General features: G+C 48.7%; 1 protein-coding gene and 2 long non-coding RNA genes across 5 annotated transcripts; 1 reads left to right on the top strand and 2 right to left on the bottom strand.

Annotated features, from left to right (window-relative positions):
* Positions 1 to 12,132: 12,132 nt before the first annotated feature.
* On the top strand, positions 12,133 to 13,988 carry LOC148382071 (uncharacterized). 3 transcript variants are annotated; one of them, XR_015854447.1, is made up of 5 exons: positions 12,133 to 12,170; positions 13,216 to 13,286; positions 13,423 to 13,527; positions 13,672 to 13,782; positions 13,906 to 13,988. It is a non-coding gene; the product is annotated as an uncharacterized LOC148382071 (long non-coding RNA). The 3 variants fall into 3 exon arrangements; XR_015854448.1 differs by lacking the exon at positions 12,133 to 12,170 and adding an exon at positions 12,276 to 12,341; XR_015854446.1 differs by lacking the exon at positions 12,133 to 12,170 and adding an exon at positions 12,904 to 13,131.
* A 21,152-nt stretch (positions 13,989 to 35,140) lies between these two features.
* LOC148382072 (uncharacterized) lies at positions 35,141 to 37,449 on the bottom strand. Its single transcript, XR_015854263.1, has 3 exons — positions 37,289 to 37,449; positions 37,088 to 37,165; positions 35,141 to 35,229 (listed from the first exon to the last, which is right to left on the bottom strand). It is a non-coding gene; the product is annotated as an uncharacterized LOC148382072 (long non-coding RNA).
* Positions 37,450 to 40,740: 3,291 nt separating this feature from the next.
* Positions 40,741 to 41,871, bottom strand: LOC148382073 (janus kinase and microtubule-interacting protein 3-like). The gene is made up of 2 exons (XM_088362548.1): positions 41,527 to 41,871; positions 40,741 to 41,447 (listed from the first exon to the last, which is right to left on the bottom strand). Exons 1-2 carry the CDS (start codon positions 41,737 to 41,739, stop codon positions 41,331 to 41,333), a joined length of 330 nt encoding a protein of 109 aa, XP_088218674.1. The 5' UTR covers positions 41,740 to 41,871; the 3' UTR covers positions 40,741 to 41,330.
* Positions 41,872 to 70,898: the final 29,027 nt, after the last annotated feature.

Genomic DNA, 70,898 nt, shown 5'->3' on the forward strand with positions numbered 1-70,898 from the left:
CTCGCGCACGCCGCCCGGAACAACCGGGAGGGGCGCATGCGCCAAGTGGCCGAAATAAGCTCCCGCCTCTCGGAGCGGCTGTTTATAAGCACCGCGGAGGAGTTCGCGGAGCCTGATTGCACTTCCAGCGGCCGGCACACTCGCGCACGCTTCCTGGTTCCACCGGGAGGCCGTGCGCACGCGCCAAGTGGCCGAAATAAGCTCCCGCCTAGCGGAGCCGCTGTTTATAAGCACCGCGGAGGAGATCGCGGAGCCTCATTGCACTTCCAGCGGCAAGCACACTCGCGCACGCTTCCCGGTTCCACCGGGAGGCCGTGCGCATGCGCCAGGTGGCCGAAATAAGATCCCGCCTAGCGGATTGGCTGTTTATAAGCACCGCGGAGGAGATCGCAGAGCCTCATTGCACTTCCAGCGGCCAGCACACTCGCGCACACCGCCCGGCTCCACCGGGAGGCCGTGCGCACGCGCCAAGTGGCCGAAATAAGCTCCCGCCTAGCGGAGCCGCTGTTTATAAGCACCGCGGAGGAGATAGCAGAGCCTCATTGCACTTCCAGCGGCCAGCACACTCGCGCACGCTTCCCGGTTCCACCGGGAGGCCTTGCGCACGCGCCAAGTGGCCGAAATAAGCTCCCGCCTAGCGGACCGGCTGTTTATAAGCACCGCGGAGGAGACCGCAGAGCCTCATTGCACTTCCAGCGGCCAGCACACTCGCACACGCCGCCCGATTCCACCTTGAGGCCGTGCGCACGAGCCAAGTGGCCGAAATAAGCTCCCGCCTAGCGGATCGGCTGTTTACAAGCACCGCGGAGGAGATTGCGGAGCCTCATTGCACTTCCAGCGGCCAGCACACTCGCGCACGCTTCCCGGTTCCACCGGGAGGCCGTGCGCACGCGCCAGGTGGCCGAAATAAGCTCCCTTCTAGCGGATTGGCTGTTTATAAGCACCGCGGAGGAGACCGCAGAGCCTCATTGCACTTCCAGCGGCCAGCACACTCGCACACGCCGCCCGATTCCACCTTGAGGCCGTGCGCACGAGCCAAGTGGCCGAAATAAGCTCCCATCTAGCGGATTGGCTGTTTATAAGCACCGCGGAGGAGATCGCAGAGCCTCATTGCACTTCCAGCGGCCAGCACACTCGCGCACACCGCCCGGCTCCACCGGGAGACCGTGCGCACGCGCCGTGGCCGAAATAAGCTCCCGCCTAGCGGATCGGCTGTTTATAAGCACCGCGGAGGAGATCGCGGAGCCTCATTGCACTTCCAGCGGCAAGCACACTCGCGCACGCCGCCCGGAACAACCGGGAGGACGTGCGCATGCGCCAAGTGGCCGAAATAAGCTCCCGCCTCTCGGAGCGGCTGTTTATAAGCACCGCGGAGGAGTTCGCGGAGCCTGATTGCACTTCCAGCGGCAGGCACACTCGCGCACGCTTCCTGGTTCCACCGGGAGGCCGTGCGCACGCGCCAAGTGGCCGAAATAAGCTCCCGCCTAGCGGACCGGCTGTTTATAAGCACCGCGGAGGAGACCGCAGAGCCTCATTGCACTTCCAGCGGCAAGCATACTCGCGCACGCCGCCCGGAACAACCGGGAGGCCGTACGCATGCGCTAAGTGGCCGAAATAAGATCCCGCCTAGCGGATCGGCTGTTTATAAGCACCGCGGAGGAGATAGCGGAGCCTCATTGCACTTCCAGCGGCCAGCACACTCGCGCACGCTTCCCGGTTCCACCGGGAGAACGTGCGCACGCACCAAGTGGCCGAAATAAGCTCCCGCCTAGCGGACCGGCTGTTTATAAGCACCGCGGAGGAGACCGCAGAGCCTCATTGCACTTCCAGCGGCCAGCACACTCGCACACTCCTCTGTCAGAGGCCTCAGGTGGTGCGTGTTGGCGACAAAATCTCCGCCAGCATCACGCTGAGCCCGGGGGCCCCCCAGGGCTGCGTGCTCAGTCCATTGCTCTTCACCCTGCTGACGCATGACTGCACTGCGACCTACAGCGACAACCGCATAGTGAAGTATGCTGACGACACGACTCTGGTGGGTCTCATCACGAAGGGCGACGAGACTCGGTACAGGTCGGAAGTTGACCTTCTGACCACGTGGTGCAGGGACAACAACCTCCTGCTGAACGTCAGTAAGACCAAGGAAATCATTGTGGACTTCCGGAAGGGTCACACAACACACCTGCCGCTGATCATCGACGGTGCTGTGGTGGAGAGGGTGAGCTGCACCAAGTTCCTGGGGGTGCACATCAGTGAGGACCTCTCCTGGTCCGCGAACACCTCGTCACTGGCAAAGAAAGCTCAGCGCCGCCTGTATTTCCTGCGGAAGCTCAGGCGTGCATGTGCTCCTCAGGCAGTCCTGTCTACATTCTACCGTGGCACCATTGAGAGCGTCCTCACCAGTTGCATCGCTGTCTGGGGTGGTAACTGCACTGAACAGAACTTGAAGGCCCTGCAGCGCCTAGTGAATACGGCTGGTAAGATTATTGGTGCTTCGCTTCCCTCCCTGAAGGACATTTACACCTCCCATCTCGCCCGCAAGGCAACCTCGATTGCCAGAGATGTGAGTCACCCGGCTCACTCCTTGTTTGACCTTCTGCCCTCTGGGAAGAGGTACAGGAGCCTGCGCTCCCGCACCACCAGACTCGCCAACAGCTTCTTTCTCCAGGCTGTTAGGGCCCTGAACTCGCTACCCCCTTCTGCGTAGCGTGCGGCACTGTTGCGCTATTTTCGGGAATGTCTGCTGTACGCGTTTTTACGCTCCTCTTAATTAATTATTTATTTATTTATTGTTGTGTTATTTATTCATTATTTATTCAGCACGCTTTTGTTATACTTGTTTACTGTTTGTCTGTTGTGAGCCATGTCTTGTCACCGTGGGATAGGGGGGAACGAAATTTCGGTTTCTTTGTGTGTCTTTGGCATGTGGAGAAATTGACAATAAAGCTGACTTTGACTTTGACTTTGACACGCCGCCCGATTCCACCTTGAGGCCGTGCGCACGCGCCAAGTGGCCGAAATAAGCTCCCGCCTAGCGGATCGGCTGTTTATAAGCACCGCGGAGGAGATTGCGGAGCCTCATTGCACTTCCAGCGGCCAGCACACTCGCGCACGCCACCCGGAACAACCGGGAGGTCGTGCGCATGCGCCTAGTGGCCGAAATAAGCTCCCGCCTAGCGAATTGGCTGTTTATAAGCACCGCGGAGGAGATCGCGGAGCCTTATTGCACTTCCAGCGGCCAGCACACTCGCGCACGCCGCCCGGAACAACCGGGAGGCGGTGCGCACGCGCAAAGTGGCCGAAATAAGCTCCCGCCTAGCGGATCGGCTGTTTATAAGTACTGCGGAGGAGATCTCGGAGCCTCATTGCACTTCCAGCGGCCAGCACACTCGCGCACGCCACCCGGTTCCACCGGGAGGCCGTGCGCACGCGCCAAGTGGCCGAAATAAGCTCCCGCCTAGCGAATCGGCTGTTTATGAGCTCCGCGGTGGAGACTGCAGAGCCTCATTGCACTTCCAGCGGCCAGCACACTCGCGCACACCACCCGGTTCCACCGGGAGGCCGTGCACACGCGCCAAATGGCCGAAATAAGCTCCCGCCGAGCGGATCGGCTGTTTATAAGCACCGCGGAGGAGATCGCGGAGCCTCATTGCACTTCCAGCGGCCAGCACACTCGCACACGCCGCCCGATTCCACCTTGAGGCCGTGCGCACGAGCCAAGTGGCCGAAATAAGCTCCCGCCTAGCGGATCGGCTGTTTATAAGCACCGCGGAGGAGATTGCGGAGCCTCATTGCACTTCCAGCGGCCAGCACACTCGCGCACGCTTCCCGGTTCCACCGGGAGGCCGTGCGCACGCGCCAAGTGGCCGAAATAAGCTCCCGCCTAGCGGATGGGCTGTTTATGAGCTCCGCGGAGGAGACTGCAGCGCCTCATTGCACTTCCAGCAGCCAGCACACTCGCGCACACCACCCGGTTCCACCGGGAGGCCGTGCACACGCGCCAAGTGGCCGAAATAAGCTCCCGCCGAGCGGATCGGCTGTTTATAAGCACCGCGGAGGAGATCGCGGAGCCTCATTGCACTTCCAGCGGCCAGCACACTCGCGCACGCTTCCCGGTTCCACCGGGAGGCCTTGCGCATGCGCCAGGTGGCCGAAATAAGATCCCGCCTAGCGGATTGGCTGTTTATAAGCACCGCGGAGGAGATCGCAGAGCCTCATTGCACTTCCAGCGGCCAGCACACTCGCGCACACCGCCCGGCTCCACCGGGAGGCCGTGCGCACGCGCCAAGTGGCCGAAATAAGCTCCCGCCTAGCGGAGCCGCTGTTTATAAGCACCGCGGAGGAGATCGCGGAGCCTCATTGCACTTCCAGCGGCAAGCACACTCGCACACGCCGCCCAACTCCACCGGAAGGCCGTGCGCACGCGCCAAGTGGCCGAAATAAATTCCTGCCTAGCGGATCGGCAATTATAAGCACCACGGAGGAGATCGCGGAGCCTCATTGCACTTCCAGCGGCAAGCACACTCGCGCACGCCGCCCGGAACAACCGGGAGGACGTGCGCATGCGCCAAGTGGCCGAAATAAGCTCCCGCCTCTCGGAGCGGCTGTTTATAAGCACCGCGGAGGAGTTCGCGGAGCCTGATTGCACTTCCAGCGGCAGGCACACTCGCGCACGCTTCCTGGTTCCACCGGGAGGCCGTGCGCACGCGCCAAGTGGCCGAAATAAGCTCCCGCCTAGCGGACCGGCTGTTTATAAGCACCGCGGAGGAGACCGCAGAGCCTCATTGCACTTCCAGCGGCAAGCATACTCGCGCACGCCGCCCGGAACAACCGGGAGGCCGTACGCATGCGCTAAGTGGCCGAAATAAGATCCCGCCGAGCGGATCGGCTGTTTATAAGCACCGCGGAGGAGATAGCGGAGCCTCATTGCACTTCCAGCGGCCAGCACACTCGCGCACGCTTCCCGGTTCCACCGGGAGAACGTGCGCACGCACCAAGTGGCCGAAATAAGCTCCCGCCTAGCGGACCGGCTGTTTATAAGCACCGCGGAGGAGACCGCAGAGCCTCATTGCACTTCCAGCGGCCAGCACACTCGCACACTCCTCTGTCAGAGGCCTCAGGTGGTGCGTGTTGGCGACAAAATCTCCGCCAGCATCACGCTGAGCACGGGGGCCCCCCAGGGCTGCGTGCTCAGTCCATTGCTCTTCACCCTGCTGACGCATGACTGCACTGCGACCTACAGCGACAACCGCATAGTGAAGTTTGCTGACGACACGACTCTGGTGGGTCTCATCACGAAGGGCGACGAGACTCGGTACAGGTCGGAAGTTGACCTTCTGACCACGTGGTGCAGGGACAACAACCTCCTGCTGAACGTCAGTAAGACCAAGGAAATCATTGTGGACTTCCGGAAGGGTCACACAACACACCTGCCGCTGATCATCGACGGTGCTGTGGTGGAGAGGGTGAGCTGCACCAAGTTCCTGGGGGTGCACATCAGTGAGGACCTCTCCTGGTCCGCGAACACCTCGTCACTGGCAAAGAAAGCTCAGCGCCGCCTGTATTTCCTGCGGAAGCTCAGGCGTGCATGTGCTCCTCAGGCAGTCCTGTCTACATTCTACCGTGGCACCATTGAGAGCGTCCTCACCAGTTGCATCGCTGTCTGGGGTGGTAACTGCACTGAACAGAACTTGAAGGCCCTGCAGCGCATAGTGAATACGGCTGGTAAGATTATTGGTGCTTCGCTTCCCTCCCTGAAGGACATTTACACCTCCCATCTCGCCCGCAAGGCAACCTCGATTGCCAGAGATGTGAGTCACCCGGCTCACTCCTTGTTTGACCTTCTGCCCTCTGGGAAGAGGTACAGGAGCCTGCGCTCCCGCACCACCAGACTCGCCAACAGCTTCTTTCTCCAGGCTGTTAGGGCCCTGAACTCGCTACCCCCTTCTGCGTAGCGTGCGGCACTGTTGCGCTATTTTCGGGAATGTCTGCTGTACGCGTTTTTACGCTCCTCTTAATTAATTATTTATTTATTTATTGTTGTGTTATTTATTCATTATTTATTCAGCACGCTTTTGTTATACTTGTTTACTGTTTGTCTGTTGTGAGCCATGTCTTGTCACCGTGGGATAGGGGGGAACGAAATTTCGGTTTCTTTGTGTGTCTTTGGCATGTGGAGAAATTGACAATAAAGCTGACTTTGACTTTGACTTTGACACGCCGCCCGATTCCACCTTGAGGCCGTGCGCACGAGCCAAGTCGCCGAAATAAGCTCCCGCCTAGCGGATCGGCTGTTTATAAGCACCGCGGAGGAGATTGCGGAGCCTCATTGCACTTCCAGCGGCCAGCACATTCGGGCACGCTTCCCGGTTCCTCCGGGAGGTCGTGCGCATGCGCCTAGTGGCCGAAATAAGCTCCCTTCTAGCGGATTGGCTGTTTATAAGCACCGCGGAGGAGATCGCAGAGCCTCATTGCACTTCCAGCGGCCAGCACACTCACGCACACCGCCCGGCTCCACCGGGAGGCCGTGCGCACGCGCCGTGGCCGAAATAAGCTCCCGCCTAGCGGATCGGCTGTTTATAAGCACCGCGGAGGAGATCGCGGAGCCTCATTGCACTTCCAGCGGCAAGCACACTCGCGCACGCCGCCCGGAACAACCGGGAGGACGTGCGCATGCGCCAAGTGGCCGAAATAAGCTCCCGCCTAGCGGAGCAGCTGTTTATAAGCACCGCGGAGGAGATCGCGGAGCCTCATTGCACTTCCAGCGGCAAGCACACTCGCACACGCCGCCCAACTCCACCGGAAGGCCGTGCGCACGCGCCAAGTGGCCGAAATAAATTCCTGCCTAGCGGATCGGCAATTATAAGCCCCGCGGAGGAGATCGCGGAGCCTCATTGCACTTCCAGCGGCAAGCACACTCGCGCACGCCGCCCGGAACAACCGGGAGGCCGTGTACATGCGCCAAGTGGCCGAAATAAGCTCCCGCCTAGCGGATCGGCTGTTTATGAGCACCGCGGAGGAGACTGCAGAGCCTCATTGCACTTCCAGCGGCCAGCACACTCGCGCACACCACCCGGTTCCAGCGGGAGGCCGTGCACACGCACCAAGTGGCCGAAATAAGGGTTAGGGTTAGGGTTAGGATTGGATTGTGAAGTCCAACCCCTACCAGGGACGGGGAACTGATGTCCCCCCCTAGCAGAAGAGGACAACGCACGGTCCATCCATCCGTGGCCATACCTCGCCACCCGCTCCCGCCCCCGGGTTGCAGGCTGGCGCTGTCGCCCCCTACGGACAACTGTCCATTCCCCGTTGTAATTAATTGACATATTAATTTTTGGACTTCAAATTTTTATTGTTATGTCTAAATGTATATTTTTAATTTTCAAATTTCAAAGATATAATGAGTGGGTAAAACTTGAATTTTAGACTTTTTATTCTAAAACAAATTATCAAATGTCTATTTTTCAAAAAGATTTTTAGTGTCCAAATTGTCCGAATTTAGCAACGTAATTTATTGCAATGAAATAAATGATTTGTAAATAACTGTAAATAAAATCAACAATAGTAAATTATTAAATCGACTGTAAATAGGAAATTATTAAATTGAATGTAAATAGTAGTGTGCCTTAACAACGTTTCGGCTATACTAAGCCTTCTTCAGGTCTGGCACACCCGTATTGAATGAAATATTTTTGTTTCTCATAGGATTAAGTAGGGAGTTCCTCCCCCGAAGGAGAGGAGCAAAGGCACGGTCCTCCCATCCACGCCCACGTCCCACAACAAGCCCCAGAGCACACCGCCCGTCGTGGCTGCGCCAGGATTAAGTAGGGAGTTCCTCCCCCGAAGGAGAGGAGCAAAGGCACGGTCCTACCATCCACGCCCACGTCCCACAACCAGCCCCAGAGCACACCGCCCGTCGTGGCTGCGCCAGCCATGCTGGTCAGGCCAAATTGGGCTTAATAAACATGTATTTGCTTTGTAGTTGTTGTTTGTTTTTGTGTTTGTACTTTGCCTATCCGGTCGCCTTTGTTATATATGTAATAAATGAGTCTCGACTTGGCATGATAGATTGACAGCTGCATTTGCGGTCAAATTAGTCGTACCTCGCACTTAATTCATCGACTCCCCTATCTGGGTGGAGCGAGAGCATTTTGCTCTGTGCGGCATCCATGCGCTCTCCTATCTGGGTAGAGCGTGGGTAAATTATAATTTTGCGTCGAATTGTTTTCCTATCGGCGCTAGTTTGCGCTGCCTTTTATTTCCTCCGTGTGGCCATCGACAATGTTTCGGCATCTTTTGTGCCTTCCTCAGGTCTGGCACACGGGAATTGCAGCTAAATTTAGTTTCATTGCATGTGGAGCTGTTTCCTCCTTCATGGCCGCATCGAGACTGAGTTTCCTGCTTTGAGCGGTCCTTATATAGTTTCATGTCAGCAATTTGCGTTTCGTTCCGGATAATTTCCCATCTACTTATTTTAGCTTATTAACTTGTTGTTTTCGCTCTTGTGAATTTCTGTTTCTTTTCTTGCAGGCACCGATTGGGCGTGAATATGTGATCTCGGCATAGGTAAGTATAACTGTGTTTCCTTTTTTCAGGTTTGTATCAGGTAAGTATTGTTTTTTGATAATGTAAATATTTACTTCCAACCATTTTTTAGTTTATATTCAATTTTGTGTTTATGTTTCCTTTTTTCAGGTTTGTATTGACTCCGCCGATGTGTCTAAGATCCTGAGGAGAGTCCCCCCGTAAGGCCCCTGGCCCCGACAACATTCCTGGGCGGGTGTTCAGGGAATGTGCAAGTCATCTGGCTGGGGTCATCACAGACATTTTTAACACCTCGCTGGGCCAAGCCACAGTGCCGGCGTGCTTTAAGACTGCCTCCATCATTCCGGTGCCGAAGAAACCTCAAATCACCTCATTTAATGATTACCGGCCTGTTGCACTGACTCCGGTTATGATGAAGTGCTTCGAAAGGCTGCTTAAAGGTCACATCGTTTCCAGACTCCCCCTATTATTTGACCCGTTCCAGTTTGCCGACCGGCAAAACCGCTCCACTCAGGACGCCATCTCCTCCGTTCTTCACCTGAGCCTGGCTCACCTGGAGGAGAAGAACACCCATGTGCGGAGGCTGTTCCTGGACTTCAGCTCAGCGTTTAACACCATCATCCCACAGCATCTGGTAGGAAAATTGGAACACCTGGGCTTCAACACCCCCCTTCGCAACTGGCTGCTAGACTTCCTCACCAACAGACCTCAGTCAGTCCGGGTCGGACAGAACACCTCTGATGTCATCACCCTCAGCACAGGCTCCCTTCAGGGCTGCGTCCTGAGCCCCCTGCTGTGCACCCTGATGACACACGACTGCGTCCTCAGGTTCACCACCAATCACATCGTGAAGTCAGCAGACGACACAACGGTGGTGGGGCTCATCAGAGACAACAACGACCTGGACTACAGAGAGGAGGTGGAGCAGCTGGTGGGCTGGTGCAGAGAAAACAGCCTGATCCTGAATGAGGAGAAGATGAAGGAGATCATCGTCGACTTCAGGAAAAAACAGCCTCACCACGCTCCACTGATCATCAACAGCTCAGCTGTGGAGGTGGTCAGCACCACCAAATTCCTGGGGGTCCACATCACAGAAGACCTCACCTGGACTATGAACACTACGGCACTGGTCAAGAGGGCACAGAAGCGCTTGTACTTCCTGCGGAGGATGAGGAGAGCCCACCTGCCCCCACCCATCATGAGGACGTTCTACAGGAGCACCATAGAGAGCATTCTGACAAGCTGTCTCTCTGTGTGGTGTGGAGGCTGCACCGCCTCCGATTGGAAGAACGTGAGGAGAGTGGTGAGGACAGCAGAGAGGATCATAGGGGCTCCTCTTCCCTCCATTCAGGACATTTCATCTCAGCGCTGCATGTCCCGTGCCCGTAACATCATCAATGACCCATCACACCCCCACCATGGACTGTTCTCCCTGCTGCCCTCTGGGAAGAGGTTTGCAGCATCCGCTGCAGGTCCACCAGGTTCTGCAACAGCTTTTTCCCTGCTGTCATCAGACTGTTGAACACTAGAACTGTTGAGCTCTAAACTGAACTCTGCATCACACATTCACAGAACTGTACTTTATGACACTACGGACCTCTATCTTGCACTATCTCGCGCTACCAACTTTACTGAACTTGTATAAACCCTTTAAATAGAAGTTTAATACATGGTTTAGCATTCCTCTGCACACTCTTGAATACTGTTTTGCCTACTTGCACTATTGCATAATTATCACTGCTGCACTTTATACTTATGTTTAATATATATATATATATATATAGTATATGTATATATATATATTTTCATAGGATATGTTACTTCTATTCAACTGCAATATCACTACTTTGTTGTAAGACGTATGCAACGGAATTTCGTTTTGTATGCACCATGTGCAGACAAGATGACAATAAAGTTTGTCTAAGTCTAAGTCTAAGTCATGTCAGGTCAGCTGTCTGGAGAGAGAGAGAAGTCAGGACCTGCGGGCGGAGCACAACCGTGCCACCGCCGCCATGACGGAACTCAAAAGCAAACTCCATGAGGAGAAGCAGAAAGAGTTAGCCATTACCAGGGAGACATTACTGCGGCAGCATGAAATGGAGCTGATGAGAGTGATCAAAATCAAAGATGGAGAGATCCAGCGACTGAATGCCTTGGTCCTCAGCCTGAGGGACGGCTCCATGGACAAGGTGATCCGCTCTATCCGTGTCTGACTATCCGCACGCCACGTCGGGCTTCGATGCGGCCGCTACCGTATTGTGTAGCTTGTCCCCAGTAAGCGTCGCGGCGCTCCGTTGCGGTCTCAACGGCCCGGTGTGGCGCAATGTCTGCTCAGGTGAGGAGGGGGGGCGCTTTGCTGGCGGAGGTGGAGGAGACGCGGCGGTGTCGGGAGACCGAGCGGTGTCGCCTCCACCAGGAGCGCGGAAGAAGCCCTGGCAGCGGCCCAGCAGGCCTGGCAGTCCCGAGCGGCCGAGCTCCGATCGGCTCATCACCAGCATCGGGAGGAGCTGAGCCGAACCAAGAGAGACTGCGAGAGGGAGATCCGCCGACTGGTAGGACTGATCAGATGCGCGGTGCGTGGCTATGTTCCCAATTTCGTTGTATACCTGCAGTGCAATGACACCTAAGGCATTCTATTCTATTCTATTTCACAAGAAGAAAATGTCCGGTTGCTCGCTTCGCTTTTGTCACAGCAAAGGTGTTCTAGTCGATTCAAGAAAAAAATTGGCCGGTTGCTCTCTTTGTTTTTGTCACAATTCTGGCAAATGAGTTTGCCCGCCTGCCTGAGCGCTCCCCGTTTGTACATCCAGACGGATGAGATCAAGCTGAAAGACAGAGCGGTTAGTGTTTTGGATGAAGCCCTGGGGCCGGCCACGTCCACCGCCTTCAGCTGCAGACTCAGGCTGCCGAGCAGCAGATCGCTGCCCTGAGGGATTCCCAAAGGGCGGGCCTAAACTACCCTGGAAGTGGGGTCAACGCCGCTACTAGCAATCCTCTTCATTGCGTAAGCCACCTCATCACACACTTGCAGTACGCATGACTTAGGTCGTTGCTGGAGGAAGGTAGCACAAAAACAGTTTTGAACTTTGAACGAGTGCTTGTGTGTGTGTGTTGCGGGGCGTTTTCAGTCTCAGGAGGATCGGGACACGCGACGGTTTCATCTGAAAATCGCTGAGCTCAGCGCAGTCATCAGGAAACTGGAGGATCGAAACGCCCTGCTTTCTGAAGAGCGCAATGAACTGGTAATTTATTGACGGCACGCTTGAAGGTTTGCGCTACGTTTGATGCGCGCCATCCAGCGAGGCACCCATTGCGCTTGCTTATTAGTTGAGCGGCGCGGCGAGTCGGTTGCCTGGTAGATGTCTTTTATTGGGAGCCAAAGCCACGATTCCGTTCAAACCGATGCAAAAGGAATGGATACGTTCTGGCCCGCGTGTTGTGCGTCTTTCACATCCCGCACTTCATGCTTGCAGCTAAAGCGACTGAGAGAAACAGAAAGCCAGTTTCTGCCACTCCTGTACAAAAACAAACGCCTGAGCAGGAAGAATGAAGAACTCTCGCTGGTGCTGTGTCGCCTTGAAAACAAAGTGCGCTTTGTCACCCAGGAGAACGAGGAGATGGCAAGCTTGGTAAGTCGACGCGGACAACGGCGGCGTGCCAACAGAGTCCACTGCATTTGTGTTCCACAGAGAAGGCCTAGTTCGCTCAATGACCTGGACCGCGGTTGCGGCCAGCAGGACGGTGAAATGGAGTTCCTTCAAGTTGTGGAGCAGCGGCACATCATCGACGACTTGTCCAAGGTCTTCAGGCAGGCGACTCGGTGCACGTACGGCAGCGCCGCGCTCGCTCGCTGTCGCCAGGAAACCTTTTCCGTCCAAAGCTTGGCCGGCGGCCGCCATCCAAAAAATTGGCCCCTTAAATTCCGACCTTTCAAGCAGGAGCATTGTGCGCACGCGTTTGAACACGCTTTAGACTTGTTTTGCCGTTTTCAGCAGCTCAAAGCTCCCGTTTTGTCAGCGCCTTTGCCACTCGCTGTGCGCTGAAAACGACGGACTTGCCCGGCTGCTCAGCCCGTCAACCATGAGCCGCGAGCGCGACGTCGTTGTCCGTAGGCAGCTAGTGGCAAAATGCACCCTGTTAGAGTTGCGCTCGCTCCAACTTATTTTGCAAGAACCACACGGGAGACAAGTAAGTTCTTTTGGACACCTGCAGGTGGAGAGTCCATCCGTTGTACGAATGAAGTCTGACTCTCGGCTCCTGCACGAGCATTTTAATTAAGAGAAACAGGGTGGGTGTAAGAGTGGATTGAATAGAGGAAGCCCTTGACCTCTAGTCAAAACATAGCAAGGGGTGTTTTACGACTTTGTGTAGGAAGGGATAAGCGATAGGGATAAATAAGGGATAAATAATATTATTTATTACAGGTTGCAGTCAAAGTCAAAGCAACACAATGATACGATAAAGATAATCTGGAAAACCCTGACACACCCTGTAGTTGTCACTTTTGGAAAAGACGAGCGTCCCTCCAATCATCGCCGGTGACGTGTTTTTCAGGCTCTGGAGACAGGAGCTCATGTCAGAAATGTCATTGTGAGTCGCGTTTGTTTCTGCGCCGGAGCCGTTCGTTCCCTTTGCATCCAAAGAATCTCAAAGGCGGATTATTTGTGTCGACAGGAGAGAGATTTGCTGCTACGATACCGACGTCGAGAATCTCTGAGGAGGAACAAAGCGTGAGGTCCTGCAAGGTGAGTCTGTTTGTTTGCGGCTGCTTGGTGTTGCGCAAGATGAAATGGCCTTTTTCTCGCTATCGTTCCTCTCGTCGATTCATCGTGAGGTGTCGCTTCAGTTTGTTCAGAGAGATGTTTGCTTCCGCGCCCGCAGGTCATCGAAACATTTTACGGCTACGACGAAGACGTGTTGGTGGACTCGGACGGATCGTCCTTGTCTTTTCACACCGACAGAACCCCCGACACGGAACCCGAAGAGGTAGCCCGCCATTTCTGCCAGCGTATTGGCACCAAACATTCCTCTTCAGCCTGGAATCGGACTCGTCTTTGCGTCGCGGGTGCTTTGTCGCCGGTCTGACTGATTCTGGTACTAGTGCTGTGTTGCATTGGTGTGTGCATGAAGAGGCGGAGCTTCGCTACCGCCAGCTGACGCAAGAATATCAAGCGCTGCAACGAGCCTACGCTCTGCTAGCCCAGACCAGCGAAGGGGACTACGACGCCAAGAGCGTACACGGTAAGTAACACTCGTTGTGTTTAAGGAGATTTACGTTTGTAATAGCAGAAGTGTAGCCGCGTTGCGTTGTACGTGTGAAAATTGGTCGAGGCGAAATGTTAATGTTTAATTTCATTCCTTTAGGTTCCACGGTGTTTGTTGGCTGCAAGTTTTCCACTGCAAGAAGAGGCTCGTATCATTGACCAGGAGCGAGCTACAATGGTGAGTAGCCATAACATTTATGTTAAACACTTCCTATTTCATGTCTAACAGTACTTGATTTAACAAATAACCATAAATAAATACAGTGTGGGCACTGAAGTTAACATATGTGATTATACTGCCTAATCTGTCACCGAGTAGATTGTTGCAAAGTAATATAAGATCCAAAGTTGTAATTCAGAATAGTTTTCAAAAGAAGGCCATTAGAATTATATACAAGTCTGATTACCCTGAACATAACAACAAGCTATTAATTAAATCACAAATTCTTCAATTCAAAGATTTGGTAGATTATCAGACAAATAATGTCTAACAGTAATTGATTTAACACATCACGATAAGTAGATTGAGTGTGGGCACTCTCAAGTTAACATATGTGATTATACTGCCTAATCTGTTACAGAGTATGTTGTTGCCAAGTAATGTAGAATAGATCCAAAGTAGTAATCCAGAATAGTTTTGAAGAGGCCATTAGAATGATAAACAAATCTGATTACCTTGAACATAATAACAAGCTAAGTGTTTAATATGTCCTATGAAGTCAAAATTGGGCACCATCATGTGGTGAAATTTGGAATTGCATCACATCCAATTTTGCCTGGGAACAAACAGATTACATAAATCTTAGTTTTGAATAAGCCACTCCTTCTCAAACAAGTAAACTCTGCCCATTTTGCGCAGTAGATGTTCTGTTAATATCTAGTATTTATACAAAGTCATAATTTAAATTGCTTTCAACCTTCATTCATCGGTTCAACCAACATTACTCGCTCTTATTACCAACTTGTATTGATTTAACTAAGCGTTTAATACTTCCTATCAGGTCTCAAATCGAGATTTGGCAAAATACAATTTCAGCAAATCCAATTTTGCCAGGGAACAAAAATAGATTAAATAAACTAAATAAGTCCTCTTCCCATTAAATAAATCAGAAAAGTCTGTCTTGTAACCAGTCCTCTTCAAACAAGTAAAGTCTGCCCATTTTGTGCCGTAGATTTTGTGTCTATGCCTAGTATTTAAACAAAATTATCATTTAAACGACTTCTTTCCTTCATTCACTTTGGAAATTTGGAATTGCAGCAAATCGAATTTTGCCAGGGAACAAAAATAGATCAATTAAACTAAATAAGTCTTCTTCCCATTAAATAAATTAAAAAAGTCTGTCTTGTAACCAGTCCTTTTCAAACAAGTAAAGTCTGCCCATTTTGTGCCGTCGATTTTGTGTTAATGCCTAGTATTTATACAAAATCATAATTTAAAGGACTTCATTCCTTCATTCACTTTGGAAATTTGGAATTGCAGCACATCAAATTTTGCCTGGGAAGAAAAGTAGATTAAATAAATTTAATAAGTCTTACTACTTCCCATTAAATAAATTAAATACGTCTTACTTGTTCCCACTCCTTTTCAAAAAAGTAGTTTAAAACGAGGGCCCTTCACTCAATCTTTAACCTCAACCCCGCACGTTGTGTTGTATCTGTGAATGTTGGTTGTGGCCAAATGATAGTTTTCTTTCATTCGGTTAGGGTTAGGGTTAGGGTTAGGGTTAGGTATTTTGAGTTTTACTCGCTAAACCTTCCCCAAAGGGTCCGCCGACCCTGTCGGTTAGATAGAAGGCAACGGAAGGCACGGGCCTACGCATGTCTCACCAGTAAACCTCGCCGTACCAGGTCACATAAAATCTGGATTGGGTACGAAGGACGGCGAAGTGAGACTGCACTCCTGCCAGAACCTCCCCCGAGTAGCTGAGGCGCCACCCAGGTCTTCGGCCAGCAAGATGGAAATACAGTGAAAAGCGACAGAAAAGTACAGACCTATGAGACTACCCTTGTCTTAAATTGTGTCTATTAACTCTTAGTTGTGTTTGAACTAATATATTTTTTTATTATATATTGTTTTAAAACCAACCGTTTTGTTTACAAAGAGTCCCATTAAGTCGTCCTTGTTGTGGGTAATTTGAACGTCATAATTTTGTAGACACGTCATCAGTAGTGGACCTTGGGGTCACAGAGTGTTTCGGCCATTATCACCAGACACCCTCGCCCAAGGGAGGCCCCGCCGGGGTTGATCGAGTCCCGGAGTGTGTCTACCTGGTCAATTAAAATTACAGTTATTTGTCAAGTCAACTGCCCAGCTTTAACGCAGACAGAAAAGATCAATAGGTCAGTCTTTGTCCCTTTTAATTTATTGATTCATTGAATTTAAACCATCATTACGTATGTTTGTATTTAACGCAGTGTTATATTATTTCATTCAAGTTTCTGGCCAAGTTTATCAGCATAATTGGAGGTCTGTCTGTAGTCCAATTGTGATGAAAACCCTTTAAACCATTATATCCACGCAATTAATATTATTTTATCAAAGGGACTGTGTTCGTATCATCTGTTTATCTGACATTTATCAACCGGAATAATCTAACCTTAGGAGATTGTCATTCCCAGCGCCACTTTCTTGGTTCACGGTGTCACTGTCAATGGCAAATTCCCATGATCCTCAGCGAAGTGTCACGGCGGGAGATTTGAGGGCGGCTTACCTTATGAGCCTGGTCCATGGAACACTTCCTGAAGTCCAACTCTTCATCCAGGTAGCCCTTCTGCTTGCAGAACATATCCTAGCACAGCTCAAGGTCAGAATTGTTGGGGCACATTGCCGGAGTTCCCCTTGGCTGATGTCGCGTGTCTGTCTACCTTCTCACTTTCAATGTCCAACATCTTCTGTTGAAGTGCTGACTTGGTCACTTTGATGTATTCTAACCACTGAGGAAAGGCTGCTGTCACATAAGCAGAATGCGAGAGCGTGCGTGGACGTGCGCGTTACCTTCTCGGCTAGGGTGAGAAGGGTCCTGGCGTGAATCACGACCACCTGCTCCTCGTTGGTGAGATTCTGCAAGAGCCCAAAGGCACAGCGTCAACAAGCTTCTTTCAGCGCAAAGCCTTCCAAAAGTCACATTTGAGCCGCCGAGTCTCGTGGAGTGCGAACATAAGGAGTTCGACATGCACTTACGGCGTTATAGCCCAGGATGTCCAGCTTCTTCATCAGATCACTGATGACGATGTCCGGGGGAAAGGCGCAAGGAGCAATGTAAGGTGTTCTGGGACCTCGGGTTAAGGTTAGGGTTGCGAGGGACGCCTTACCTACGCTCACGCCCTCGGCCTCGCAGTAGATCTGCAAAGGGCTGAGGCCGTCTGGGAAACAGACTTGCAGAAACTTCAAGACGGGGGAGCGCCACTCCCTCTCCTGAAAGGCAGAGGCATGCATCCGTCCGTCCGTCCGTCCGTCCGTCACATCTCTGGCCTCAACACGCTTGTGCGAGTCTTCCCACCTCCAGCTCCAGGATGCGGAACTCAAGCAGTTCGTTTTGGTCTCGGATATCCTGGATGTGCTCTTTCAGACGCGCTTCTTCCGCCTCCATCCGCCTGACCTGAAAAGACAGTCAGACCTCATCTGTGGGGCTTCCCGACGGGTGTGACGCCAAGCGACTCCGCCCAGCGCCTTTCTTTCCGTCACCTTTTCGGCCAACTGCTGATTGCTCTGACGCAGCAGCTGCTTCTCCTCCATCCACTTGACATTCTAGAAGAGACAAACGCGTGGACAGCTTTGGAATGTTGTGTCATTTTCATCCACAAATTCTTTGGTTGACTGGAAAATGACATTTGCTTTTATCCGCATTTTCCCAGCCACGTTCGGGGGGGGGGGGTTGGTCCAGTAATGCCAGACGAATGAGTGACTGAAGAATGTAGCTATTTTGTCTGAGAAAAAGGTGTGCTCATTGATGAGCTTACCTGTCCTTGTTGCTTCAGCGCTGACTCCAGATCTGCTACTCTGCTTTGATAGTGACCCATTTCTACCATCAGCTTTTCTCTGGTCTGAAAGGAGGAGGAGGGAGGCTCCTCCTCCTCCTTTCAGACCAGAGAACACCCGAGGCTGGGTGAGAACGGGGAGGCTGCGACCCGGCCGGGGGTTGCGGGAAGGGGCGCCACCTTGATCTCTGTTAGGGTTTTCAGGTTAGTTTGATCCTATGATTATGTTGGAATGTAACCTGTAATAATTAAACTCGCTTGTCCTGTCTTAACGAAAGTAGTAGCACAAAGTGCTAAGATCTTTTGAACTGATTGACTAGCTGCAGAGGAAGCAATCAAAGTGTTTTGTTCACACAACATCGTGAAGGACCCCCTGCTGTGCTTTGATCAGCCAGGGGCTTCGGCCATTTGTCTACTCTGACCCCCACTCTCAACCCCCACTCTGTTTCTCTTAATAAATATCCCCTCGCAGGAACAAGGGTTCAGACTTCATTCCTTGAACGAGTGAACTCTCCACCTGCAGGTGTCTAAAAAGGACTTGCTTGTCTCCCGTGTGGTTCTTGCAAAATAAGTTGGAGTGAGCAAATCTCTAACATTTTGGTGCCGAAACCCGGGACCCTCATACCCGCTATCTGGCTGACGAAGGAGGACGTGCTGCATTGTCGACAAGCCAGCGTCCATTAGGAGGACCTGGAGAAGAAAGTCCTGGGAAGAGAATTCTTCGCTGGGCCAGCATCTTAGGTCTGCCTTCGTCTGACAGAGGTGGATTGACGGGACCCGGCAGTGCAACGAACCAAGGGAACAAGTAAGTTAAAGGCCTTAAGTTGTGTGCACGAGAGCCAGCTTGGGTTCAAGTCCCAGTGGAATGAACAGGCTAAGAAAAGCAGAGCTTCTTTTTCGTTCATCGAAGAAGTGTGTAGACTCTTCTTTGTCTGTTTTTCCGAGCTGAGGGATCTGGCTTGGGTTAGAGTCCCAGTGGAAGGAACGTGCTAAGAAACACGGAGCTTCTTTTTTGTTAATCAAAGAAGGGCGTAGATTGTTCTTGGTATGTTTTTCCAAGCCAAAGAATAGCTTGGGTTCAAGTCCCAGTGGAAGAAACGGGCTAAGGAAAACAGAGCTTCTTTTTCTTAATTGAAGAAGGGCGTAGATTTTTTCTTTTGTCCGTTTTTCCAGCTGTTTGGAGGGTTTTACACTCATCCCTGGATAGGCCTAAAAAGCGCTGGAGTTTGTGTGATTGAGAGTGTGACTGGTAGGATAAATTGACTAAATAGCAGTTCTAGCATTGATCCACGGCAATAATACAGGCTAGTAATTTGTTAAAAGGTCAATTTAAACCTGCATTGAGGATCCTCAAACAAATAAATAAAGAAATAATAATAATAATATTTTTGAGAAAAAGAAATTGTATAACCTAAACCTACTAGAATTAATATGGGAAATAAAAACGGTAAATCTCTACCTCTTGACGGAGATGAGAAGTACATGGCGAGTAGATTTCTTAATTGTATGCAATATATGCCAAAGTGGAAGAAAAAGTATGGAGTAGAAGGGAAGTTGAGAGTTGAAGTGTGGAAGATAGTAGTTGATGTTTTGGAAGAGAGTGTGGAAAGAAAGAAAAATGGGCTGAAAAAGAAAAGAAAAGAGAGAGAATTGGATTGTGCTAAAATCTGGTTAAAAGCTTAACAAGAGAGAAGAGAACAAATCCAAAAGACAAAAGATAGAAAGATGAAAGGTGATGAGGCTGAGACTATGTTTGTCAGGCCGGAAGACAATGAGGCCACAGTGCGCAGGCGCACTGCTGCGGCCGCGACTCCAGCCGACGCTGAAGGGGCAGCTCGAGCAGAGGAGCAAGAGGGGCCTTCCGCTCGTACGCAAAACTTGTATCCAAGCTTAACAAACCTGCATCCCCCCCCATATAACAGCAAAGGAAGTCAGGGTCACGCTAGTAGAAGTCCTGTACAAACAAGAAGTTTGACCACTGCTGCTAGATTTTCTCAAAATTTAGACAAGGTTGATGTATGCCCAATGATACAGGTGCCAAACCCTAATGTAGGGGAAGGCCAACTCCCACATACATATGTTTTCCGGCCATGGACTTTGGAAGAGGCAAGAAAAGCAGTTGAAGGGGTTATCCCTGTTGCTGAAGACCCAGATAAATGGGCAGAGGACATGGCTGGAATTATACATTCCTATAGACTGAATGGACATGAGGCAGGAGAAGCTGCAATGTCCTCCTTGGGAAAAGACTGGGCGAAGGTTAGAGGAAATTATACAGGTAGAAATAATCAAGGGCCTTTTCCCTATCCCATTGAGGAAAATCAATTGGGAGGGGAGTATGCAGCACAATGGAATGGTCTTGTGCAAAGAGTGCGAACTATATTTCAAAGACGAGCGAATTATGGTCATTTGGCAGGAATAAAACAGAAGCCTGGCGAAGATACTGATGATTTTCGTTTGAGATTTGAAAAAGAATTCAGGGTGCATAGTGGCATCCCATTCAATGATGCAGATGAGAGTGCTTATCAGCAACATCTTAAAATTCCGCTCCTCACTGGTTTCCCCCCTGACTTGGGCAGTTGGGTGAGAAAACACTTGGTGGAAGCGGACACTGCTTGGTTTACAAAAAACATGCAGTGGCCCAGAGACGCTGACAAAGGGATTGAGAAAGGCAGAAGTTTTGATGTATTTCATCTAGATGATGATAATGATCTAAATGAAGATACAACAATCTTCTACCAAAGTTCCCAAAGGGGCAGAGGAGGAGTTAGATACCAACAACGTCGCAAGCCACCATTCAAATCAAAACCCCCATCAGATTCAGACAATTGTTGGAACTGTGGGAGACGAGGACACTTTGCACGAGAGTGTCGTTCTGCAAAGCAATATCAATCAAAGGGTGCAGGAAGGGGCAGAGGAAAAGCCAATTCTTTTGGCATGACAAGCTTCCTCCTCTTTGACCGCTTATGCTCATACAGAGAAAGAAAGAATAGATGCCCATATGACAGCAATACATGTCATTGTCAGATTATTAGAATTTTTTTAGATTATTAGAAGTCTTGTCCATCCAAGAAGTATGACAATGCTGTTTGTATGCCCAAATTACAAATGACTAGAGCTCAATTTGTGTTACACTAAAGTTAAAATATGCAAATCAAGTGGTAAAGAAATGCAACTTGCTTCTAGAAGATAAATAAATAAAATTAGAATGTGCTGTCCTCGTGTGCACGGGAGGGACCAGCTCATGATCGACCACAGGAAATGGCCAGCCTGTGACGAATCATTGTTGCTGAGACCTACCTTCTGCACGCGAGAGCTGTGCATGTGTGTGCGTATGTGTTAAAGTTAAAGTTAAAGTCCCAAATTGATGAAGATTGGCTAAACTTTTAGTATAAAGAAATTTGCTAGACTGTTGTCTATTCAATTTACACCGCAGAACAGAAACAATTTTGACAGATAAAAATGAGAGGAAAAGAGAGAAACCTGTTTGCGAGCAGAAACTAATCCACACTAGTGCATGTTAAGTGTCAAGCCCACATGAGAAATTCGAAGAAAAAAAAATAAAAAATAAAAAAATAAAAATAAAAAACGACAGAACATGCTTTCAGGAATTGGAAGGAGCTAAATTGTGAATTTAAGATTTTGCAATGCTACATTTAATAGGAATAATTGATTGGTTGTGTTATAAGATTATACAAAATTCTAAATTCAAGCTAAATCTGAGCGATTGAGTTCTTCAAATTTAAAAACAAAGAAAAAAATTCAGATTAATTTGCCAGTTGTTTGTTTTAGTTAAGTTTTTTTTGGACTGGTGGATTGTTCTACCAGGAAACCTGATTGAAAATGATATATGAATGTTGTGTGGTGAGCTTGGATGAATTGGGACCAATGTGATAGTATGACTCCTTTTTGGAGACTGTGTGAGATGCATATGATGAGCATTGATGAATGATTGCCTGAATGAGAGGTTGAATGGTTGAAGTCGTTGGTGACTACTATAGAAAATTAGTAGAGCGACTGTGATGAAAGAGTGATTTTGAGCAGGTTGAATGTTAGAAAGAAACACGTAGCTTTTGGATTGATAATTAACTAGAGAAAAAACTGGAGAATCGGTAACACATGTAGAAGATGTGTGAACTGAGAAATTGAGAAGCGTTTTGGAAAGAAAGTCAAATTAAATGATGATGGTATGATCGTATGTAGTACAGAACGCGTTCTCCCAAAAAGTTTGTCAAGGTGTGAGGCATGGGCGTTGCCAAGCCTCAAAAGGAGGGAGTGAGTAGGACAGATAGAGGAAGATAGTAAGAATACAACACTTTATGACAATGAATTTTCGAATACATTTGGTGTTATACTGTGGTAAATTTTTTGTTCTGGTGTAGATAGGTTAGCAACACGAGAGATTTAGAGGTTCAAAAGAAAGACAGTTAAAAGAAAACATTTTTGATTTGGACAATTGCAGGCTAACAGGAACATGAGAACGATAAGAACTACGAGGTGGGATCCAATTTCTTTGGGGAGATTGAGAATTCACAGCACCATACTCTAAGTCACATTTTTGAGCAAGCATGACAACATGTGAGAGGTCAAGACATACAGATCAGGGCTTGATGTGGAAAGCAGACCTCGATGAGTTGATTTTCAATAATGATACTGAAGACAACATACTGTCCGATGAAATTGGAACTATAGATAAAATGTAGCTCAAAAAAAAAATAGGATGAGTTGCAGGATTTACAATATAAAAACGAGATCGCTGTTATTAGAAGAATTTGAAGTTTGGTAAACAAACGTTACCAGCAAATTGATGGAAGCAGCTACATTTGGAAATAGTCTTACAAGTTTGATGTCCCAGCCTGTCATTCTCAGTGTCAGGGTCCCTGAAACCCAATCCGAGACTTCACCTGCAGCCGTGAACAACTACAAAATGGTGCCTGGCTCTGAAGCACCTTTGACCTTTGGCGAAGGACAAGAAAAGACTGCTGTTGTGCTTGGAGAAGGACAAGTACACTCCGGAGGACAGACAACATCCTCGGGGACGGGAAAAGACAGTGAAAAGCGGAGGAACTCACAATGATGAAAATTGACTCATTTGAACAATGGACTCATTCAAGAGTGATGGATGGGGTCGCTCTGAAGCAACAACAAAAGAACACGAACTTGAGAGGGTGAAGTGCAGCAAAAAGATATGGACTTGGAGTGTCCGACAACCAAATCGCACTCCTTGCTACGGCGTTACCAAATTTGGTGAAGCTTGGTTCAAAGTGGAAGGGAGATTCATTGTGCACTGAGTTTGACAGAACTGAGGAGATTTGATAAATAAATAAATAAAAATTTGAAAAATACGTAGGGCTACAGAGAAAAGCATTATAATCAGAGATTGAACGGATTTGGATAAAACAAATAGGCTAAAACGGTAGGAAACAAGAGCAAGATCTGATATTTTGGCTCATCAAGCTTAAGACGTAGAGGTCGAGTTATATAAATTTTAGAACAGGACATTTGGCAGTCAGGAGGGAGCTAGGTTGCTCAATGTACCTACTCAATACAACAGTAAGGTTTTTTGTGCCACAGTGGAGGTTGGATGGTCAGAAAGTTAGGTACGTTCAATTTTTGACATTCACACAATCATGCATAGGAATCACAAGGCGACAGTTAACAAGACAATGACTGCAATAGGGGCCACCTACGACTGCACCGACATGAAAAAGTAGAAGCGAGAGAGCAGAGTATGGGATTATATGCTAAAACGTCTGCTATACAGTTGCCGATAGGAGATTCTATCAAAAGAAGCTACATGAGAGATGGATTAGAATCCCTTTGTGTGTGTGTGTGTGTGTTCACACCCTGTGTGGGTGTGAGCGTGTGAGGAGAAAGAAGGCATGGGTAAGACAATCTCTTTTAAACCAGGAGGCAATAAATGGGAACGCCCCTGTCATAAATAGTTTTTGGTTAAAGGGAATCATTAGGAGGTGTTCAAACTCTTCCCGCAAACACTCCTATTTGCCAGTTAAATGGGCACGACAATTGACTACGAGAGTTGCAAACAACAAATGAAGAGCAGTCCTTGGCAGATTATATGATCAGGACGCTCAAACTGTGTCAAAGACAAATTTACTGCCGCTTGATCTTTCCTCCTCACAGGTCGACAACCCCATCAATCCAGGAGACTGGGTCTACATCAAAGTCATCAAAAGAAGGAACTGGGCCAGCCACGACAGGAGGGACCATTCTAAGTCTTGCTGACTACACATCCAAGGTTGCAGGACCCACAAATGCATTGACGACGACTGCTCTCCAGGAGGGAACTGGATGGGAGCTTTGGACATCACCGCTGTGTGCCAGGATGAGAGAGCCGTTTTCAACGTGTAAGGGCTCTACTACCAACATGGCTACACCATCGAACGGAACATACTTCATACAGAATGGCTGGTGGCTTTGTGGTCACAAGGTTTATCCGATGCTGCCCGCCAACTGGACACGAGCGTGTGCGCCAGTGTGTGTGACAGACCTCACCTACAGACTACAACATCATCAGCTGACGAAAACGCGAGCACATATACAACTTCTTAGACGTGACAGATGTGATGATGATAATGAGACGTGGATTGCGTAGATGCTGTTCTGTTGAGCATGTTTTACGGAATCTTGTTGATTTGACCATCAAATATGCTTCGCAAGTAATGGATACGCTGATGTACTGTTTCTTTGTTTTTCTTTTTATTTTTTAATGATAGCATTCTGGTCGCCTGTGGCAACGGGGCCGTGTAAGAATTTTCCTGCTAATAACATCTGGCCAGCAGGTTTTTCGCTTACACAATAAGTTTGATCTGGGGTATTGAGGTAATGCCTCATCTTCACTGGATAGTGTTGCTATCATTGTTTGTTGTTTTTATTTTTACCATTCTGCTTTCTTCATTATACGTATATATGTTTTCTTGCTTGTCTTTGTTGTTTGGGGTGGCATAATCATATGATAAATCAGGAGGGAGATGTTAGGGTTTTCAGGTTAGTTTGATCCTATGATTATGTTGGAATGTAACCTGTAATAATTAAACTCGCTTGTCCTGTCTTAACGAAAGTAGTAGAACAAAGTGCTAAGATCTTTTGAACTGATTGACTAGCTGCAGAGGAAGCAATCAAAGTGTTTTGTTCACACAACATCGTGAAGGACCCCCTGCTGTGCTTTGATCAGCCAGGGGCTTCGGCCATTTGTCTACTCTGACCCCCACTCTCAACCCCCACTCTGTTTCTCTTAATAAATATCCCCTCGCAGGAACAAGGGTTCAGACTTCATTCCTTGAACGAGTGAACTCTCCACCTGCAGGTGTCTAAAAAGGACTTGCTTGTCTCCCGTGTGGTTCTTGCAAAATAAGTTGGAGTGAGCAAATCTCTAACAATCTCCTTCTCGGCGTCGTAGTCCCCTTCGCTGGTCTGGGCTAGCAGAGCGTAGGCTCGTTGCAGCGCTTGATATTCTTGCGTCAGCGAAGCTCCGCCTCTTCATGCACACACCAATGCAACACAGCACTAGTACCAGAATCAGTCAGACCGGCGACAAAGCACCCGCGACGCAAAGACGAGTCCGATTCCAGGCTGAAGAGGAATGTTTGGTGCCAATACGCTGGCAGAAATGGCGGGCTACCTCTTCGGGTTCCGTGTCGGGGGTTCTGTCGGTGTGAAAAGACAAGGACGATCCGTCCGAGTCCACCAACACGTCTTCGTCGTAGCCGTAAAATGTTTCGATGACCTGCGGGCGCGGAAGCAAACATCTCTCTGAACAAACTGAAGCGACACCTCACGATGAATCGACGAGAGGAACGATAGCGAGAAAAAGGCCATTTCATCTTGCGCAACACCAAGCAGCCGCAAACAAACAGACTCACCTTGCAGGACCTCACGCTTTGTTCCTCCTCAGAGATTCTCGACGTCGGTATCGTAGCAGCAAATCTCTCTCCTGTCGACACAAATAATCCGCCTTTGAGATTCTTTGGATGCAAAGGGAACGAACGGCTCCGGCGCAGAAACAAACGCGACTCACAATGACATTTCTGACATGAGCTCCTGTCTCCAGAGCCTGAAAAACACGTCACCGGCGATGATTGGAGGGACGCTCGTCTTTTCCAAAAGTGACAACTACAGGGTGTGTCAGGGTTTTCCAGATTATCTTTATCGTATCATTGTGTTGCTTTGACTTTGACTGCGACCTGTAATAAATAATATTATTTATCCCTTATTTATCCCTATCGCTTATCCCTTCCTACACAAAGTCGTAAAACACCCCTTGCTATGTTTTGACTAGAGGTCAAGGGCTTCCTCTATTCAATCCACTCTTACACCCACCCTGTTTCTCTTAATTAAAATGCTCGTGCAGGAGCCGAGAGTCAGACTTCATTCGTACAACGGATGGACTCTCCACCTGCAGGTGTCCAAAAGAACTTACTTGTCTCCCGTGTGGTTCTTGCAAAATAAGTTGGAGCGAGCGCAACTCTAACAGGGTGCATTTTGCCACTAGCTGCCTACGGACAACGACGTCGCGCTCGCGGCTCATGGTTGACGGGCTGAGCAGCCGGGCAAGTCCGTCGTTTTCAGCGCACAGCGAGTGGCAAAGGCGCTGACAAAACGGGAGCTTTGAGCTGCTGAAAACGGCAAAACAAGTCTAAAGCGTGTTCAAACGCGTGCGCACAATGCTCCTGCTTGAAAGGTCGGAATTTAAGGGGCCAATTTTTTGGATGGCGGCCGCCGGCCAAGCTTTGGACGGAAAAGGTTTCCTGGCGACAGCGAGCGAGCGCGGCGCTGCCGTACGTGCACCGAGTCGCCTGCCTGAAGACCTTGGACAAGTCGTCGATGATGTGCCGCTGCTCCACAACTTGAAGGAACTCCATTTCACCGTCCTGCTGGCCGCAACCGCGGTCCAGGTCATTGAGCGAACTAGGCCTTCTCTGTGGAACACAAATGCAGTGGACTCTGTTGGCACGCCGCCGTTGTCCGCGTCGACTTACCAAGCTTGCCATCTCCTCGTTCTCCTGGGTGACAAAGCGCACTTTGTTTTCAAGGCGACACAGCACCAGCGAGAGTTCTTCATTCTTCCTGCTCAGGCGTTTGTTTTTGTACAGGAGTGGCAGAAACTGGCTTTCTGTTTCTCTCAGTCGCTTTAGCTGCAAGCATGAAGTGCGGGATGTGAAAGACGCACAACACGCGGGCCAGAACGTATCCATTCCTTTTGCATCGGTTTGAACGGAATCGTGGCTTTGGCTCCCAATAAAAGACATCTACCAGGCAACCGACTCGCCGCGCCGCTCAACTAATAAGCAAGCGCAATGGGTGCCTCGCTGGATGGCGCGCATCAAACGTAGCGCAAACCTTCAAGCGTGCCGTCAATAAATTACCAGTTCATTGCGCTCTTCAGAAAGCAGGGCGTTTCGATCCTCCAGTTTCCTGATGACTGCGCTGAGCTCAGCGATTTTCAGATGAAACCGTCGCGTGTCCCGATCCTCCTGAGACTGAAAACGCCCCGCAACACACACACACAAGCACTCGTTCAAAGTTCAAAACTGTTTTTGTGCTACCTTCCTCCAGCAACGAACTAAGTCATGCGTACTGCAAGTGTGTGATGAGGTGGCTTACGCAATGAAGAGGATTGCTAGTAGCGGCGTTGACCCCACTTCCAGGGTAGTTTAGGCCCGCCCTTTGGGAATCCCTCAGGGCAGCGATCTGCTGCTCGGCAGCCTGAGTCTGCAGCTGAAGGCGGTGGACGTGGCCGGCCCCAGGGCTTCATCCAAAACACTAACCGCTCTGTCTTTCAGCTTGATCTCATCCGTCTGGATGTACAAACGGGGAGCGCTCAGGCAGGCGGGCAAACTCATTTGCCAGAATTGTGACAAAAACAAAGAGAGCAACCGGCCAATTTTTTTCTTGAATCGACTAGAACACCTTTGCTGTGACAAAAGCGAAGCGAGCAACCGGACATTTTCTTCTTGTGAAATAGAATAGAATAGAATGCCTTAGGTGTCATTGCACTGCAGGTATACAACGAAATTGGGAACATAGCCACGCACCGCGCATCTGATCAGTCCTACCAGTCGGCGGATCTCCCTCTCGCAGTCTCTCTTGGTTCGGCTCAGCTCCTCCCGATGCTGGTGATGAGCCGATCGGAGCTCGGCCGCTCGGGACTGCCAGGCCTGCTGGGCCGCTGCCAGGGCTTCTTCCGCGCTCCTGGTGGAGGCGACACCGCTCGGTCTCCCGACACCGCCGCGTCTCCTCCACCTCCGCCAGCAAAGCGCCCCCCCTCCTCACCTGAGCGGACATTGCGCCACACCGGGCCGTTGAGACCGCAACGGAGCGCTGCGACGCTTACTGGGGACAAGCTACACAATACGGTAGCGGCCGCATCGAAGCCCGACGTGGCGTGCGGATAGTCAGACACGGATAGAGCGGATCACCTTGTCCATGGAGCCGTCCCTCAGGCTGAGGACCAAGGCATTCAGTCGCTGGATCTCTCCATCTTTGATTTTGATCACTCTCATCAGCTCCATTTCATGCTGCCGCAGTAATGTCTCCCTGGTAATGGCTAACTCTTTCTGCTTCTCCTCATGGAGTTTGCTTTTGAGTTCCGTCATGGCGGCGGTGGCACGGTTGTGCTCCGCCCGCAGGTCCTGACTTCTCTCTCTCTCCAGACAGCTGACCTGACATGACTTAGACTTAGACTTAGACAAACTTTATTGTCATCTTGTCTGCACATGGTGCATACAAAACGAAATTCCGTTGCATACGTCTTACAACAAAGTAGTGATATTGCAGTTGAATAGAAGTAACATATCCTATGAAAATATATATATATACATATACTATATATATATATATATATATTAAACATAAGTATAAAGTGCAGCAGTGATAATTATGCAATAGTGCAAGTAGGCAAAACAGTATTCAAGAGTGTGCAGAGGAATGCTAAACCATGTATTAAACTTCTATTTAAAGGGTTTATACAAGTTCAGTAAAGTTGGTAGCGCGAGATAGTGCAAGATAGAGGTCCGTAGTGTCATAAAGTACAGTTCTGTGAATGTGTGATGCAGAGTTCAGTTTAGAGCTCAACAGTTCTAGTGTTCAACAGTCTGATGACAGCAGGGAAAAAGCTGTTGCAGAACCTGGTGGACCTGCAGCGGATGCTGCAAACCTCTTCCCAGAGGGCAGCAGGGAGAACAGTCCATGGTGGGGGTGTGATGGGTCATTGATGATGTTACGGGCACGGGACATGCAGCGCTGAGATGAAATGTCCTGAATGGAGGGAAGAGGAGCCCCTATGATCCTCTCTGCTGTCCTCACCACTCTCCTCACGTTCTTCCAATCGGAGGCGGTGCAGCCTCCACACCACACAGAGAGACAGCTTGTCAGAATGCTCTCTATGGTGCTCCTGTAGAACGTCCTCATGATGGGTGGGGGCAGGTGGGCTCTCCTCATCCTCCGCAGGAAGTACAAGCGCTTCTGTGCCCTCTTGACCAGTGCCGTAGTGTTCATAGTCCAGGTGAGGTCTTCTGTGATGTGGACCCCCAGGAATTTGGTGGTGCTGACCACCTCCACAGCTGAGCTGTTGATGATCAGTGGAGCGTGGTGAGGCTGTTTTTTCCTGAAGTCGACGATGATCTCCTTCATCTTCTCCTCATTCAGGATCAGGCTGTTTTCTCTGCACCAGCCCACCAGCTGCTCCACCTCCTCTCTGTAGTCCAGGTCGTTGTTGTCTCTGATGAGCCCCACCACCGTTGTGTCGTCTGCTGACTTCACGATGTGATTGGTGGTGAACCTGAGGACGCAGTCGTGTGTCATCAGGGTGCACAGCAGGGGGCTCAGGACGCAGCCCTGAAGGGAGCCTGTGCTGAGGGTGATGACATCAGAGGTGTTCTGTCCGACCCGGACTGACTGAGGTCTGTTGGTGAGGAAGTCTAGCAGCCAGTTGCGAAGGGGGGTGTTGAAGCCCAGGTGTTCCAATTTTCCTACCAGATGCTGTGGGATGATGGTGTTAAACGCTGAGCTGAAGTCCAGGAACAGCCTCCGCACATGGGTGTTCTTCTCCTCCAGGTGAGCCAGGCTCAGGTGAAGAACGGAGGAGATGGCGTCCTGAGTGGAGCGGTTTTGCCGGTCGGCAAACTGGAACGGGTCAAATAATAGGGGGAGTCTGGAAACGATGTGACCTTTAAGCAGCCTTTCGAAGCACTTCATCATAACCGGAGTCAGTGCAACAGGCCGGTAATCATTAAATGAGGTGATTTGAGGTTTCTTCGGCACCGGAATGATGGAGGCAGTCTTAAAGCACGCCGGCACTGTGGCTTGGCCCAGCGAGGTGTTAAAAATGTCTGTGATGACCCCAGCCAGATGACTTGCACATTCCCTGAACACACGCCCAGGAATGTTGTCGGGGCCAGGGGCCTTACAGGGGTTGACTCTCCTCAGGGTCTTCAACACATCGGCGGAGTCAAGGCAGAGTACCTCCTCTTCCTGATGGGGGACAGTTTTAACTGCTGGAGTGCCGTTTAGTGCCTCGAACCTCCCAAAGAAGTTATTTAGACCATTTAGAAAGTCAGCATCAACTACACCCACCGGGGGGGGGGAGGGTGAGTTGTAGTCTGTAATCGCCCGTATGCCTTGCCACATACTCCTGATGTTTTTGACGTCGTGGAAACGATCCTGAAATTTTCGACTGCGGTCTCGCTTCGCTATCCTGATGGCACGGTTCAAGTTGGCTCTCGCTGTCCTCAGTGTCTCCTTGTCGCCAGACTTGAAGGCAGAGTTCCGCGCTCGTAGCGTTTGACGTACCTCCTCAGTCATCCAGGGTCGTTGGTTGCCCCGGGTGATGATATTCTTAGTGGTGCTGACGTCCTCGGTGCATTTGTTGATGTAGGCTGACACAGTCATGGCACACGCATGTCTAATCTACATCGGGAAAACTGGGAGGGAGGGAGGCAGGCAGGGAGGCAGGCAGGGAGGCAGGCAGGGAGGCAGGCAGTGTCTGTCTGTTGAGGCTTTCACCTTGTTCTTCTCCTGCTGAAGTTCTAACTGGACGTCCATCAGTTTGGTTCTCAGCTCGTCATTGGCGGCCTGAAGGGCGTCCGTTCGCTCCGCCTTGGCCCGCCCTGCCGGAGCTCGTTTGGACATCTCTTACTCGAGTCTCGCCGGTCGTCAGTCAGAGATCACAACATTTGTACCTGGAGAGCACAAACGCAGCGCTGTTTTCCACTGGCTTCGAACTCAACTTCAATCGGTACCGTAACTTACAACATCATAAACATAGGACTAGCTTGACTTATTCATTGAATAAATGCATTTGGTTCTTCAAAACTGCATCACGCAACATAGCGTGACCGAGACGGCCGTTATCCACCTGCGTGAAGTTATTTGGTGAAATGAATGAGATGTTTAAGACACCATCGTTCTGTCTCTATGTAGATGAAGGGAAATAATCGATTGCTGAAGGTCCAAAGGTGTTGTGATAAACAAATAAACATATTAGTGATTAGTGACATATTTGTGATAAACATATTAGGCAGGATAATCACATATGTTAACGTGACTGCCCACACTGTATTTATTTATGGTTATTTGTTAAATCGAGTACTGTTAGACATGAAATAGGAAGTGTTTAACATAAATGGAAGACGAAAGGGGTACTCACCATTGTAGCTCCTGCTGGTCAATGATACGAGCCTCTTCTTGCAGTGGAAAACATACAGCCAACAAACACCGTGGAACCTAAAGGAATGAAATTAAACATTAACATTTAGCCTCAACCAACATTCACAGATACAACGCAACGCAAACTACACAAACGTAAATCTTTTTAAACACAATGAGTTGTACTTACCGTGTACGCTCTAGACGGTCCACTTGCAAGCAGAAAATAAAGATATTTCTGTTGATAATCGTCGTGTTTGTATCCGGTGTCTCGCTCAAGGCCATTGCGCCCACAGATTTGAATTTTGGCGAGAGTTCAGCCTATTGACGTCATTTCCGCGGTGTAATACCCGCATATCTGAAACGGCAAAGTTAAGAGTAGAGTTAAATAAAGTTTTTAGTCAACGCAATAATTTACAACCGTTGACCAGTCGAAATAATCGTCGAAATTTGGCGTCTGTGGCTGGAAGCAGACGCCGAGTTCGACATTCCTCCCAAACGCCACACTCCCTCGCTTTTCAGGGCTAAAAAAAAACAGTTGTAATTACCTTGTACGCTCTAGACGGTCAAGTTGCAAGCTGAAAACAAAAATATTTGCCTTGTTAGTCATCGTGTTACTAACCGCTGTGTCTTGTTTGCCAGAATTGCCGCTTTCCTACTTCCTGTTGCAAGCCACGCCCACGGATTATAATTTTGCCGTGAGTTCCGCCTATTGACGTCATGTCCGCGTCACATTACTGCGACGTAATTTTATCTAAAACTGTTTGTGCGGTATTGTGTTGTTCTGTGCGGTATTGTGTTATTCTGTGCGGCGTCGTGTTGTTCTGTGCGGCGTCGTGTTGTTCAGTGCGACGTGTTCAGTCGTGTTGTTCAGTGCGACGTCGTGTTGTTCAGTGCGGCATGGTGTTGGTCAGTGCGGCATGGTGTTGTTCAGTGCGGCATGGTGTTGTTCAGTGCGGCATAATGTTGTTCAGTGCGGCATAATGTTGTTCAGTGCGGCATGGTGTTGTTCAGTGCGGCATGGTGTTGTTCAGTGCGGCATGGTGTTGTTCAGTGCGGCATGGTGTTGTTCAGTGCGGAATGGTGTTGTTCAGTGCGGCATGGTGTTGTTCAGTGCGGGATGGTGTTGTTCAGTGCGGCATGGTCTTGTTCAGTGCGGCATAATGTTGTTCAGTGCGGCATGGTGTTGTTCGGTGCGGCATGGTGTTGTTAAGTGCGGCATGGTGTTGTTCAGTGCGGCATGGTGTTGTTCAGTGCGGAATGGTGTTGTTCAGTGCGGAATGGTGTTGTTCAGTGCGGCATGGTGTTGTTCAGTCCGGGATGGTGTTGTTCAATGCGGGATCGTGTTGTTCAGTGCGGGGTGGTGTTGTTCAGTGCGGGATGGTGTTGTTCAGTGCGGCATGGTGTTGTTCAATGCGGCATGGTGTTGTTCAGTGCGGGATGGTGTTGTTCATTGCGGCATGGTGTTGTTCAGTGCGGCATGGTGTTGTTCAGTGCGGCATGGTGTTGTTCAGTGCGGCATGGTGTTGTTCAGTGCGGCATAATGTTGTTCAGTGCGGCATGGTGTTGTTCAGTGTGGAAAGGTGTTGTTCAGTGCAGGATGGTGTTGTTCAGTGCGGCATGGTGTTGTTCAATGCAGGATCGTGTTGTTCAGTGCAGCATAATGTTGTTCAGTGCAGCATGGTGTTGTTCAGTGCGGCATGGTGTTGTTCAATGCGGCATGGTGTTGTTCACTGCGGGATGGTGTTGTTCAATGCGGGATCGTGTTGTTCAGTGCGGCATAATGTTGTTCAGTGCAGCATGGTGTTGTTCAGTGCGGCATGGTGTTGTTCAGTGCGGCATAATGTTGTTCAGTGCGGCATAATGTTGTTCAGTGCGGGATGGTGTTGTTCATTGCGGCATGGTGTTGTTCAGTGCGGCATGGTGTTGTTCAGTGCGGCATGGTGTTGTTCAGTGCAGGATGGTGTTGTTCAGTGCAGGATGGTGTTGTTCAGTGCGGCATGGTGTTGTTCAATGCGGCATGGTGTTGTTCAGTTCGGGATGGTGTTGTTCAGTGCGGCATGGTGTTGTTCAGTGCGGCATAATGTTTTTCAGTGCGGCATGGTGTTGTTCAGTGCGGCATGGTGTTGTTCAGTGCAGCATAATGTTGTTCAGTGCGGCATGGTGTTGTTCAGTGCGGAATGGTGTTGTTCAGTGCGGCATGGTGTTGTTCAGTGCGGCATGGTGTTCAGTGCGGCATGGTGTTGTTCAGTGCGGGATGGTGTTGTTCAGTGCAGGATGGTGTTGTTCAGTGCGGCATGGTGTTCAATGCGGGATCGTGTTGTTCAGTGCGGCATGGTGTTGTTCAGTGCGGCATGGTGTTGTTCAGTGCGGCATGGTGTTGTTCAGTGCGTTATAATGTCTTTCAGTGCGGCATGGTGTCGTTCAGTGCGGCATGGTGTTGTTCAGTGCGGCATGGTGTTGTTCAGTGCGGCATGGTGTTGTTCATTTCGGCATAATGTTGTTCAGTGCGGCATAATGTTGTTTAGTGCGGCATGGTGTTGTTCAGTGCGGCATGGTGTTGTTCAGTGCGGCATAATGTTCAGTGCGGCATAATGTTGTTCAGTGCGGCATGGTGTTGTTCGGTGCGGGATGGTGTTGTTCAGTGCAGGATGGTGTTGTTCAGTGCGGCATGGTGTTGTTCAGTGCGGCATAATGTTCAGTGCGGCATAATGTTGTTCAGTGCGGCATGGTGTTGTTCGGTGCGGGATGGTGTTGTTCAGTGCAGGATGGTGTTGTTCAGTGCGGCATGGTGTTCAGTGCGGGATGGTGTCTTTCAGTGCGGCATGGTGTTGTTCAGTGCGGCATGGTGTTGTTCAGTGCGGCATGGTGTTGTTCATTTCGGCATAATGTTGTTCAGTGCGGCATAATGTTGTTTAGTGCGGCATGGTGTTGTTCAGTGCGGCATGGTGTTGTTCAATGCGTTATAATGTTGTTCAGTGCGGCATGGTGTTGTTCAGTGCGGCATGGTGTTGTTCAGTGCGGCATAATGTTGTTCAGTGCGGCATGGTGTTGTTCAGTGCGGCATAATGTTCAGTGCGGCATAATGTTGTTCAGTGCGGCATGGTGTTGTTCAGTGCGGGATGGTGTTGTTCAGTGCAGGATGGTGTTGTTCAGTGCGGCATGGTGTTCAGTGCGGGATGGTGTCTTTCAGTGCGGCATGGTGTCGTTCAGTGCGGCATGGTGTCTTTCAGTGCGGCATGGTGTCGTTCAGTGAGGCATGGTGTTGTTCAGTGCGGCATGGTGTTGTTTAGTGCGGCATGGTGTTGTTCAGTGCGGGATGGTGTTGTTCAGTGTGGCATGGTGTTCAGTGCGGCATGGTGTTGTTCAGTGCGGTATCGTGTTGTTCAGTGCGGTATCGTGTTTCTCAGTGCGGTATCGTGTTGTTCAGTGCAGTATCGTTGTGTTGTTCGTATTGTGTTGTGTTGTTCGTAATGTGTTGTGTTGTTCGTATTGTGTTGTGTTGTTCGTATTGTGTTGTGTTGTTCGTATTGTGTTGTGTTGTTCATATTGTGTTGTTCATATTGTGTTGAGTTGTTCGTATTGTGTTGTGTTGTTCGTATTGTGTTGCCTTTAACACTTAGCCTCTAACACTTAGCCTCTAACACTTAGCCTCTAGCATCTAGAAGGTAAATAAATAGGAAGGAAGGACTCACCGGTGACGTCTTCGCCCACGTCCAAGCGTTGTACTTTGTATTTTCATCCTTCTGACAGTGGAAAACATAGCCAACAAACACCGTGGAACCTAAACGAATGAAAGAAAACTATCATTTGGCCACAACCAACATTCACAGATACAACACAATGTGACGTGCGGGGTTGAGGTTAAAGGTTGAGTGAAGGGCCCTCGTTTTAAACTACTTTTTTGAAAAGGATTGGGAGCAAGTAAGACGTATTTAATTTATTTAATGGGAAGTAGTAAGAGCTATTGAATTTAGTCTATGTATTATATTCTATTGTATTGTATTCTGTTGTATTCTTTTGGATTGTATTCACACTAACCCCACTAAAACTTCAGCCCACAAAAACTCGCCTCTGGCGCCTAGCCTCTGGCACTTAGCCTCTAACACTTAGCCTTTAACACTTAGCCTTTAACACTTAGCCTTTAACACTTAGCCTTTAACACTTAGCCTAGAAGGTGAATAAATAGGGTTAAAGGTTGAGTGAAGGGACCTCGTTTTAAACTACTTTTTTGAAAAGGAGTGGGAACAAGTAAGACGTATTTAATTTATTTAATGGGAAGTAGTAAGACTTATTAAATTTATTTAATCTACTTTTCTTCCCAGGCAAAATTTGATGTGCTGCAATTCCAAATTTCCAAAGTGAATGAAGGAATGAAGTCCTTTAAATTATGATTTTGTATAAATACTAGGCATTAACACAAAATCGACGGCACAAAATGGGCAGACTTTACTTGTTTGAAAAGGACTGGTTACAAGACAGACTTTTTTAATTTATTTAATGGGAAGAAGACTTATTTAGTTTAATTGATCTATTTTTGTTCCCTGGCAAAATTCGATTTGCTGCAATTCCAAATTTCCAAAGTGAATGAAGGAAAGAAGTCGTTTAAATTATGATTTTGTTTAAATACTAGGCATAGACACAAAATCTACGGCACAAAATGGGCAGACTTTACTTGTTTGAAGAGGACTGGTTACAAGACAGACTTTTCTGATTTATTTAATGGGAAGAAGACTTATTTAGTTTATTTAATCTATTTTTGTTCCCTGGCAAAATTGGATTTGCTGAAATTGTATTTTGCCAAATCTTGCCTTGAGACCTGATAGGAAGTATTAAACGCTTAGTTAAATCAATACAAGTTGGTAATAAGAGCGAGTAATGTTGGTTGAACCGATGAATGAAGGTTGAAAGCAATTTAAATTATGACTTTGTATAAATACTAGATATTAACAGAACATCTACTGCGCAAAATGGGCAAAGTTTACTTGTTTGAGAAGGAGTGGCTTATTCAAAACTAAGATTTATTTAATCTGTTTGTTCCCAGGCAAAATTGGATGTGATGCAATTCCAAATTTCACCACATGATGGTGCCCAATTTTGACTTCATAGGACATATTAAACACTTAGCTTGTTATTATGTTCAAGGTAATCAGATTTGTTTATTATTCTAATGGCCTCTTCAAAACTATTCTGGATTACTACTTTGGATCTATTCTACATTACTTGGCAACAACATACTCTGTAACAGATTAGGCAGTATAATCATATCTGTTAACTTGAGAGTGCCCACACTCAATCTACTTATCGTGATGTGTTAAATCAATTACTGTTAGACATTATTTGTCTGATAATCTACCAAATCTTTGAATTGAAGAATTTGTGATTTAATTAATAGCTTGTTGTTATGTTAAGGGTAATCAGACTTGTATATAATTCTAATGGCCTTCTTTTGAAAACTATTCTGAATTACAACTTTGGATCTTATATTACTTTGCAACAATCTACTCCGTGACAGATTAGGCAGTATAATCACATATGTTAACTTCAGTGCCCACACTGTATTTATTTATGGTTATTTGTTAAATCAAGTACTGTTAGACATGAAATAGGAAGTGTTTAACATAAATGTTATGGCTACTCACCATTGTAGCTCGCTCCTGGTCAATGATACGAGCCTCTTCTTGCAGTGGAAAACTTGCAGCCAACAAACACCGTGGAACCTAAAGGAATGAAATTAAACATTAACATTTCGCCTCGACCAATTTTCACACGTACAACGCAACGCGGCTACACTTCTGCTATTACAAACGTAAATCTCCTTAAACACAATGAGTGTTACTTACCGTGTACGCTCTAGACGGTCCAGTTGCAAGCAGAAAATAAAGATATATCTGTTGATAATCGTCGCTGCTCAGTGGCTCACGGCCATCGCGCCAACAGATTTGAATCGGAGGTTCGGGCAATTACGTCATATCCGCGGCACATGACTGCGACGTAATACCCGCTTATCTGAAACGGCAGTTAAAAGTAGAGTTACATCAAGTTTTCTTGGAACCTAAACGAATGAAAGAAAACTATCATTTGGCCACAACCAACATTCACAGATACAACACAACGTGCGGGGTTGAGGTTAAAGATTGAGTGAAGGGCCCTCGTTTTAAACTACTGTTTTGAAAAGGAGTGGGAACAAGTAAGACGTATTTAATTTATTTAATGGGAAGTAGTAAGACTTATTAAATTTATTTAATCTACTTTTCTTCCCAGGCAAAATTTGATGTGCTGCAATTCCAAATTTCCAAAGTGAATGAAGGAATGAAGTCCTTTAAATTATGATTTTGTATAAATACTAGGCATTAACACAAAATCGACGGCACAAAATGGGCAGACTTTACTTGTTTGAAAAGGACTGGTTACAAGACAGACTTTTTTAATTTATTTAATGGGAAGAAGACTTATTTAGTTTAATTGATCTATTTTTGTTCCCTGGCAAAATTCGATTTGCTGCAATTCCAAATTTCCAAAGTGAATGAAGGAAAGAAGTCGTTTAAATTATGATTTTGTTTAAATACTAGGCATAGACACAAAATCTACGGCACAAAATGGGCAGACTTTACTTGTTTGAAGAGGACTGGTTACAAGACAGACTTTTCTGATTTATTTAATGGGAAGAAGACTTATTTAGTTTATTTAATCTATTTTTGTTCCCTGGCAAAATTGGATTTGCTGAAATTGTATTTTGCCAAATCTTGCCTTGAGACCTGATAGGAAGTATTAAACGCTTAGTTAAATCAATACAAGTTGGTAATAAGAGCGAGTAATGTTGGTTGAACCGATGAATGAAGGTTGAAAGCAATTTAAATTATGACTTTGTATAAATACTAGATATTAACAGAACATCTACTGCGCGAAATGGGCAGAGTTTACTTGTTTGAGAAGGAGTGGCTTATTCAAAACTAAGATTTATTTAATCTGTTTGTTCCCAGGCAAAATTGGATGTGATGCAATTCCAAATTTCACCACATGATGGTGCCCAATTTTGACTTCATAGGACATATTAAACACTTAGCTTGTTATTATGTTCAAGGTAATCAGATTTGTTTATTATTCTAATGGCCTCTTCAAAACTATTCTGGATTACTACTTTGGATCTATTCTACATTACTTGGCAACAACATACTCTGTAACAGATTAGGCAGTATAATCACATATGTTAACTTGAGAGTGCCCACACTCAATCTACTTATCGTGATGTGTTAAATCAATTACTGTTAGACATTATTTGTCTGATAATCTACCAAATCTTTGAATTGAAGAATTTGTGATTTAATTAATAGCTTGTTCAGGGTAATCAGACTTGTATATAATTCTAATGGCCTTCTTTTGAAAACTATTCTGAATTACAACTTTGGATCTTATATTACTTTGCAACAATCTACTCGGTGACAGATTAGGCAGTATAATCACATATGTTAACTTCAGTGCCCACACTGTATTTATTTATGGTTATTTGTTAAATCAAGTACTGTTAGACATGAAATAGGAAGTGTTTAACATAAATGTTATGGCTACTCACCATTGTAGCTCGCTCCTGGTCAATGATATGAGCCTCTTCTTGCAGTGGAAAACTTGCAGCCAACAAACACCGTGGAACCTAAAGGAATGAAATTAAACATTAACATTTCGCCCGGACCAACATTCACACGTACAACGCAACGCGGCTACACTTCTGCTATTACAAACATAAATCTCCTTAAACACAACGAGTGTTACTTACCGTGTACGCTCTAGGCAAAATTGGATGTGATGCAATTCCAAATCTATCTGAAACGGCAGTTAAAAGTAGAGTTACATCAAGTTTTCTTTTTTAATCAACACAATCATTTACAACCGTTGACCAGAAAGAATCGTCGAAATTCGACGTCCCCCACAAACGCCACGCTCACTCGCTTTTCAGGGCAACAAAAGTACTTCTTTTTAAAAACGATGAGTTGTACTTACCGTGTACGCTCTGGACGGTCCAGTTGCAAGCAGAAAATAAAAATATTTCTCTTGTTAGTCGTATGTTACCATCCGCTGTGTCTTTGTCAACATCGCCGCCATTTTCCTACTTCCTGCTGCGAGCCACGCCCACGGATTTAAATTTGGGCGGAAGCTCTTTCCATTGGCGTCGTTTTCGCGTATAGCAAATCCGATTGGTTGGGAAGGGGGCACGGTTATGCAGCCGAGGGGTCCTGTGATCGGTGGGATGTAAAGTAGGCGTCGACGTCACGTCCGCGTCACGTGACCACGACGTGGCAGACGTCATATAGCAACCGCTGTTTTGTTTAGTAGACTTACAGTTGTTATGCATTGACATAATGGCGCACACACCAAATAGATTTAAATAAATTAAATAATTCTTCTGCCCACTCTCTTTTAAACAAGTTAACTCTCCCCGCGGATTTGAATTCCGGCGAAAGTTACGCCCATCGACGTCACGTATGTCACGTGACCACGACGTGGCAGATGTCATATAGCAACCGCTGTTTTGTTTAGTAGATTTACAGTTGTTATGCATTGGCATAATGGTGTGCACTCAAAATAGATTTAAATAAATTAAATATTTCTTCTGCCTACTCCCTTTTAAACAAGTTAACTCTGCCCACGTCCATTGACGTCTTGTCTGCGTCACGTGACCACGACGTAGCGACGTCATATAGTAACCGCTGTTTTGACCAGTAGACTTAGTTATTATGCGTCGACATAATGGCGCACTGGTTAGCATGGCCACCTCTTAAGCATGATGATGCGGGTTCGACGCCTGATCAATGTTAGCATGGAGTGAGCTGAAGTGCATGGCGCTGAAGATTTGAATCTTTGAAATGCGCTGAGGTCTGACATATCAGGCAGAATGGTTTGCCATCACGTTCAACAAAAAATAGAAACTTTCCCACTCTGATTAAAACGTCCTGTGTTCATCTACGTATTTTCGTTTTGCTGTGCATCTTTTCCCTGCCATTTCGAGAGCCCAATTGACACTCATAGTTTAAAGAAATGTGTTTGCCCATCCTACTTTGTGGAATTTCACCACATGCGCTTTTGACCAAAATACCAAATTGAACTCAAGTGAAGCCAACACGCACAACCCCCCCCCGCCCCCCCCCCCCCCCACACACACACACACACACACAAATGTTGATATGAACATAAAAGAGCCGCATGCGGTTCGGGAGTTGCGGCTTGGCCAAACCTGTACTATACAACTTTATTTGTATAAAATTTTCACAACAGCTGTCACACAAACAAAGCGGGAAAAACCGAAGACGTGCGTGTTCCGCCCACGCTGGATTTATTTGCACCTTTGAAAAGACACCGTATTGCCGCAGATGTGGCAAAGAGTACTTTTGGGCATCTGAGACGGAAGGATGTCCAAAGCATCACGTCACCTGCTCTGGCAGGCATGGTGGTGGGACGTTGAGGTCAACCGCTTTGGGGTTGGCTGAATCTTTGATCGCAGGATGCCACACACTTGAAGACAGAAGCAGAAAAGCAGAGCTAAATGCAAAATGTACTCACCGGTGACTCCAATTTTTTTCCCCCCTGAAGAAACAGCTGGACGGGTGGCCCCGGCTGGCCAGTGGGACTCTTGTTATTCTGACCCTTTTTAGTGCGCGTTTGGGGCAACAACCGTTTTTTGTGGCGCTCTCTTCTGGTTCAAAAGTGCCCTGCATGTGAATTTGCTTTTCCTGCCTTCTGATTGGATGAGCGCCGGTGTGACGCGGTGCCTCTGTCACCGTGGCGGGGGGTCTACGTTGGCATCGGAGCGTCTGCCAACGTCTGAGACCGGCTGGCAGTGTATCGGAGGTGTCGAGTGCGGTGCCGCTGGAGCTCACTCACCAGCTGGTGTTAGGGCCACAGAATGAAGGCCAAGGAGAAGAATAGAAAGAGAAACAGAAACTTCTCCTCCAATTGTTTGATTTGTCTCTTCTGAGCTTCGATGAATTCTTTCAGCTCTTTGTTCCTCTAGGACGGACAAATGGAAAGTGGCATTCAAAAGCCAGTAAGCGTGCAAGTAAGTGCCGGGCTGGCTTTGGGCCCTTACCTGTTGCGCGCTGTGCAGCAGATCCATTCTCTCTTGGAGGATGCAAGCGTCGCGCTCCCTCAACTCGCACATCAGGGCTCGCTTCCATTGGTCCACGGCGCTCCTAAGCTCTTCTCTCTGATCCGCCGTCAGCACGTCATTCACGCCAGCGTGGCTGGCTTTTTCGCCGTCCGTGGCGGGGCAGTCCCGCTGCGGTAGCGCCTCGTACAACATGGCCTCCAGCTCCAGGATCCTCTGGGCCGCAATCCTCGTCCATCAGTGGTCCGGCGGGAGATTTGAGGGCGGCTTACCTTATGAGCCTGGTCCATGGAACACTTCCTGAAGTCCAACTCTTCATCCAGGTAGCCCTTCTGCTTGCAGAACATATCCTAGCACAGCTCAAGGTCAGAATTGTTGGGGCACATTGCCGGAGTTCCCCTTGGCTGATGTCGCGTGTCTGTCTACCTTCTCACTTTCAATGTCCAACATCTTCTGTTGAAGTGCTGACTTGGTCACTTTGATGTATTCTAACCACTGAGGAAAGGCTGCTGTCACATAAGCAGAATGCGAGAGCGTGCGTGGACGTGCGCGTTACCTTCTCGGCTAGGGTGAGAAGGGTCCTGGCGTGAATCACGACCACCTGCTCCTCGTTGGTGAGATTCTGCAAGAGCCCAAAGGCACAGCGTCAACAAGCTTCTTTCAGCGCAAAGCCTTCCAAAAGTCACATTTGAGCCGCCGAGTCTCGTGGAGTGCGAACATAAGGAGTTCGACATACACTTACGGCGTTATAGCCCAGGATGTCCAGCTTCTTCATCAGATCACTGATGACGATGTCCGGGGGAAAGGCGCAAGGAGCAATGTAAGGTGTTCTGGGACCTCGGGTTAAGGTTAGGGTTGCGAGGGACGCCTTACCTACGCTCACGCCCTCGGCCTCGCAGTAGATCTGCAAAGGGCTGAGGCCGTCTGGGAAACGGACTTGCAGAAACTTCAAGACGGGGGAGCGCCACTCCCTCTCCTGAAAGGCAGAGGCATGCATCCGTCCGTCCGTCCGTCCGTCCGTCACATCTCTGGCCTCAACACGCTTGTGCGAGTCTTCCCACCTCCAGCTCCAGGATGCGGAACTCAAGCAGTTCGTTTTGGTCTCGGATATCCTGGATGTGCTCTTTCAGACGCGCTTCTTCCGCCTCCATCCGCCTGACCTGAAAAGACAGTCAGACCTCATCTGCGGGGCTTCCCGACAGGTGTGACGCCAAGCGACTCCGCCCAGCGCCTTTCTTTCCGTCACCTTTTCGGCCAACTGCTGATTGCTCTGACGCAGCAGCTGCTTCTCCTCCACCCACTTGACATTCTAGAAGAGACAAACGCGTGGACAGCTTTGGAATGTTGTGTCATTTTCATCCACAAATTCTTTGGTTGACTGGAAAATGACATTTGCTTTTCTCCGCATTTTCCCAGCCACGTTTGGGGGGGGTTGGTCCAGTAATGCCAGACGGATGAGTGACTGAAGAATGTAGCTATTTTGTCTGAGAAAAAGGTGTGCTCATTGATGAGCTTACCTGTCCTTGTTGCTTCAGCGCTGACTCCAGATCTGCTACTCTGCTTTGATAGTGACCCATTTCTACCATCAGCTTTTCTCTGGTCTGAAAGGAGGAGGAGGGAGGCTCCTCCTCCTCCTTTCAGACCAGAGAACACCCGAGGCTGGGTGAGAACGGGGAGGCTGCGACCCGGCCGGGGGTTGCGGGAAGGGGCGCCACCTTGATCTCCTTCTCGGCGTCGTAGTCCCCTTCGCTGGTCTGGGCTAGCAGAGCGTAGGCTCGTTGCAGCGCTTGATATTCTTGCGTCAGCTGGCGGTAGCGAAGCTCCGCCTCTTCATGCACACACCAATGCAACACAGCACTAGTACCAGAATCAGTCAGACCGGCGACAAAGCACCCGCGACGCAAAGACGAGTCCGATTCCAGGCTGAAGAGGAATGTTTGGTGCCAATACGCTGGCAGAAATGGCGGGCTACCTCTTCGGGTTCCGTGTCGGGGGTTCTGTCGGTGTGAAAAGACAAGGACGATCCGTCCGAGTCCACCAACACGTCTTCGTCGTAGCCGTAAAATGTTTCGATGACCTGCGGGCGCGGAAGCAAACATCTCTCTGAACAAACTGAAGCGACACCTCACGATGAATCGACGAGAGGAACGATAGCGAGAAAAAGGCCATTTCATCTTGCGCAACACCAAGCAGCCGCAAACAAACAGACTCACCTTGCAGGACCTCACGCTTTGTTCCTCCTCAGAGATTCTCGACGTCGGTATCGTAGCAGCAAATCTCTCTCCTGTCGACACAAATAATCCGCCTTTGAGATTCTTTGGATGCAAAGGGAACGAACGGCTCCGGCGCAGAAACAAACGCGACTCACAATGACATTTCTGACATGAGCTCCTGTCTCCAGAGCCTGAAAAACACGTCACCGGCGATGATTGGAGGGACGCTCGTCTTTTCCAAAAGTGACAACTACAGGGTGTGTCAGGGTTTTCCAGATTATCTTTATCGTATCATTGTGTTGCTTTGACTTTGACTGCGACCTGTAATAAATAATATTATTTATCCCTTATTTATCCCTATCGCTTATCCCTTCCTACACAAAGTTGTAAAACACCCCTTGCTATGTTTTGACTAGAGGTCAAGGGCTTCCTCTATTCAATCCACTCTTACACCCACCCTGTTTCTCTTAATTAAAATGCTCGTGCAGGAGCCGAGAGTCAGACTTCATTCGTACAACGGATGGACTCTCCACCTGCAGGTGTCCAAAAGAACTTACTTGTCTCCCGTGTGGTTCTTGCAAAATAAGTTGGAGCGAGCGCAACTCTAACAGGGTGCATTTTGCCACTAGCTGCCTACGGACAATGACGTCGCGCTCGCGGCTCATGGTTGACGGGCTGAGCAGCCGGGCAAGTCCGTCGTTTTCAGCGCACAGCGAGTGGCAAAGGCGCTGACAAAACGGGAGCTTTGAGCTGCTGAAAACGGCAAAACAAGTCTAAAGCGTGTTCAAACGCGTGCGCACAATGCTCCTGCTTGAAAGGTCGGAATTTAAGGGGCCAATTTTTTGGATGGCGGCCGCCGGCCAAGCTTTGGACGGAAAAGGTTTCCTGGCGACAGCGAGCGAGCGCGGCGCTGCCGTACGTGCACCGAGTCGCCTGCCTGAAGACCTTGGACAAGTCGTCGATGATGTGCCGCTGCTCCACAACTTGAAGGAACTCCATTTCACCGTCCTGCTGGCCGCAACCGCGGTCCAGGTCATTGAGCGAACTAGGCCTTCTCTGTGGAACACAAATGCAGTGGACTCTGTTGGCACGCCGCCGTTGTCCGCGTCGACTTACCAAGCTTGCCATCTCCTCGTTCTCCTGGGTGACAAAGCGCACTTTGTTTTCAAGGCGACACAGCACCAGCGAGAGTTCTTCATTCTTCCTGCTCAGGCGTTTGTTTTTGTACAGGAGTGGCAGAAACTGGCTTTCTGTTTCTCTCAGTCGCTTTAGCTGCAAGCATGAAGTGCGGGATGTGAAAGACGCACAACACGCGGGCCAGAACGTATCCATTCCTTTTGCATCGGTTTGAACGGAATCGTGGCTTTGGCTCCCAATAAAAGACATCTACCAGGCAACCGACTCGCCGCGCCGCTCAACTAATAAGCAAGCGCAATGGGTGCCTCGCTGGATGGCGCGCATCAAACGTAGCGCAAACCTTCAAGCGTGCCGTCAATAAATTACCAGTTCATTGCGCTCTTCAGAAAGCAGGGCGTTTCGATCCTCCAGTTTCCTGATGACTGCGCTGAGCTCAGCGATTTTCAGATGAAACCGTCGCGTGTCCCGATCCTCCTGAGACTGAAAACGCCCCGCAACACACACACACAAGCACTCGTTCAAAGTTCAAAACTGTTTTTGTGCTACCTTCCTCCAGCAACGACCTAAGTCATGCGTACTGCAAGTGTGTGATGAGGTGGCTTACGCAATGAAGAGGATTGCTAGTAGCGGCGTTGACCCCACTTCCAGGGTAGTTTAGGCCCGCCCTTTGGGAATCCCTCAGGGCAGCGATCTGCTGCTCGGCAGCCTGAGTCTGCAGCTGAAGGCGGTGGACGTGGCCGGCCCCAGGGCTTCATCCAAAACACTAACCGCTCTGTCTTTCAGCTTGATCTCATCCGTCTGGATGTACAAACGGGGAGCGCTCAGGCAGGCGGGCAAACTCATTTGCCAGAATTGTGACAAAAACAAAGAGAGCAACCGGCCAATTTTTTTCTTGAATCGACTAGAACACCTTTGCTGTGACAAAAGCGAAGCGAGCAACCGGACATTTTCTTCTTGTGAAATAGAATAGAATAGAATGCCTTAGGTGTCATTGCACTGCAGGTATACAACGAAATTGGGAACATAGCCACGCACCGCGCATCTGATCAGTCCTACCAGTCGGCGGATCTCCCTCTCGCAGTCTCTCTTGGTTCGGCTCAGCTCCTCCCGATGCTGGTGATGAGCCGATCGGAGCTCGGCCGCTCGGGACTGCCAGGCCTGCTGGGCCGCTGCCAGGGCTTCTTCCGCGCTCCTGGTGGAGGCGACACCGCTCGGTCTCCCGACACCGCCGCGTCTCCTCCACCTCCGCCAGCAAAGCGCCCCCCCTCCTCACCTGAGCAGACATTGCGCCACACCGGGCCGTTGAGACCGCAACGGAGCGCCGCGACGCTTACTGGGGACAAGCTACACAATACGGTAGCGGCCGCATCGAAGCCCGACGTGGCGTGCGGATAGTCAGACACGGATAGAGCGGATCACCTTGTCCATGGAGCCGTCCCTCAGGCTGAGGACCAAGGCATTCAGTCGCTGGATCTCTCCATCTTTGATTTTGATCACTCTCATCAGCTCCATTTCATGCTGCCGCAGTAATGTCTCCCTGGTAATGGCTAACTCTTTCTGCTTCTCCTCATGGAGTTTGCTTTTGAGTTCCGTCATGGCGGCGGTGGCACGGTGGTGCTCCGCCCGCAGGTCCTGACTTCTCTCTCTCTCCAGACAGCTGACCTGACATGACTTAGACTTAGACAAACTTTATTGTCATCTTGTCTGCACATGGTGCATACAAAACGAAATTCCGTTGCATACGTCTTACAACAAAGTAGTGATATTGCAGTTGAATAGAAGTAACATATCCTATGAAAATATATATATATACATATATACTATATATATATATATATATATATATATTAAAAATAAGTATAAAGTGCAGCAGTGATAATTATGCAATAGTGCAAGTAGGCAAAACAGTATTCAAGAGTGTGCAGAGGAATGCTAAACCATGTATTAAACTTCTATTTAAAGGGTTTATACAAGTTCAGTAAAGTTGGTAGTGCGAGATAGTGCAAGATAGAGGTCCGTAGTGTCATAAAGTACAGTTCTGTGAATGTGTGATGCAGAGTTCAGTTTAGAGCTCAACAGTTCTAGTGTTCAACAGTCTGATGACAGCAGGGAAAAAGCTGTTGCAGAACCTGGTGGACCTGCAGCGGATGCTGCAAACCTCTTCCCAGAGGGCAGCAGGGAGAACAGTCCATGGTGGGGGTGTGATGGGTCATTGATGATGTTACGGGCACGGGACATGCAGCGCTGAGATGAAATGTCCTGAATGGAGGGAAGAGGAGCCCCTATGATCCTCTCTGCTGTCCTCACCACTCTCCTCACGTTCTTCCAATCGGAGGCGGTGCAGCCTCCACACCACACAGAGAGACAGCTTGTCAGAATGCTCTCTATGGTGCTCCTGTAGAACGTCCTCATGATGGGTGGGGGCAGGTGGGCTCTCATCATCCTCCGCAGGAAGTACAAGCGCTTCTGTGCCCTCTTGACCAGTGCCGTAGTGTTCATAGTCCAGGTGAGGTCTTCTGTGATGTGGACCCCCAGGAATTTGGTGGTGCTGACCACCTCCACAGCTGAGCTGTTGATGATCAGTGGAGCGTGGTGAGGCTGTTTTTTCCTGAAGTCGACGATGATCTCCTTCATCTTCTCCTCATTCAGGATCAGGCTGTTTTCTCTGCACCAGCCCACCAGCTGCTCCACCTCCTCTCTGTAGTCCAGGTCGTTGTTGTCTCTGATGAGCCCCACCACCGTTGTGTCGTCTGCTGACTTCACGATGTGATTGGTGGTGAACCTGAGGACGCAGTCGTGTGTCATCAGGGTGCACAGCAGGGGGCTCAGGACGCAGCCCTGAAGGGAGCCTGTGCTGAGGGTGATGACATCAGAGGTGTTCTGTCCGACCCGGACTGACTGAGGTCTGTTGGTGAGGACGTCTAGCAGCCAGTTGCGAAGGGGGGTGTTGAAGCCCAGGTGTTCCAATTTTCCTACCAGATGCTGTGGGATGATGGTGTTAAACGCTGAGCTGAAGTCCAGGAACAGCCTCCGCACATGGGTGTTCTTCTCCTCCAGGTGAGCCAGGCTCAGGTGAAGAACGGAGGAGATGGCGTCCTGAGTGGAGCGGTTTTGCCGGTCGGCAAACTGGAACGGGTCAAATAATAGGGGGAGTCTGGAAACGATGTGACCTTTAAGCAGCCTTTCGAAGCACTTCATCATAACCGGAGTCAGTGCAACAGGCCGGTAATCATTAAATGAGGTGATTTGAGGTTTCTTCGGCACCGGAATGATGGAGGCAGTCTTAAAGCACGCCGGCACTGTGGCTTGGCCCAGCGAGGTGTTAAAAATGTCTGTGATGACCCCAGCCAGATGACTTGCACATTCCCTGAACACACGCCCAGGAATGTTGTCGGGGCCAGGGGCCTTACAGGGGGTGACTCTCCTCAGGGTCTTCAACACATCGGCGGAGTCAAGGCAGAGTACCTCCTCTTCCTGATGGGGGACAGTTTTAACTGCTGGAGTGCCGTTTAGTGCCTCGAACCTCCCAAAGAAGTTATTTAGACCATTTAGAAAGTCACCATCAACTACACCCACCGGGGGGGGGGGAGGGTGAGTTGTAGTCTGTAATCGCCCGTATGCCTTGCCACATACTCCTGATGTTTTTGACGTCGTGGAAACGATCCTGAAATTTTCGACTGCGGTCTCGCTTCGCTATCCTGATGGCACGGTTCAAGTTGGCTCTCGCTGTCCTCAGTGTCTCCTTGTCGCCAGACTTGAAGGCAGAGTTCCGCGCTCGTAGCGTTTGACGTACCTCCTCAGTCATCCAGGGTCGTTGGTTGCCCCGGGTGATGATATTCTTAGTGGTGCTGACGTCCTCGGTGCATTTGTTGATGTAGGCTGACACAGTCATGGCACACGCATGTCTAATCTACATCGGGAAAACTGGGAGGGAGGGAGGCAGGCAGGGAGGCAGGCAGGGAGGCAGGCAGGGAGGCAGGCAGTGTCTGTCTGTTGAGGTTTTCACCTTGTTCTTCTCCTGCTGAAGTTCTAACTGGACGTCCATCAGTTTGGTTCTCAGCTCGTCATTGGCGGCCTGAAGGGCGTCCGTTCGCTCCGCCTTGGCCCGCCCTGCCGGAGCTCGTTTGGACATCTCTTACTCGAGTCTCGCCCGGTCGTCAGTCAGAGATCACAACATTTGTACCTGGAGAGCACAAACGCAGCGCTGTTTTCCACTGGCTTCGAACTCAACTTCAATCGGTACCGTAACTTACAACATCATAAACATAGAACTAGCTTGACTTATTCATTGAATAAATGCATTTGGTTCTTCAAAACTGCATCACGCAACATAGCGTGACCGAGACGGCCGTTATCCACCTGCGTGAAGTTATTTGGTGAAATGAATGAGATGTTTAAGACACCATCGTTCTGTCTCTATGTAGATGAAGGGAAATAATCGATTGCTGAAGGTCCAAAGGTGTTGTGATAAACAAATAAACATATTAGTGATTAGTGACATATTTGTGATAAACATATTAGGCAGGATAATCACATATGTTAACGTGACTGCCCACACTGTATTTATTTATGGTTATTTGTTAAATCGAGTACTGTTAGACATGAAATAGGAAGTGTTTAACATAAATGGAAGACGAAAGGGGTACTCACCATTGTAGCTCCTGCTGGTCAATGATACGAGCCTCTTCTTGCAGTGGAAAACATACAGCCAACAAACACCGTGGAACCTAAAGGAATGAAATTAAACATTAACATTTAGCCTCAACCAACATTCACAGATACAACGCAACGCAAACTACACAAACGTAAATCTTTTTAAACACAATGAGTTGTACTTACCGTGTACGCTCTAGACGGTCCACTTGCAAGCAGAAAATAAAGATATTTCTGTTGATAATCGTCGTGTTTGTATCCGGTGTCTCGCTCAAGGCCATTGCGCCCACAGATTTGAATTTTGGCGAGAGTTCAGCCTATTGACGTCATTTCCGCGGTGTAATACCCGCATATCTGAAACGGCAAAGTTAAGAGTAGAGTTAAATAAAGTTTTTAGTCAACGCAATAATTTACAACCGTTGACCAGTCGAAATAATCGTCGAAATTTGGCGTCTGTGGCTGGAAGCAGACGCCGAGTTCGACATTCCTCCCAAACACCACACTCCCTCGCTTTTCAGGGCTAAAAAAAAACAGTTGTAATTACCTTGTACGCTCTAGACGGTCAAGTTGCAAGCTGAAAACAAAAATATTTGCCTTGTTAGTCATCGTGTTACTAACCGCTGTGTCTTGTTTGCCAGAATTGCCGCTTTCCTACTTCCTGTTGCAAGCCACGCCCACGGATTATAATTTTGCCGTGAGTTCCGCCTATTGACGTCATGTCCGCGTCACATGACTGCGACGTAATATTATCTAAGACTGTTTGTGCGGTATTGTGTTGTTCTGTGCGGTATTGTGTTATTCTGTGCGGCGTCGTGTTGTTCTGTGCGGCGTCGTGTTGTTCAGTGCGACGTCGTGTTGTTCAGTGCGGCATGGTGTTGTTCAGTGCGGCATGGTGTTGTTCAGTGCGGCATGGTGTTGTTCAGTGCGGCATAATGTTGTTCAGTGCGGCATAATGTTGTTCAGTGCGGCATGGTGTTGTTCAGTGCGGCATGGTGTTGTTCAGTGCGGCATGGTGTTGTTCAGTGCGGCATAATGTTGTTCAGTGCGCCATAATGTTGTTCAGTGCGGCATGGTGTTGTTCAGTGCGGGATGGTGTTGTTCAGTGCAGGATGGTGTTGTTCAGTGCGGCATGGTGTTGTTCAATGCGGCATGGTGTTGTTCAGTGCGGGATGGTGTTGTTCAGTGCGGCATAATGTTGTTCAGTGCGGCATGGTGTTGTTCAGTGCGGCATGGTGTTGTTCAGTGCGGCATGGTGTTGTTCAGTGCGGCATGGTGTTGTTCAGTGCGGAATGGTGTTGTTCAGTGCGGCATGGTGTTGTTCAGTCCGGGATGGTGTTGTTCAATGCGGGATCGTGTTGTTCAGTGCGGGGTGGTGTTGTTCAGTGCGGGGTGGTGTTGTTCAGTGCGGGATGGTGTTGTTCAGTGCGGCATGGTGTTGTTCAATGCGGCATGGTGTTGTTCAGTGCGGGATGGTGTTGATCATTGCGGCATGGTGTTGTTCAGAGCGGCATGGTGTTGTTCAGTGCGGCATGGTGTTGTTCAGTGCGGCATGGTGTTGCTCAGTGCGGCATGGTGTTGTTCAGTGCGGGATGGTGTTGTTCATTGCGGCATGGTGTTGTTCAGTGCGGCATGGTGTTGTTCAGTGCGGCATGGTGTTGTTCAGTGCGGCATAATGTTGTTCAGTGCGGCATAATGTTGTTCAGTGCGGCATGGTGTTGTTCAGTGCGGCATGGTGTTGTTCAGTGCGGCATGGTGTTGTTCAGTGCGGCATGGTGTTGTTCAGTGCAGGATGGTGTTGTTCAGTGCAGGATGGTGTTGTTCAATGCGGCATGGTGTTGTTCAGTGCGGGATGGTGTTGTTCAGTGCAGGATGGTGTTGTTCAGTGCGGCATGGTGTTGTTCAATGCAGGATCGTGTTGTTCAGTGCAGCATAATGTTGTTCAGTGCAGCATGGTGTTGTTCAGTGCGGCATGGTGTTGTTCAATGCGGCATGGTGTTGTTCACTGCGGGATGGTGTTGTTCAATGCGGGATCGTGTTGTTCAGTGCGGCATAATGTTGTTCAGTGCAGCATGGTGTTGTTCAGTGCGGCATGGTGTTGTTCAGTGCGACATAATGTTGTTTAGTGCGGCATAATGTTGTTCAGTGCGGCATAATGTTGTTCAGTGCGGCATGGTGTTGTTCAGTGCGGCATGGTGTTGTTCAGTGCGGCATGGTGTTGTTCAGTGCAGGATGGTGTTGTTCAGTGCGGCATGGTGTTGTTCAATGCGGCATGGTGTTGTTCAGTGCGGGATGGTGTTGTTCAGTGCAGGATGGTGTTGTTCAGTGCGGCATGGTGTTGTTCAGTGCGGAATGGTGTTGTTCAGTGCGGCATGGTGTTGTTCAGTGCGGCATGGTGTTGTTCAGTGCAGGATGGTGTTGTTCAATGCGGGATCGTGTTGTTCAGTGCGGCATGGTGTTGTTCAGTGCGGCATGGTGTTGTTCAGTGCGGCATAATGTTGTTCAGTGCGGCATGGTGTTGTTCAGTGCGGCATGGTGTTGTTCAGTGCGGCATGGTGTTGTTCAGTGCGGCATGGTGTTGTTCAGTGCGGCATAATGTTGTCCAGTGCGCCATAATGTTGTTCAGTGCGGCATGGTGTTGTTTAGTGCGGGATGGTGTTGTTCAGTGCGGGATGGTGTTGTTCAGTGCGGCATGGTGTTGCTCAGTGCGGCATGGTGTTGTTCAGTGCGGGATGGTGTTCAGTGCGGCATGGTGTTGTTCAATGCGGTATCGTGTTGTTCAGTGCGGCATGGTGTTGTTCAGTGCGGCATGGTGTTGTTCAGTGCGGCATGGTGTTGTTCAGTGCGGCATGGTGTTGTTCAGTGCGGAATGGTGGTGTTCAGTGCGGCATGGTGTTGTTCAGTGCGGGATGGTGTTGTTCAATGCGGGATCGTGTTGTTCAGTGCGGGGTGGTGTTGTTCAGTGCAGGATGGTGTTGTTCAGTGGAGGATGGTGTTGTTCAGTGCGGCATGGTGTTGTTCAATGCAGGATCGTGTTGTTCAGTGCAGCATAATGTTGTTCAGTGCAGCATGGTGTTGTTCAGTGCGGCATGGTGTTGTTCAATGCGGCATGGTGTTGTTCAGTGCGGGATGGTGTTGTTCAGTGCGGCATGGTGTTTTTCAGTGCGGCATGTTGTTCAGTGCGGCATGGTGTTGTTCAGTGCGGCATGGTGTTGTTCAGTGCGACATAATGTTGTTCAGTGCGGCATAATGTTGTTCAGTGCGGCATGGTGTTGTTCAGTGCGGCATGGTGTTGTTCAGTGCGGCATGGTGTTGTTCAGTGCGGCATGGTGTTGTTCAGTGCAGGATGGTGTTGTTCAGTGCAGGATGGTGTTGTTCAATGCGGCATGGTGTTGTTCAGTGCGGGATGGTGTTGTTCAGTGCAGGATGGTGTTGTTCAGTGCGGCATGGTGTTGTTCAGTGCGGAATGGTCTTGTTCAGTGCGGCATGGTGTTGTTCAGTGCGGCATGGTGTTGTTCAGTGCAGGATGGTGTTGTTCAATGCGGGATGGTGTTGTTCAGTGCGGGATGGTGTTGTTCAGTGCAGGATGGTGTTGTTCAGTGCGGCATGGTGTTGTTCAATGCGGCATGGTGTTGTTCAGTGCAGGATGGTGTTGTTCAGTGCGGCATGGTGTTGTTCAATGCGGCATGGTGTTGTTCAATGCGGCATGGTGTTGTTCAGTGCGGCATGGTGTTGTTCAGTGCGGCATGGTGTTGTTCAGTGCAGCGTAATGTTGTTCAGTGCGGCATGGTGTTGTTCAGTGCGGAATGGTGTTGTTCAGTGCGGAATGGTGTTGTTCAGTGCGGGATGGTGTTGTTCAGTGCGGCATGGTGTTGCTCAGTGCGGCATGGTGTTGTTCAGTGCGGGATGGTGTTGTTCATTGCGGCATGGTGTTGTTCAGTGCGGCATGGTGTTGTTCAGTGCGGCATGGTGTTGTTCAGTGCGGCATAATGTTGTTCAGTGCGCCATAATGTTGTTCAGTGCGGCATGGTGTTGTTCAGTGCGGGATGGTGTTGTTCAGTGCGGGAAGGTGTTGTTCAGTGCGGCATGGTGTTGTTCAATGCGGGATCGTGTTGTTCAGTGCGGCATGGTGTTGTTCAGTGCGGCATGGTGTTGTTCAGTGCGGCATGGTGTTGTTCAGTGCGGCATAATGTTGTTCAGTGCGGCATAATGTTGTTCAGTGCGGCATAATGTTGTTCAGTGCGGCATAATGTTGTTCAGTGCGGCATAATGTTGTTCAGTGCGGCATAATGTTGTTCAGTGCGGGATGGTGGTGTTCATTGCGGCATGGTGTTGTTCAGTGCGGCATGGTGTTGTTCAGTGCGGCATGGTGTTGTTCAGTGCGGCATAGTGTTGTTCAGTGCGGGATGGTGTTGTTCAGTGCGGCATGGTGTTGTTCAATGCGGCATGGTGTTGTTCAATGCGGCATGGTGTTGTTCAGTTCGGGATGGTGTTGTTCAGTGCGGCATGGTGTTGTTCAGTGTGGCATGGTGTTGTTCGGTGCGGCATGGTGTTGTTCAGTGCGGCATGGTGTTGTTCAGTGCAGCATAATGTTGTTCAGTGCGGCATGGTGTTGTTCAGTGCGGAATGGTGTTGTTCAGTGCGGCATGGTGTTGTTCAGTGCGGCATGGTGTTGTTCAGTGCGGCATGGTGTTGTTCAGTGCGGCATGGTGTTGTTCAATGCAGGATCGTGTTGTTCAGTGCAGCATAATGTTGTTCAGTGCAGCATGGTGTTGTTCAGTGCGGCATGGTGTTGTTCAATGCGGCATGGTGTTGTTCAATGCGGCATGGTGTTGTTCAGTGCGGGATGGTGTTGTTCAGTGCGGCATAATGTTGTTCAGTGCGGCATGGTGTTGTTCAGTGCGGCATGGTGTTGTTCAGTGCGGCATGGTGTTGTTCAGTGCGGCATAATGTTGTTCAGTGCGGAATGGTGTTGTTCAGTGCGGCATGGTGTTGTTCAGTCCGGGATGGTGTTGTTCAATGCGGGATCGTGTTGTTCAGTGCGGGGTGGTGTTGTTCAGTGCGGGGTGGTGTTGTTCAGTGCGGGATGGTGTTGTTCAGTGCGGCATGGTGTTGTTCAATGCGGCATGGTGTTGTTCAGTGCGGGATGGTGTTGATCATTGCGGCATGGTGTTGTTCAGAGCGGCATGGTGTTGTTCAGTGCGGCATGGTGTTGTTCAGTGCGGCATGGTGTTGCTCAGTGCGGCATGGTGTTGTTCAGTGCGGGATGGTGTTGTTCATTGCGGCATGGTGTTGTTCAGTGCGGCATGGTGTTGTTCAGTGCGGCATGGTGTTGTTCAGTGCGGCATAATGTTGTTCAGTGCGGCATAATGTTGTTCAGTGCGGCATGGTGTTGTTCAGTGCGGCATGGTGTTGTTCAGTGCGGCATGGTGTTGTTCAGTGCGGCATGGTGTTGTTCAGTGCAGGATGGTGTTGTTCAGTGCAGGATGGTGTTGTTCAATGCGGCATGGTGTTGTTCAGTGCGGGATGGTGTTGTTCAGTGCAGGATGGTGTTGTTCAGTGCGGCATGGTGTTGTTCAATGCAGGATCGTGTTGTTCAGTGCAGCATAATGTTGTTCAGTGCAGCATGGTGTTGTTCAGTGCGGCATGGTGTTGTTCAATGCGGCATGGTGTTGTTCACTGCGGGATGGTGTTGTTCAATGCGGGATCGTGTTGTTCAGTGCGGCATAATGTTGTTCAGTGCAGCATGGTGTTGTTCAGTGCGGCATGGTGTTGTTCAGTGCGACATAATGTTGTTTAGTGCGGCATAATGTTGTTCAGTGCGGCATAATGTTGTTCAGTGCGGCATGGTGTTGTTCAGTGCGGCATGGTGTTGTTCAGTGCGGCATGGTGTTGTTCAGTGCAGGATGGTGTTGTTCAGTGCGGCATGGTGTTGTTCAATGCGGCATGGTGTTGTTCAGTGCGGGATGGTGTTGTTCAGTGCAGGATGGTGTTGTTCAGTGCGGCATGGTGTTGTTCAGTGCGGAATGGTGTTGTTCAGTGCGGCATGGTGTTGTTCAGTGCGGCATGGTGTTGTTCAGTGCAGGATGGTGTTGTTCAATGCGGGATCGTGTTGTTCAGTGCGGCATGGTGTTGTTCAGTGCGGCATGGTGTTGTTCAGTGCGGCATAATGTTGTTCAGTGCGGCATGGTGTTGTTCAGTGCGGCATGGTGTTGTTCAGTGCGGCATGGTGTTGTTCAGTGCGGCATGGTGTTGTTCAGTGCGGCATAATGTTGTCCAGTGCGCCATAATGTTGTTCAGTGCGGCATGGTGTTGTTTAGTGCGGGATGGTGTTGTTCAGTGCAGGATGGTGTTGTTCAGTGCGGCATGGTGTTGTTCAATGCGGCATGGTGTTGTTCAGTGCGGGATGGTGTTGTTCAGTGCGGCATGGTGTTCAGTGCGGCATAATGTTGTTCAGTGCGGCATGGTGTTGTTCAGTGCGGCATGGTGTTGTTCAGTGCGGCATGGTGTTGTTCAGTGCGGCATGGTGTTGTTCAGTGCGGAATGGTGGTGTTCAGTGCGGCATGGTGTTGTTCAGTGCGGGATGGTGTTGTTCAATGCGGGATCGTGTTGTTCAGTGCGGGGTGGTGTTGTTCAGTGCAGGATGGTGTTGTTCAGTGGAGGATGGTGTTGTTCAGTGCGGCATGGTGTTGTTCAATGCAGGATCGTGTTGTTCAGTGCAGCATAATGTTGTTCAGTGCAGCATGGTGTTGTTCAGTGCGGCATGGTGTTGTTCAATGCGGCATGGTGTTGTTCAGTGCGGGATGGTGTTGTTCAGTGCGGCATGGTGTTTTTCAGTGCGGCATGTTGTTCAGTGCGGCATGGTGTTGTTCAGTGCGGCATGGTGTTGTTCAGTGCGACATAATGTTGTTCAGTGCGGCATAATGTTGTTCAGTGCGGCATGGTGTTGTTCAGTGCGGCATGGTGTTGTTCAGTGCGGCATGGTGTTGTTCAGTGCGGCATGGTGTTGTTCAGTGCAGGATGGTGTTGTTCAGTGCAGGATGGTGTTGTTCAATGCGGCATGGTGTTGTTCAGTGCGGGATGGTGTTGTTCAGTGCAGGATGGTGTTGTTCAGTGCGGCATGGTGTTGTTCAGTGCGGAATGGTCTTGTTCAGTGCGGCATGGTGTTGTTCAGTGCGGCATGGTGTTGTTCAGTGCAGGATGGTGTTGTTCAATGCGGGATGGTGTTGTTCAGTGCGGGATGGTGTTGTTCAGTGCAGGATGGTGTTGTTCAGTGCGGCATGGTGTTGTTCAATGCGGCATGGTGTTGTTCAGTGCAGGATGGTGTTGTTCAGTGCGGCATGGTGTTGTTCAATGCGGCATGGTGTTGTTCAATGCGGCATGGTGTTGTTCAGTGCGGCATGGTGTTGTTCAGTGCGGCATGGTGTTGTTCAGTGCAGCGTAATGTTGTTCAGTGCGGCATGGTGTTGTTCAGTGCGGAATGGTGTTGTTCAGTGCGGAATGGTGTTGTTCAGTGCGGGATGGTGTTGTTCAGTGCGGCATGGTGTTGCTCAGTGCGGCATGGTGTTGTTCAGTGCGGGATGGTGTTGTTCATTGCGGCATGGTGTTGTTCAGTGCGGCATGGTGTTGTTCAGTGCGGCATGGTGTTGTTCAGTGCGGCATAATGTTGTTCAGTGCGCCATAATGTTGTTCAGTGCGGCATGGTGTTGTTCAGTGCGGGATGGTGTTGTTCAGTGCGGGAAGGTGTTGTTCAGTGCGGCATGGTGTTGTTCAATGCGGGATCGTGTTGTTCAGTGCGGCATGGTGTTGTTCAGTGCGGCATGGTGTTGTTCAGTGCGGCATGGTGTTGTTCAGTGCGGCATAATGTTGTTCAGTGCGGCATAATGTTGTTCAGTGCGGCATAATGTTGTTCAGTGCGGCATAATGTTGTTCAGTGCGGCATAATGTTGTTCAGTGCGGCATAATGTTGTTCAGTGCGGGATGGTGGTGTTCATTGCGGCATGGTGTTGTTCAGTGCGGCATGGTGTTGTTCAGTGCGGCATGGTGTTGTTCAGTGCGGCATGGTGTTGTTCAGTGCGGGATGGTGTTGTTCAGTGCGGCATGGTGTTGTTCAATGCGGCATGGTGTTGTTCAATGCGGCATGGTGTTGTTCAGTTCGGGATGGTGTTGTTCAGTGCGGCATGGTGTTGTTCAGTGTGGCATGGTGTTGTTCGGTGCGGCATGGTGTTGTTCAGTGCGGCATGGTGTTGTTCAGTGCAGCATAATGTTGTTCAGTGCGGCATGGTGTTGTTCAGTGCGGAATGGTGTTGTTCAGTGCGGCATGGTGTTGTTCAGTGCGGCATGGTGTTGTTCAGTGCGGCATGGTGTTGTTCAGTGCGGCATGGTGTTGTTCAATGCAGGATCGTGTTGTTCAGTGCAGCATAATGTTGTTCAGTGCAGCATGGTGTTGTTCAGTGCGGCATGGTGTTGTTCAATGCGGCATGGTGTTGTTCAATGCGGCATGGTGTTGTTCAGTGCGGGATGGTGTTGTTCAGTGCGGCATAATGTTGTTCAGTGCGGCATGGTGTTGTTCAGTGCGGCATGGTGTTGTTCAGTGCGGCATGGTGTTGTTCAGTGCGGCATAATGTTGTTCAGTGCGGAATGGTGTTGTTCAGTGCGGCATGGTGTTGTTCAGTCCGGGATGGTGTTGTTCAATGCGGGATCGTGTTGTTCAGTGCGGGGTGGTGTTGTTCAGTGCGGGGTGGTGTTGTTCAGTGCGGGATGGTGTTGTTCAGTGCGGCATGGTGTTGTTCAATGCGGCATGGTGTTGTTCAGTGCGGGATGGTGTTGATCATTGCGGCATGGTGTTGTTCAGAGCGGCATGGTGTTGTTCAGTGCGGCATGGTGTTGTTCAGTGCGGCATGGTGTTGCTCAGTGCGGCATGGTGTTGTTCAGTGCGGGATGGTGTTGTTCATTGCGGCATGGTGTTGTTCAGTGCGGCATGGTGTTGTTCAGTGCGGCATGGTGTTGTTCAGTGCGGCATAATGTTGTTCAGTGCGGCATAATGTTGTTCAGTGCGGCATGGTGTTGTTCAGTGCGGCATGGTGTTGTTCAGTGCGGCATGGTGTTGTTCAGTGCGGCATGGTGTTGTTCAGTGCAGGATGGTGTTGTTCAGTGCAGGATGGTGTTGTTCAATGCGGCATGGTGTTGTTCAGTGCGGGATGGTGTTGTTCAGTGCAGGATGGTGTTGTTCAGTGCGGCATGGTGTTGTTCAATGCAGGATCGTGTTGTTCAGTGCAGCATAATGTTGTTCAGTGCAGCATGGTGTTGTTCAGTGCGGCATGGTGTTGTTCAATGCGGCATGGTGTTGTTCACTGCGGGATGGTGTTGTTCAATGCGGGATCGTGTTGTTCAGTGCGGCATAATGTTGTTCAGTGCAGCATGGTGTTGTTCAGTGCGGCATGGTGTTGTTCAGTGCGACATAATGTTGTTTAGTGCGGCATAATGTTGTTCAGTGCGGCATAATGTTGTTCAGTGCGGCATGGTGTTGTTCAGTGCGGCATGGTGTTGTTCAGTGCGGCATGGTGTTGTTCAGTGCAGGATGGTGTTGTTCAGTGCGGCATGGTGTTGTTCAATGCGGCATGGTGTTGTTCAGTGCGGGATGGTGTTGTTCAGTGCAGGATGGTGTTGTTCAGTGCGGCATGGTGTTGTTCAGTGCGGAATGGTGTTGTTCAGTGCGGCATGGTGTTGTTCAGTGCGGCATGGTGTTGTTCAGTGCAGGATGGTGTTGTTCAATGCGGGATCGTGTTGTTCAGTGCGGCATGGTGTTGTTCAGTGCGGCATGGTGTTGTTCAGTGCGGCATAATGTTGTTCAGTGCGGCATGGTGTTGTTCAGTGCGGCATGGTGTTGTTCAGTGCGGCATGGTGTTGTTCAGTGCGGCATGGTGTTGTTCAGTGCGGCATAATGTTGTCCAGTGCGCCATAATGTTGTTCAGTGCGGCATGGTGTTGTTTAGTGCGGGATGGTGTTGTTCAGTGCAGGATGGTGTTGTTCAGTGCGGCATGGTGTTGTTCAATGCGGCATGGTGTTGTTCAGTGCGGGATGGTGTTGTTCAGTGCGGCATGGTGTTCAGTGCGGCATAATGTTGTTCAGTGCGGCATGGTGTTGTTCAGTGCGGCATGGTGTTGTTCAGTGCGGCATGGTGTTGTTCAGTGCGGCATGGTGTTGTTCAGTGCGGAATGGTGGTGTTCAGTGCGGCATGGTGTTGTTCAGTGCGGGATGGTGTTGTTCAATGCGGGATCGTGTTGTTCAGTGCGGGGTGGTGTTGTTCAGTGCAGGATGGTGTTGTTCAGTGGAGGATGGTGTTGTTCAGTGCGGCATGGTGTTGTTCAATGCAGGATCGTGTTGTTCAGTGCAGCATAATGTTGTTCAGTGCAGCATGGTGTTGTTCAGTGCGGCATGGTGTTGTTCAATGCGGCATGGTGTTGTTCAGTGCGGGATGGTGTTGTTCAGTGCGGCATGGTGTTTTTCAGTGCGGCATGTTGTTCAGTGCGGCATGGTGTTGTTCAGTGCGGCATGGTGTTGTTCAGTGCGACATAATGTTGTTCAGTGCGGCATAATGTTGTTCAGTGCGGCATGGTGTTGTTCAGTGCGGCATGGTGTTGTTCAGTGCGGCATGGTGTTGTTCAGTGCGGCATGGTGTTGTTCAGTGCAGGATGGTGTTGTTCAGTGCAGGATGGTGTTGTTCAATGCGGCATGGTGTTGTTCAGTGCGGGATGGTGTTGTTCAGTGCAGGATGGTGTTGTTCAGTGCGGCATGGTGTTGTTCAGTGCGGAATGGTCTTGTTCAGTGCGGCATGGTGTTGTTCAGTGCGGCATGGTGTTGTTCAGTGCAGGATGGTGTTGTTCAATGCGGGATGGTGTTGTTCAGTGCGGGATGGTGTTGTTCAGTGCAGGATGGTGTTGTTCAGTGCGGCATGGTGTTGTTCAATGCGGCATGGTGTTGTTCAGTGCAGGATGGTGTTGTTCAGTGCGGCATGGTGTTGTTCAATGCGGCATGGTGTTGTTCAATGCGGCATGGTGTTGTTCAGTGCGGCATGGTGTTGTTCAGTGCGGCATGGTGTTGTTCAGTGCAGCGTAATGTTGTTCAGTGCGGCATGGTGTTGTTCAGTGCGGAATGGTGTTGTTCAGTGCGGAATGGTGTTGTTCAGTGCGGGATGGTGTTGTTCAGTGCGGCATGGTGTTGCTCAGTGCGGCATGGTGTTGTTCAGTGCGGGATGGTGTTGTTCATTGCGGCATGGTGTTGTTCAGTGCGGCATGGTGTTGTTCAGTGCGGCATGGTGTTGTTCAGTGCGGCATAATGTTGTTCAGTGCGCCATAATGTTGTTCAGTGCGGCATGGTGTTGTTCAGTGCGGGATGGTGTTGTTCAGTGCGGGAAGGTGTTGTTCAGTGCGGCATGGTGTTGTTCAATGCGGGATCGTGTTGTTCAGTGCGGCATGGTGTTGTTCAGTGCGGCATGGTGTTGTTCAGTGCGGCATGGTGTTGTTCAGTGCGGCATAATGTTGTTCAGTGCGGCATAATGTTGTTCAGTGCGGCATAATGTTGTTCAGTGCGGCATAATGTTGTTCAGTGCGGCATAATGTTGTTCAGTGCGGCATAATGTTGTTCAGTGCGGGATGGTGGTGTTCATTGCGGCATGGTGTTGTTCAGTGCGGCATGGTGTTGTTCAGTGCGGCATGGTGTTGTTCAGTGCGGCATGGTGTTGTTCAGTGCGGGATGGTGTTGTTCAGTGCGGCATGGTGTTGTTCAATGCGGCATGGTGTTGTTCAATGCGGCATGGTGTTGTTCAGTTCGGGATGGTGTTGTTCAGTGCGGCATGGTGTTGTTCAGTGTGGCATGGTGTTGTTCGGTGCGGCATGGTGTTGTTCAGTGCGGCATGGTGTTGTTCAGTGCAGCATAATGTTGTTCAGTGCGGCATGGTGTTGTTCAGTGCGGAATGGTGTTGTTCAGTGCGGCATGGTGTTGTTCAGTGCGGCATGGTGTTGTTCAGTGCGGCATGGTGTTGTTCAGTGCGGCATGGTGTTGTTCAGTGCGGGATGGTGTTCAATGCGGGATCGTGTTGTTCAGTGCGGCATGGTGTTGTTCAGTGCGGCATGGTGTTGTTCAGTGTGGCATGGTGTTGTTCATTTCGGCATAATGTTGTTCAGTGCGGGATGGTGTTGTTCAGTGCGTTATAATGTTGTTCAGTGCGGCATGGTGTTGTTCAGTGCGGCATGGTGTTGTTCAGTGCGGCATGGTGTTGTTCAGTGCGGCATAATGTTGTTCAGTGCGGCATAATGTTGTTCAGTGCGGCATGGTGTTGTTCAGTGCGGGATGGTGTTGTTCAGTGCGGGATGGTGTTGTTCAGTGCGGCATGGTGTTCAATGCGGAATGGTGTTGTTCAGTGCAGGATGGTGTTGTTCAGTGCGGCATGGTGTTGTTCAGTGCGGCATAATGTTGTTCAGTGCGGCATGGTGTTGTTCAGTGCGGCATGGTGTTGTTCAGTGCGGCATGGTGTTGTTCAGTGCGGCATGGTGTTGTTCAGTGCGGCATAATGTTGTTCAGTGCGGCATGGTGTTGTTCAGTGCGGCATGGTGTTGTTCAGTGCGGCATAATGTTCAGTGCGGCATAATGTTGTTCAGTGCGGCATGGTGTTGTTCAGTGCGGGATGGTGTTGTTCAGTGCAGGATGGTGTTGTTCAGTGCGGCATGGTGTTCAGTGCGGGATGGTGTCTTTCAGTGCGGCATGGTGTCGTTCACGCGGCATGGTGTCTTTCAGTGCGGCATGGTGTCGTTCAGTGAGGCATGGTGTTGTTCAGTGCGGCATGGTGTTGTTTAGTGCGGCATGGTGTTGTTCAGTGCGGGATGGTGTTGTTCAGTGTGGCATGGTGTTCAGTGCGGCATGGTGTTGTTCAGTGCGGTATCGTGTTGTTCAGTGCGGTATCGTGTTTCTCAGTGCGGTATCGTGTTGTTCAGTGCAGTATCGTTGTGTTGTTCGTATTGTGTTTAACACTTAGCCTCTAACACTTAGCCTCTAACACTTAGCCTCTAGCATCTAGAAGGTAAATAAATAGGAAGGAAGGACTCACCGGTGACGCCTTCGCCCACGTCCAAGCGTTGTACTTTGTATTTTCATCCTTCTGACAGTGGAAAACATAGCCAACAAACACCGTGGAACCTAAACGAATGAAAGAAAACTATCATTTGGCCACAACCAACATTCACAGATACAACACAATGTGACGTGCGGGGTTGAGGTTAAAGGTTGAGTGAAGGGCCCTCGTTTTAAACTACTTTTTTGAAAAGGATTGGGAACAAGTAAGACGTATTTAATTTATTTAATGGGAAGTAGTAAGAGCTATATAATTTAATCTATGTATTATATTCTATTGTATTGTATTCTGTTGTATTCTTTTGGATTGTATTCACACTAACCCCACTAAAACTTCAGCCCACAAAAACTCGCCTCTGGCGCCTAGCCTCTGGCACTTAGCCTCTAACACTTAGCCTTTAACACTTAGCCTTTAACACTTAGCCTTTAACACTTAGCCTTTAACACTTAGCCTAGAAGGTGAATAAATAGGGTTAAAGGTTGAGTGAAGGGACCTCGTTTTAAACTACTTTTTTGAAAAGGAGTGGGAACAAGTAAGACGTATTTAATTTATTTAATGGGAAGTAGTAAGACTTATTAAATTTATTTAATCTACTTTTCTTCCCAGGCAAAATTTGATGTGCTGCAATTCCAAATTTCCAAAGTGAATGAAGGAATGAAGTCCTTTAAATTATGATTTTGTATAAATACTAGGCATTAACACAAAATCGACGGCACAAAATGGGCAGACTTTACTTGTTTGAAAAGGACTGGTTACAAGACAGACTTTTTTAATTTATTTAATGGGAAGAAGACATTTAGTTTAATTGATCTATTTTTGTTCCCTGGCAAAATTCGATTTGCTGCAATTCCAAATTACCAAAGTGAATGAAGGAAAGAAGTCGTTTAAATTATGATTTTGTTTAAATACTAGGCATAGACACAAAATCTACGGCACAAAATGGGCAGACTTTACTTGTTTGAAGAGGACTGGTTACAAGACAGACTTTTCTGATTTATTTAATGGGAAGAAGACTTATTTAGTTTATTTAATCTATTTTTGTTCCCTGGCAAAATTGGATTTGCTGAAATTGTATTTTGCCAAATCTTGCCTTGAGACCTGATAGGAAGTATTAAACGCTTAGTTAAATCAATACAAGTTGGTAATAAGAGCGAGTAATGTTGGTTGAACCGATGAATGAAGGTTGAAAGCAATTTAAATTATGACTTTGTATAAATACTAGATATTAACAGAACATCTACTGCGCGAAATGGGCAGAGTTTACTTGTTTGAGAAGGAGTGGCTTATTCAAAACTAAGATTTATTTAATCTGTTTGTTCCCAGGCAAAATTGGATGTGATGCAATTCCAAATTTCACCACATGATGGTGCCCAATTTTGACTTCATAGGACATATTAAACACTTAGCTTGTTATTATGTTCAAGGTAATCAGATTTGTTTATTATTCTAATGGCCTCTTCAAAACTATTCTGGATTAATACTTTGGATCTATTCTACATTACTTGGCAACAACATACTCTGTAACAGATTAGGCAGTATAATCATATCTGTTAACTTGAGAGTGCCCACACTCAATCTACTTATCGTGATGTGTTAAATCAATTACTGTTAGACATTATTTGTCTGATAATCTACCAAATCTTTGAATTGAAGAATTTGTGATTTAATTAATAGCTTGTTCAGGGTAATCAGACTTGTATATAATTCTAATGGCCTTCTTTTGAAAACTATTCTGAATTACAACTTTGGATCTTATATTACTTTGCAACAATCTACTCCGTGACAGATTAGGCAGTATAATCACATATGTTAACTTCAGTGCCCACACTGTATTTATTTATGGTTATTTGTTAAATCAAGTACTGTTAGACATGAAATAGGAAGTGTTTAACATAAATGTTATGGCTACTCACCATTGTAGCTCGCTCCTGGTCAATGATACGAGCCTCTTCTTGCAGTGGAAAACTTGCAGCCAACAAACACCGTGGAACCTAAAGGAATGAAATTAAACATTAACATTTCGCCTCGACCAATTTTCACACGTACAACGCAACGCGGCTACACTTCTGCTATTACAAACGTAAATCTCCTTAAACACAATGAGTGTTACTTACCGTGTACGCTCTAGACGGTCCAGTTGCAAGCAGAAAATAAAGATATTTCTGTTGATAATCGTCGCTTCTCAGTGGCTCACGGCCATCGCGCCAACAGATTTGAATCGGAGGTTCGGGCAATTACGTCATATCCGCGGCACATGACTGCGACGTAATACCCGCTTATCTGAAACGGCAGTTAAAAGTAGAGTTACATCAAGTTTTCTTGGAACCTAAACGAATGAAAGAAAACTATCATTTGGCCACAACCAACATTCACAGATACAACACAACGTGCGGGGTTGAGGTTAAAGATTGAGTGAAGGGCCCTCGTTTTAAACTACTGTTTTGAAAAGGAGTGGGAACAAGTAAGACATATTTAATTTATTTAATGGGAAGTAGTAAGACTTATTAAATTTATTTAATCTACTTTTCTTCCCAGGCAAAATTTGATGTGCTGCAATTCCAAATTTCCAAAGTGAATGAAGGAATGAAGTCCTTTAAATTATGATTTTGTATAAATACTAGGCATTAACACAAAATCGACGGCACAAAATGGGCAGACTTTACTTGTTTGAAAAGGACTGGTTACAAGACAGACTTTTTTAATTTATTTAATGGGAAGAAGACTTATTTAGTTTAATTGATCTATTTTTGTTCCCTGCCAAAATTCGATTTGCTGCAATTCCAAATTTCCAAAGTGAATGAAGGAAAGAAGTCGTTTAAATTATGATTTTGTTTAAATACTAGGCATAGACACAAAATCTACGGCACAAAATGGGCAGACTTTACTTGTTTGAAGAGGACTGGTTACAAGACAGACTTTTCTGATTTATTTAATGGGAAGAGGACTTATTTAGTTTATTTAATCTATTTTTGTTCCCTGGCAAAATTGGATTTGCTGAAATTGTATTTTGCCAAATCTCGATTTGAGACCTGATAGGAAGTATTAAACGCTTAGTTAAATCAATACAAGTTGGTAATAAGAGCGAGTAATGTTGGTTGAACCGATGAATGAAGGTTGAAAGCAATTTAAATTATGACTTTGTATAAATACTAGATATTAACAGAACATCTACTGCGCAAAATGGGCAGAGTTTACTTGTTTGAGAAGGAGTGGCTTATTCAAAACTAAGATTTATGTAATCTGTTTGTTCCCAGGCAAAATTGGATGTGATGCAATTCCAAATTTCACCACATGATGGTGCCCAATTTTGACTTCATAGGACATATTAAACACTTAGCTTGTTATTATGTTCAAGGTAATCAGATTTGTTTATCATTCTAATGGCCTCTTCAAAACTATTCTGGATTACTACTTTGGATCTATTCTACATTACTTGGCAACAACATACTCTGTAACAGATTAGGCAGTATAATCACATATGTTAACTTGAGAGTGCCCACACTCAATCTACTTATCGTGATGTGTTAAATCAATTACTGTTAGACATTATTTGTCTGATAATCTACCAAATCTTTGAATTGAAGAATTTGTGATTTAATTAATAGCTTGTTCAGGGTAATCAGACTTGTATATAATTCTAATGGCCTTCTTTTGAAAACTATTCTGAATTACAACTTTGGATCTTATATTACTTTGCAACAATCTACTCGGTGACAGATTAGGCAGTATAATCACATACGTTAACTTCAGTGCCCACACTGTATTTATTTATGGTTATTTGTTAAATCAAGTACTGTTAGACATGAAATAGGAAGTGTTTAACATAAATGTTATGGCTACTCACCATTGTAGCTCGCTCCTGGTCAATGATATGAGCCTCTTCTTGCAGTGGAAAACTTGCAGCCAACAAACACCGTGGAACCTAAAGGAATGAAATTAAACATTAACATTTCGCCCGGACCAACATTCACACGTACAACGCAACGCGGCTACACTTCTGCTATTACAAACGTAACTCTCCTTAAACACAACGAGTGTTACTTACCGTGTACGCTCTAGGCAAAATTGGATGTGATGCAATTCCAAATCTATCTGAAACGGCAGTTAAAAGTAGAGTTACATCAAGTTTTCTTTTTTAATCAACACAATCATTTACAACCGTTGACCAGAAAGAATCGTCGAAATTCGACGTCCCCCACAAACGCCACGCTCACTCGCTTTTCAGGGCAACAAAAGTACTTCTTTTTAAAAACGATGAGTTGTACTTACCGTGTACGCTCTGGACGGTCCAGTTGCAAGCAGAAAATAAAAATATTTCTCTTGTTAGTCGTATGTTACCATCCGCTGTGTCTTTGTCAACATCGCCGCCATTTTCCTACTTCCTGCTGCGAGCCACGCCCACGGATTTAAATTTGGGCGGAAGCTCTTTCCATTGGCGTCGTTTTCGCGTATAGCAAATCCGATTGGTTGGGAAGGGGGCACGGTTATGCAGCCGAGGGGTCCTGTGATCGGTGGGATGTAAAGTAGGCGTCGACGTCACGTCCGCGTCACGTGACCACGACGTGGCAGACGTCATATAGCAACCGCTGTTTTGTTTAGTAGACTTACAGTTGTTATGCATTGACATAATGGCGCACACACCAAATAGATTTAAATAAATTAAATAATTCTTCTGCCCACTCTCTTTTAAACAAGTTAACTCTCCCCGCGGATTTGAATTCCGGCGAAAGTTACGCCCATCGACGTCACGTATGTCACGTGACCACGACGTGGCAGATGTCATATAGCAACCGCTGTTTTGTTTAGTAGATTTACAGTTGTTATGCATTGGCATAATGGTGTGCACTCAAAATAGATTTAAATAAATTAAATATTTCTTCTGCCTACTCCCTTTTAAACAAGTTAACTCTGCCCACGTCCATTGACGTCTTGTCTGCGTCACGTGACCACGACGTAGCGACGTCATATAGTAACCGCTGTTTTGACCAGTAGACTTAGTTATTATGCGTCGACATAATGGCGCACTGGTTAGCATGGCCACCTCTTAAGCATGATGATGCGGGTTCGACGCCTGATCAATGTTAGCATGGAGTGAGCTGAAGTGCATGGCGCTGAAGATTTGAATCTTTGAAATGCGCTGAGGTCTGACATATCAGGCAGAATGGTTTGCCATCACGTTCAACAAAAAATAGAAACTTTCCCACTCTGATTAAAACGTCCTGTGTTCATCTACGTATTTTCGTTTTGCTGTGCATCTTTTCCCTGCCATTTCGAGAGCCCAATTGACACTCATAGTTTAAAGAAATGTGTTTGCCCATCCTACTTTGTGGAATTTCACCACATGCGCTTTTGACCAAAATACCAAATTGAACTCAAGTGAAGCCAACACGCACAACCCCCCCCCCCCCACACACACACACACACACACAAATGTTGATATGAACATAAAAGAGCCGCATGCGGTTCGGGAGTTGCGGCTTGGCCAAACCTGTACTATACAACTTTATTTGTATAAAATTTTCACAACAGCTGTCACACAAACAAAGCGGGAAAAACCGAAGACGTGCGTGTTCCGCCCACGCTGGATTTATTTGCACCTTTGAAAAGACACCGTATTGCCGCAGATGTGGCAAAGAGTACTTTTGGGCATCTGAGACGGAAGGATGTCCAAAGCATCACGTCACCTGCTCTGGTAGGCATGGTGGTGGGACGTTGAGGTCAACCGCTTTGGGGTTGGCTGAATCTTTGATCGCAGGATGCCACACACTTGAAGACAGAAGCAGAAAAGCAGAGCTAAATGCAAAATGTACTCACCGGTGACTCCAATTTTTTTCCCCCCTGAAGAAACAGCTGGGCGGGTGGCCCCGGCTGGCCAGTGGGACTCTTGTTATTCTGACCCTTTTTAGTGCGCGTTTGGGGCAACAACCGTTTTTTGTGGCGCTCTCTTCTGGTTCAAAAGTGCCCTGCATGTGAATTTGCTTTTCCTGCCTTCTGATTGGATGAGCGCCGGTGTGACGCGGTGCCTCTGTCACCGTGGCGGGGGGGTCTACGTTGGCATCGGAGCGTCTGCCAACGTCTGAGACCGGCTGGCAGTGTATCGGAGGTGTCGAGTGCGGTGCCGCTGGAGCTCACTCACCAGCTGGTGTTAGGGCCACAGAATGAAGGCCAAGGAGAAGAATAGAAAGAGAAACAGAAACTTCTCCTCCAATTGTTTGATTTGTCTCTTCTGAGCTTCGATGAATTCTTTCAGCTCTTTGTTCCTCTAGGACGGACAAATGGAAAGTGGCATTCAAAAGCCAGTAAGCGTGCAAGTAAGTGCCGGGCTGGCTTTGGGCCCTTACCTGTTGCGCGCTGTGCAGCAGATCCATTCTCTCTTGGAGGATGCAAGCGTCGCGCTCCCTCAACTCGCACATCAGGGCTCGCTTCCATTGGTCCACGGCGCTCCTAAGCTCTTCTCTCTGATCCGCCGTCAGCACGTCATTCACGCCAGCGTGGCTGGCTTTTTCGCCGTCCGTGGCGGGGCAGTCCCGCTGCGGTAGCGCCTCGTACAACATGGCCTCCAGCTCCAGGATCCTCTGGGCCGCAATCCTCGTCCATCAGTGGTCCGGCGGGAGATTTGAGGGCGGCTTACCTTATGAGCCTGGTCCATGGAACACTTCCTGAAGTCCAACTCTTCATCCAGGTAGCCCTTCTGCTTGCAGAACATATCCTAGCACAGCTCAAGGTCAGAATTGTTGGGGCACATTGCCGGAGTTCCCCTTGGCTGATGTCGCGTGTCTGTCTACCTTCTCACTTTCAATGTCCAACATCTTCTGTTGAAGTGCTGACTTGGTCACTTTGATGTATTCTAACCACTGAGGAAAGGCTGCTGTCACATAAGCAGAATGCGAGAGCGTGCGTGGACGTGCGCGTTACCTTCTCGGCTAGGGTGAGAAGGGTCCTGGCGTGAATCACGACCACCTGCTCCTCGGTGAGATTCTGCAAGAGCCCAAAGGCACAGCGTCAACAAGCTTCTTTCAGCGCAAAGCCTTCCAAAAGTCACATTTGAGCCGCCGAGTCTCGTGGAGTGCGAACATAAGGAGTTCGACATACACTTACGGCGTTATAGCCCAGGATGTCCAGCTTCTTCATCAGATCACTGATGACGATGTCCGGGGGAAAGGCGCAAGGAGCAATGTAAGGTGTTCTGGGACCTCGGGTTAAGGTTAGGGTTGCGAGGGACGCCTTACCTACGCTCACGCCCTCGGCCTCGCAGTAGATCTGCAAAGGGCTGAGGCCGTCTGGGAAACGGACTTGCAGAAACTTCAAGACGGGGGAGCGCCACTCCCTCTCCTGAAAGGCAGAGGCATGCATCCGTCCGTCCGTCCGTCCGTCCGTCACATCTCTGGCCTCAACACGCTTGTGCGAGTCTTCCCACCTCCAGCTCCAGGATGCGGAACTCAAGCAGTTCGTTTTGGTCTCGGATATCCTGGATGTGCTCTTTCAGACGCGCTTCTTCCGCCTCCATCCGCCTGACCTGAAAAGACAGTCAGACCTCATCTGCGGGGCTTCCCGACAGGTGTGACGCCAAGCGACTCCGCCCAGCGCCTTTCTTTCCGTCACCTTTTCGGCCAACTGCTGATTGCTCTGACGCAGCAGCTGCTTCTCCTCCACCCACTTGACATTCTAGAAGAGACAAACGCGTGGACAGCTTTGGAATGTTGTGTCATTTTCATCCACAAATTCTTTGGTTGACTGGAAAATGACATTTGCTTTTCTCCGCATTTTCCCAGCCACGTTTGGGGGGGGTTGGTCCAGTAATGCCAGACGGATGAGTGACTGAAGAATGTAGCTATTTTGTCTGAGAAAAAGGTGTGCTCATTGATGAGCTTACCTGTCCTTGTTGCTTCAGCGCTGACTCCAGATCTGCTACTCTGCTTTGATAGTGACCCATTTCTACCATCAGCTTTTCTCTGGTCTGAAAGGAGGAGGAGGGAGGCTCCTCCTCCTCCTTTCAGACCAGAGAACACCCGAGGCTGGGTGAGAACGGGGAGGCTGCGACCCGGCCGGGGGTTGCGGGAAGGGGCGCCACCTTGATCTCCTTCTCGGCGTCGTAGTCCCCTTCGCTGGTCTGGGCTAGCAGAGCGTAGGCTCGTTGCAGCGCTTGATATTCTTGCGTCAGCTGGCGGTAGCGAAGCTCCGCCTCTTCATGCACACACCAATGCAACACAGCACTAGTACCAGAA

The sequence above is a fragment of the Syngnathus floridae genome, chromosome 19 (assembly GCF_059516105.1).
Source record: "Syngnathus floridae isolate MCC-2025c chromosome 19, RoL_Sflo_1.0, whole genome shotgun sequence".
In the NCBI taxonomy this organism is placed as follows: Eukaryota; Metazoa; Chordata; class Actinopteri; order Syngnathiformes; family Syngnathidae; genus Syngnathus; species Syngnathus floridae.

What these genes read in the sequence shown, in the direction of transcription:
- LOC148382073 (XM_088362548.1), bottom strand. Translation starts at nt 41,739, where the DNA reads ATGTTGTACGAGGCGCTACCGCAGCGGGACTGCCCCGCCACGGACGGC. An exon ending in TGCTGCACAGCGCGCAACAG is followed by an intron (nt 41,448 to 41,526) that starts GTAAGGGCCCAA and finishes TGTCCGTCCTAG; the next exon opens with AGGAACAAAGAGCTGAAAGA.